At 43.3% G+C, this 72,089-nt stretch overlaps 1 protein-coding gene across 1 annotated transcript; it reads right to left on the bottom strand.

Annotated features, from left to right (window-relative positions):
* Positions 1-39,859: 39,859 nt before the first annotated feature.
* Positions 39,860-58,222, bottom strand: KLF5 (KLF transcription factor 5). Its single transcript, XM_069970615.1, has 4 exons — positions 57,905-58,222; positions 53,740-54,598; positions 50,932-50,991; positions 39,860-40,327 (listed from the first exon to the last, which is right to left on the bottom strand). Exons 1-4 carry the CDS (start codon positions 58,091-58,093, stop codon positions 40,149-40,151), a joined length of 1,287 nt encoding a protein of 428 aa, XP_069826716.1. The 5' UTR covers positions 58,094-58,222; the 3' UTR covers positions 39,860-40,148.
* Positions 58,223-72,089: the final 13,867 nt, after the last annotated feature.

Genomic DNA, 72,089 nt, shown 5'->3' with positions numbered 1-72,089 from the left:
TGGAAGTATACAATTTCCGGCCGCACAAAGCACACTATGTATGAGCCTACGGCCGGATCGTATACGGCGCCGTGAAAAATGAACAAGACCATTGTTTGCGGCCGGAACTGTTCCAACTCACGGCCGTGGATTTCCATGCGGTCCCGTACGGAGTACTTATTTCAGCCAAATTAAACTTGATTTTTAGATTAAAAATGTTCTGTGTGGTTTATTGGGCTGGGTGAAGATTTCCAAGTAAATGACCTGCCTCAGATCGCTTCGAAACAAGCTAGGGAAGCATAACTGTACTACGGGCGTATGTTCGCGGTTTGCCCGCATGTTCGCAATCCGGCCGCATGTCTATTTTTCCCACGGCCGTAGTTTCAGCCGCACATGTCCGGCCGCTTACGAACTATGGCCGGACATATACGTAGTGTGAACATAGCCTTAAAATTATAATTAAAAATATATTCAAAATCAGCCAGTTCAAAATTCAGTTATACTAGCCACACCTAGACATGTGTGCTGCCAGACCTGTTAAATCTAAACATTACTTAGGAAGAGCTTGTCTGACAAATAGAAGGCCTTAAAAACGCAGCAGATACAGATGCCAAACAAAGCTATTGAAATGTATTAATCTGAAAAGGGTTACAAAGCCAATGTTAAGGCCCTATTACACAAAGCGATTATCGGCCATGTTTGGCTGATTTTCAGCCATTATGGCCAGTAACCGCCTCGTGTAATAAAAAGCCAACAATCAGTTTACATGCACAGCTGATCATTGTCTTTCATTGTCTTTCAACGTGTCCAAAGACTAATGACTATGATAGTAACGATTTGCTGCTGTTGCTCCGTGTCGTAGGATCTAAAGATGGTCCGGGGAGCCTCTGCTGCATCCCCCCACGGCCCCCTGCATTTACCCACTCACGCATGTAATAGCATAAGCAGTGAGAAGGGGACGAGGAGCGAGCGAGCGCTGACCTGACAGGTCGGCGCTTACTTGCTCCCGCTGATCACCCCGTGTAATAGAGGCTTTAAGGATCCAAGATACGAGCAAACCACACATATCTACAAATAGATGTCACAAAAAAACAGATGAACTTCTAAGGCCTGCAGGTCTCGCTTTGCTCAGTTGGTTAAGACTCATAGATACAGTATCAGGCCAGTGTCAGATAAGATCTTTAGCGCCTTGGAACTGGGAATTCCCCACTGCATAAAATGGAGCGTGCGGCCTGACATATCAGTTTTCTACAGTGCTGCTAGGGATCCCGGCCGGAGTGTATACCATGTGTATACACTCCAGCCAGGATTCCCTCAACCTTCAGCACAACGTAAGTTCCGTTCCGTTGCAACAATGGCCGTGATTAGTACGGAACTTAGGTTGTGTGAACATAGCCTCACAGTGGGTGAGATCCTCTGCGATACTGCTTTGTTTTCACTGATTCACTGATTAGATCAAGATACTAAATCAATACCAAATCGATTTCTATTTTCTGATTCTATTTGTAGTACATTATTATGGGGGCTGCCTAATTATCTAATTTAGTGTTATGCTTTACGGTAAGCTTTATAGACATGGACATAATAAGCACCCTCAGACCCTATTTTTGTACGCTATTTGTGAGCATGCTTTATTGGTTTATTCCACAGAAGAGAAGGGCTGAGTTGTAAGCAACAGCTACTGTGTGTGCCCACTCTATTAGTTCCTGTTCAGACCTCATTGTGGTCCTTAGTGCATGTAAAGTACGGCCAAGACTGCACTTTTGGCCATGATTCAGATTCTAAACTGCATGTTTACTTCCAGTCTGAACTTGGTCTTACTCCTGCACTTGCTGTGTGGTGATTGAGGTTCCACCACACCCATCTGGATTTCTGCTAGCCAGGTGTCAGGCTGTAGATGGTTTAGACTAAGTAGTGATGGAAAGTTGCCTTTTCCACTTATCATCCTTCCCTGCCTAATCTATGTTCTGTGTGGTCTGGATGTCAGAGGGCTGGTCCAATCATTCTCTGGACCGGGACTCTGGCATCTCATAAGACGTTCACGTGCTCTGGAATATTGCTCGTCATAGTCTCTTGTCTCTTAAGCTGGTGTTTCATACTGAAATGTATTGCTCGGAATTCTGACCTCTTTGTCTTTCCTTCTTGTCCTTTTGCCTGCTGTTCTTGTACCATTCTGCTATCTCCGGTTTGACCTGTATCTACCTGACTATTCTTTATTGTGTTTGGCTGCCTTGTCTCTTTCTGTGTTTCACCTTGCCTAGTAAAGGAAACGGTGCCCAGTGGTCACTGAACGCCTAGAGTTGGACTGACAAATAGGCAGGGACAGTCTTGGGGGGGCTAGTGCTAGGGCTAACACTGTTTGTCTGTCCCTGTCTTCCATCAAGGTCCCAAGTACCCTTATTGTACCTGTTATCTATATACTGTTGTCACCTATCATTGTAATCCTGGGTACTGCTAGCAAATGATCTGTACAGAATATGAAGTCTCAGCTTAGTGGCCAAAATGGAAACTGCAAGACTTAAGGCAAAAATGGCGCCTTCAGAACAGTCTCTGGGCACAAACCACTGCTGGCCAACACCATGCAAAGGCTCGGCTTATATCTGCCAAAATAACATATAGTCGACTCTAAACTATTTTTGATATAATATTCTCTGGAATAATGATTCAAATGTGTAACATTTTGGAAGACACAGGTCCATTACATCTTGTGTAAAGCTAGCATAGCATTCTACAAAAATAACATCATGCCAGCAGTCACCCATTGAGGTGGTAGTGGGATGGTCTCGGGCTGCTCTGCTTCTGCAGGACCTGAACAACCTGTCACAATTGATGGAACCATAAATTCAGCTGTTTATCAGAAAATCCCGTGAGAGAATGTCAATATATATATGGAATATAAAGCAAGACAGGAATTTAAAGTACACAAACTGCTCCAACTCTGAATGACTCTGCTATGTAAGGGTCGTTTTGCATGGAGCAAAAGGACGTCTTCGGAAATCCGCAGCAGCAAATCATCGCCAATCATTTGCAACCAATCGTTCCAGGTCATGTGAACTATTGCTGTGTTGTTTGTGTGTCTATTAACATTCACTTTTATTGGCCGCACAGGTAAAAAGATGTGATCAACCAACGAGTTGGTATTTTTCTGCTTATTGGCTTATTGGCTGATCAGCCGAATAAGTGTTTCTAGGAAAGCTCATTGCCAATAATCATCCCACGTAAAAGGGCCTTCGGACCTTAAAGTAGCAGATGATACTTGAAAACCCTCTTGTGTAGCTGAATTGAAACAACTCAGCAAAGAGGACAATTTGCATACATTTGATTACAGTTGCCAAGGGCAGAACAGAAAGATAATAATGTGATACTCATATAGAGAACACCACTTGGATCTAATGGGGTCACAGTTCTAAGTGCATTGAAATAATGTTAGTAAAGATCTAATATTTTATTTGTTGCTGGTATTATCTATCTGGTGACAATTTCTGCATTCTGCAGGCGAGACCACTGCTCTGGCTGCTTCCTCAAGTTCCGACTAGTGAGCCCTATGGGGGACATTTATTATCTGGTACACCGGCCATTTTCTGGCACAAAGGGTCCATTTGTGCATAAATCTATGCGCAAATGCCTGTTTTGCTAATAATGTGTGTGCAGGTGGGCTCTCTTGCGCCAGAAAGGCGGGGAGGGGGTGCACTGGGGGTGCAGCAGCACACAGAGGGGGAGCGCCTCTGCATGCACCGCATTTAACATTTTTAATGGAGTAACCTATAAAACCTATATCAGCTTTAATGGAGTAACCTATAAAACCTATATCAGCTTTGATCTGGCGCAGGTTTTACTGTATGCGCACAGGATTTACCGTATGTAGAGGCATTACATAAATCCAGCAGTGACGCTGTGGGGACATTTTTCAGCCCCGCGCAATAACCGCCAGACTACATAAATGTCCCCCTATGTCTTTAAGGTTTAACCCCAGATTTAATCCTTTTTGTCTTGACTGATTTTCTATCTCAAAACTGGTATTTTGTATGGTCATATGTTGTTGACCAATAGCACACAGTTACTGTTGTGTGTCTGCCAAATTTTATATTGCCACCCACATTATGTAAATGATGCCGTTTTAAATCCTATAGCTTCCTTGTTGATTATTTTGCACAATACAGATATAAAAAGTCACCTTGTTCTTTTAATAGAAGCACAGTATACAAAGAACTACTTTATATGTGATTTTTGTCATATACAAAGGTAAGGTCCCTTAATACACTTTATATGTACTTAGCAGTGACTGTCATTGTGATTTTACTATTAATTGTTAAATCAATGATTGAAAGGCCTGTGAAATATGACATGAGGTGACAGGCAGTGATCTATGACTCAGGCAATATGACATGCAGAATCCATGAGGCATCCTGAAATAGATCACTGTCCAGTCATATGCCGCCTACTCTAGCATGCACTAATGAGTCATACACACACGTTCAATTCATATCATAAAACTCACTATGATCTGGTCACAACTATTATATGCAATAGGACATACAAAGTATATAAGAGTCTGATACACTATATATACAATATATTTAAATGTGTGTGTGTGTGTGCCTGTGTGTACTGAGTGTGTTTTATGAACATAGTGCAGCTACTAAGAAGAGCTGCGACTAAGATCTGGCAGGGATATACTTAAGTATTAGGTTTAAAGGTTACAGCAGTGTACTGCTCATAAGGTAGCAATGCAAGCTAAGAGAAAACATATATAGTGTAGCATCTAAATACTCCCTATCAAACATTTTAGAACTTTCTACATTTTGAAAAGAAAAGAAAACATATTTTAAGGCAGTGACTGGCTGAGGGGGCCATCCATCAGTGAGGAAAGTATACTTTCTTTATTACATTCACGCATCACCCTGCCTTCCTGTATGTTTTTTATTTCATGGGAGTTCCCCTTTAAAGGGGAACTCCGGACATGAAAAACTTATTTTCTATTAAAAGTACATTAAAAGTTATATAGATGTGTCTATACAATGTATTACTGTATCTGCACGGTTCTGCCACACTGGTAGCTGATAGAAATCCAGGAAGTGAAAAAAAATGGCCCCTGTGCCAATCCACATTCTCTCCTGCTCCCACTGCTCCTCCCACCCCCAGGAGACAAATCTTCCATCTTCCTTTGTCTCACATTGTGTGTTTGCTGATGATGCAGACAGGGGGCAGGGCGTGATGTCACAGGAGGCTTGGCTGGATAACCCAATGCCTTGACTGATTCACCATCTCTAACCGTCCAGAAGCAGCTGCTGCACTAATTTTACTGATTGTAATGGGTGGGGGCTGTGATGATCACATAAGGGAAAGCATTGCATTTTGGCAAATGCCAAACCAGGAAGAACAGAAACACAAAACAGAGACCCCCCCCAAACAAATGGATCTTTGGTAGTTTCAAAACTAGGATAGACAGGTAAGTAATGCGTTATGCTTCTGCAGAAGTTTCATTTTTTTTTAACCTCTACCTGGATTTCCCCTTTAAGGCATTTGATACTTTATTCAAATACTCCTGAAGAACCACTTACTTACAAACATACATAGCTTGTTCATTGTAGATGTAATTTCTTGACATATTTTCTGATATGACCACCAATGTTGTCCATTTTCGTCCAGATAGGGCCAAAGGAATGAGTGCAGGTTTGTTCATACAGCCCTTCATATTCATCATTGTAGGCCCCATATTCCTCCAGGGTAATGTGCGGCTGACCAAAAATAATTTTCAAGGCCCTATAATATGGAACCATTATCGGCCATATTTGGCCGTTACGGATGATAATTGTCCGGTGTAAAAGTACACAACAATCAGCCAACATGAACAATGTCGGCTGATCATTGTAGTCATTTGTCTTTCAACATGTTGAAAGACAAACGACTCACATAGCAGCGATCTGCTGCCGTCGTTCCATGGAATAGGAGCGGCAGCAGCAGACCCCTGCTATATGCCATGGGCTGCCCGGACAATGAAACGATTACCCAGGCAGCTCCCCCCCCCTGCAGCTCCCCACACCCCCATCCCCCCGTCTCTCACCCGTTAGCTGCCACCCCATGTAATAGCTGCGGCAGCGAGCAGGGAACGAGGAGCAAAAGAGTCAATGAAGCGTTTTGCTGATTGCTAGGGCTATTTTACATTCCCATATCATCCTACAGTATATGGCTGATAAAAACCCTGTCATGCCAGCATGAATGTTTGATGGTATGTAATACAATTGCTGTGATTAAGGAACTGCGTCCCATAATGCATTGGAGTGTCTTTTACCGGAGTCTGTCAAGATTTTAAGGATATGAAATAAAGTCTGAGCTGTAGACCTTCCTCATAATATGATTATGCTGCTGGTGAATGGCCCAGATTCTCTACCTAACTGGCTACACATGCACATGGTGAGCTGACATTTCTTGTTTATTGCTTCATACAGCTTTATATGTTCCTACTGCCAATGCCCTATGCAGTAGGAATGTATGTATATGTTCCCGCTCTGAACCGCCTTGATCCCGGGTGCTATGTGTAGCCCAGGACCGCGGCTATTAGCGTGCGCTGTCCCATCACCGTGCCCGCTAATTATACATTTAAACAGCTGCATTTAAATGTATTATTTCCCCCTTTCCCTGGTGTCTAGTGGGGGGATCTCCCCCCCGCGATGCTATCACGGAGGGGAGATCCCTTCTCCAGAGTAATACAGCAAGGATCTGATCGATCATTGCTGTATTAAGTATACTGCAGTAATCTCTATGGGGACTAAAAGTTACTGTATACTGTAAAAAAAAAAACAAGTGTTTTTATTTATTAAAGATCCCCTCTCCTAAAAAAAAAGTTAGAATCACCCCCTTTTTCCATTTTAAAAATAAATTAAATAAATAAACATGTTTGGTATTGCCGCGCGCGTAATCGCCCAAACTATTGAATTATTACATTCTGGATCTCGCACGGTAAACACCATAAGCGCAAAAACCCGCCAAAGTGCTAAATTGCAAATTTTTTATCACATCAAATCCAGAAAAATTGTAATAAAAAGGGATCAAAAAGTTGCATATACATAAGTAAGGTACCGATAGAAAGTACATATCATGGCGCAAAAAATTACACCTCACACAGCCAGCCCCATAGACCAAAGGATAAAAGCATTATAAGGCTGAGAATAGAGCAATCTTAAACACACTTAGTTTTTTTTTAAAGGTTTTAATTTTTTTAAAAGCTGTCAGATAAAATAAAAGCCACATAAATTACATATCTTTGTAATCGTATCGACTTAAGGAACATATATAACATGTAAGTTTTACTATAGAACGAATTACTATAGAACGAAAACACGAAACCCCCCAAAATGAAAACAAATTCCCTTTTTTTTTTTCAATTTCACTGCACAAATAATTTTTTTTTCTGGTTTCACAGCATACTTCATGGAAAAAGTAAGTCTACTAGATATGAGCGAACCTCGAGCATGCTCGAGTCGATCCGAACCTGAACTTTCGGCATTTGGTTAGCGGTGGCTGCTAAAGTTGGATAAAGCCCTAAGGCTATATGGAAAACATGGATATAGTCATTGGCTGTATCCATGTTTTCCAGACATCCTTAGGGCTTCATCCCAGTTCAGCAGCCCCCGCTAATCAAATGCCGAACGTTCGGGTTCGGATCGACTCGAACCCGGTTCGCTCATCTCTAAAGTCTACTATTGTGAAGTACAATTACTGGTGCAAAAAATAAAGGCTCATATGGGTCTGTAAGTGAAAAAATGCAAGCTCTATGGCCTTTTAAACACGAGGAGTAAAAAACAAAAACACAAAAACAAAAATTAGCCTGGTCATCAAGGGGTTAATATCCCGCGCATATTTACAGCCCCTTAAGTTATGAACATATATACACATTCCTACTGCATGGGGTATGTGTATTAAAAACTTATATATACAGATTACTGACATGAAGGGGTTAATGTCCCTGGAGCCAGCCATAATGAAAGGCAGAAGTGATCCCCTCAAAACCCCTTAAACATTGCAATCTATAGTGATTGCAGCATTTAAAGATGTCAGTGACAGGAGAAGTACCTGTCACTGACTGATCAGGATCCTCTCAGTCAGATCAGTTTCCCCGACAAACGGAGGAAGAATACTTACCTCAATCCTGTCAGACCAGCGATCTTCTCATAGAATATGCCTCAGGCAGAGCACCAATAATACTGATTAATGCCGTGCAACAGCATAGCATTGATCAGAATAAACAATCTAATGATTGCATATATAAGTCAACTAGGGGGACTTATAAAGTTTAAAAAAAAAGTTTAAAAAAATATTACAAAACCCCTTCCCCAATAAAAGATGAAATCACCCCCTTTCCAATTTTACAAACAAAATATGTAAAAAAAAAACAAAAAAACATTGTAGCAGAATTATCCAATCTATTAAAATGTAACAATATTGTTCCCGAACTCTAAACGGGGTAAATGACCAAAAGGAAAACAAATTATTATATATCAGGGGGAAAAAATTTATAGAAATCAATCAAAAATTCCCATTTATGCCAATGCCAATATGATACCAATAAAATTATGCATCATGGCTCAAAAAATTATCCCCCCCCCCTCCAACTAACCCCATAGGTGAAAGGAGCAGAGCACTGTTTCAGTGTGACCTAGACATCTGCGCAGTAATGATATTTGGTCAGGAAGGGGTTAGGAATTAACGTATTGACAATTGTTTCTCAGTTGTCACTTAACTGTATTCTTTATTTAAATGTTTTTATAAAATTTTCCAACAACAGACAAACACATGTCACATAAAGTATGCACAGGTATTATAAAGCAAGTCGTACCTGAACCAATGTCCTTGTATGGAGAAAAAAACTGTTGTAGCAAAAACTGGATGCAAAATGACAGAAACAGAACAAAAGTACACTTATAACCATAAACAACTGAAGCTCTCACAGGAAGCCCAAAACCTTTTCATGAGCTTTTAGAAGGATAGAAACTTCCGGTATGTCTTGCGACCATTTGGTCAATGCAGCCGAAGCTTGAGCATGATCCAAAGGGGAATGTATGAAGCCATAGTAGTAGGAGGTATGACCCCGCATATCAGGAGGGTGTCTGAGGGCCCTTCTAATATATGTAGACCATTCAGGTGGGTGTATCGCTGCCAGGACTTTGAATAACTAAGTCCAGCTTTGTGCAAACAAAGAAAGTCTCCGGGGCAAGCCATCCTGGAAATCTGGATTGTGTATGAGAGTAAGGAATGGTGAATATTTTGGGTGTAAGCCTTTGACCCGTCTCATTTTTTGCCACGCTGGCCATGTTGCCATTAGTAAGGGGTTTAGCCTGCAGGATTCAGGTATATTGCGGAAGGTTTGGTGAAGGATGTTGGCTAACCTAACTGTATTCTTATATCGTAAGGTCCCACATTGCCTTGAACATGGTGTCTTTCTAGAGAATTTTAACTTTAAGACTGTATGATAAACATGTTAACAGATTGGGTGATTTGGATATTTCAGAGTTCTGAAATGATTAATATCTACTTAGCAGGAATTAGAACTGAATATGAATTTTGTGGATACAGAGAACAGAGAGGCATTTTTACTAATTTATGGCACACAGTCACAAACTAACACTTTAACCGCTTAAGGACCCATGGCATACCAGTATGTCATGGGAGCCTGTCTCTTAGAGCTCAGGGACTAAGGAGCTGAGCTTGCTTCATAGAGGGTGACGACCAGCTGCTATCAGCATCTGGGTCCTCACCATTAATGAAGGGCAGTCTTGCAAAAACACTGGCACTTACAGGGTTGACACAGGGCAATGGTAGCCAGAGGTCAGATCATGCTCCAGGCCTGCCATGCACAATATAATGCTGACACTGCAGAATATCGGATGAAAATGTATAAAGAGGGACAGGCAGGCGGGCAGAGCGGTGCACTGAGTGTTGTGATACCACCTAATTAACATATTAATATAAAGGAGGATTTCATTAAAACTGCACTGAGGTTGGTAAGAAAACTACCTCCTTCCTCAGCGTCTCGTGTCCTATGGAAAAAAAACAAAAGGTTAGATTCTTCTTTAAAATTAATGCTGTTGTGCTGTGGAGCCTTCACCTCTCAAAGAATATATAATGGGCTCAAACCATGCCAATTTGAACCTATTGCTTTCCACCATTTTGTGGTGTCCCACCACGGGTGTTGTTATTAGTTGCACCCTTCGTAAAAGTTTGTACTTATAAGTGTAAGTGGTAATGTAGCAGTACCAAAGTTTTACCACTAGATGTCATTGTTCCAAGTATTTATGTCCAGATATTGCACAGCTGTAGGAGCTAAAGGGTTATTGTTTTTCTTATGTACCACAGGGATCTGCACACCAATGAGAGTTCTTTCTTCTTCTAACTTATCACCTTTCTCTTTACATCTTACACACGCACTCCTCATCCATTTACAGCACAGTCTAAATATGCTGTAGAAAGGAAGTCACATGGGTAGAGGAAGTGTGAAGAAGTGTAAAGGAACTGATCCAGATAGAGAAAAGTTGCAAGAAGCCTACGCACTCTCTTATAGCGCAGGCCATCTATAAAGGGGGGTAGAGAGGGGGCCATCTATAAAGGGGGGGAGGAGGCTATCCAAAAGGGGGGGAACCATCTATAAAGGGGGGAGAGGGGGCCATCAATAAGGGGGGAGAGAGGGGGCCATCTATAAGGGGGGAGAGGGGGCCATCTATAGAGGGGGGAGAGGGGGACATCTATAAGAGGGGGAGAGAGGGGGGCATCTATAAGGGGGGGAGAGGGGACATCTATAAGGGGGGCAACATAGGGGATAGGGGGCCATCTAATAGGGGGGCAACACAGGGGGAGCCATCTATAAGGGGGACAACATAAGGGGGCCAGCTACAGGGGGGGCATGTATAAGGAAGGACATCTATAATGGGGACTACACGGGGGGTGTATATAATAGGGCATGCATATAGGGGGGCATCAACTATAGTGGACTACACAGAGGGGCCATCTATAAGGAGGGCTACAGAGAGGAGCGCCATATTCTATAGGGGATGCACAGAGAGTGTCATCTACTATAGGGGGACTACACAGAGGGGGGTCTCTCAAGTAGATGCACATGGAGCCATCTATATGGAAGACTGAACAAGGGGCTACCTATAAGGTGGCTACATACAGGGGGGCATATACTATAGGGGATACACAGAGGGGGACCATCTATAAGGAGGCTACATAGAGGGGAATATGTACTCTAAGGGGACCACATAAAGTCAGCCTACCCACTAAATGAGGGTGTAAAGGGGCCAGTAGAGATGATTCTGTGGATTCGTGGCTGGGAGAAGTTCTAATGGCCCAGGGCAGATGGAGAAGAAAATGAAAAGGGAAGAACTCTGATCAGAGAAGACGTCCCCTGTGAGTCACCTGATATAACTGCACTGTAATGTATATGGTGTACAGCAGTGATTTTCAACCTTTTTTGAGCCGCGGCACACTTTTTATACTTAAAAAATCCCGGGGCACATCACCAACCAAAATGGCACAAAATGACACTAAAACAGTACATATTATACATATAGTTAATAAAATAGATTCTAAATGTATTTATACTAACTCAGTGTGAAACCTGGGCCTGTTTTCTTCTCCCCCCCTGTGCTTCTCTCCACTATACTTCTCCCCCCTGCTTCTCTCCACCATACTTCTCCCCCCTGCTTCTCTCCTATGCTTCTCTCTCCTGTGCTTTTCTCCCCTGTGCTTCTCTTCACCATACTTCTCCCCCCTACTTCTCTCCTGTGCTTCTCTCCACCATACTTCTCCCCCCTACTTCTCTCCTGTGCTTCTCTCCACCATACTTCTCCCCCTGCTTCTCTCCTGTGCTTCTCTCCTGTGCTTCTCCCCACCATACTTCTCCCCCTGCTTCTCTCCTGTGCTTCTCTCCTGTGCTTCTCCCCACCATACTTCTCCCCCTGCTTCTCTCCTGTGCTTCTCTCCCCCATGCTTCTCTCCCCTGTTTCTCCCCCATCCCCAGGTTTCTCTCCACCATTGTTTTCTCCTGTTTCACAGGGGCACCATAGTTTGGGGAACTTTACCCGCGGCACACCCGACCATGTGTCGCGGCACACTAGTGTGCCACGGCACACTGGTTGAAAATCACTGGTGTACAGAACCTGTTTGGAGCTGGGTCTATCTCTATATAACTGTATGAGATGATATTGGTCTTTATAAAGTGGACTTTATTCAGTAGCAGTGGCGACATTAGTCAGTATGTGGTGGTATTAGTCCGAATGTAGTGGTATTAGTCAGTATGCGGTGGTATTAGTCAGTATGCAGTGGTATTAATCAGTATACGGTGGTATTAGTCAGTATGCCGTGGTATTAGTCAGTATGCAGTGACAATAGTCAGTATGTGGGGTTATTAGTCAGTATGTGGTGGTATTAGTATGTGGTGGTATTAGTCAGTATGTGGTGGTGTTAGTCAGTATGCGGTGGTATTAGTCAGTATGCGGTGGTATTAGTCAGTATCCGGTGGTATTAGTCAGTATGTGGTGGTGGTGTTAAACTCAGCACGGTGACCGGGGCTAGAAGCAGTCTGTCTCTGTACACTGTGTAGTGGTGACGACCTGTAACTGCAGCACCGCAACATAGTACAGAGACAGAAGCTTCTGACCCCATTTACTGTGTTATTATCTGTAATTCCAGTAATGGCCGTGATGATACAACATGTAGCCATGCTGCACTTATCATCGTTTCATGACTTTTCACCGCACGGCGAGTGGGCCTGTGTGCTCTGAAATGCCAGGGCTGATTTTCAGTCCCAGTCCAGCCCTCCGCACGGGGAATAGGTGAGTAGTAGATGCGATGACAGGAGAGCACATCATGCTCTCCGGTTATCTCTGCAGCCAGGGGGGTGAAGGGATCCGTGCCGGGCGGTGGGTGGGCTCCGGCTAGGGAATCTGTGTCACGTTCCTTCTCTGGATCGCGGCACGGATCATGTGAATGAGCTCTTGGTTAAGACCTAAGTATGCCGGTCTTCATAAATCCCCCACTATGTGTTCTATAGAGCAAACTGATAAATGGTGTTGGTGTGATTCATGCGCCAGGACTACTGTGTACTTCCAGTTGGCCCTGGTGTCAGGAGTAAATAAAAGTGAAACATGTATGTGCAATATGTACACGTGGTGCACAGTTTAATGCTACTGTTTGCTTGGATTTTATTCTTTATTTTATTATGTCTAGATTCCAGCGCCTTGGTAAATCATTAATAGTCATTTGCAGATATGATATCAAGAGCAGCCAATATGTTAAGTAAGTGAAGCTGGCATTGTTTTCCATGTCATACCAAATGTGTGCAATCAGTCATCAGGAATTAAAATACTGATTTTTACATTAACATTTCTACACTGTGATAATAATACCTTCCACATTCTATAGAAAACATACAAGTACAGCAATCGCAGCCCATATATTTGGAAGATTTAAAGATTTCAAGCTACTCTGATACATTGAAGTAAAAAATAAGTTGACCCTTGTATTAAAATTAATTGTCTTGATAAGAAGCTAACTATTGATTTACTAAATAGTGTTCACATTAAAAAGGTACAAATAATAATAATGTAAAAGTGTTAGTGAATATAAAGCAGAGTGCCCTATAATTGATTAAAGGGGTACTCTGTCAAATTTACTAATTTACTTCTATTTAAAAGCTCTAGTGTTCCAGTACTTATTGGGTGCTGCATGTCCTGCAGGGAGTGGTGTATTCTTTTCAGTCTGACAAGGTGCTCTCTGCTGCCACCACTGTCTGTGACAGGAAATGTCCAGAGCAGGAGAGGTTTTTCTACTGCTCTGGACAGTTCCTGTCACTGACAGAGGTAGCAGCAGAGAGCACTGTGTCAGGCTGGAAAGAATACACCATTTCCTGCAGGACATACAGAAGACGATAAGTACTGGAAGACTTGAAATTTTTAAATTGAAATAGATTACAAATCCGTATAAGGATCTATAACCGATTGATTTGAAAGAAAACAGGATGAAAAAAGAGGATGCCGTTTTTTGGTTTTTAATGTTTTTAATCTCTTTTTGTGTAGCCGGTACTAATAAAGCTTATTTATATTTTGTTATTTCAAGTGTGCGCCTTACTTTTTTACCCTATGCCTTCCCTCTCCCTCTTTCTTTGCATGTATTATAATTACATAGGGTAGTAGGCTGCACTCCACTTTATCAGACCATTATTGTGGTGCCCACCCCCCCCCCCCACTAGTCACAGTTGTAAAATGGCAGAGTGGGTGCTGGTAAAATCCACCCTGCCATTCATTCTCATAGACTGCAGGAACCTTTGTCCTGTAGCAAATGAGTAGCAGGAACAGTATTGGTCAGTGCAATGCTATGACATCATTGAGCCTGTCTAGGGATCCCGTCCCTGCAGCTAGAGAACAGAGAGTACCCGAGAAGAGGAGCTGTGTGGGAGGAGCTGTGTCAGGTGAATATTCTTTCAGGTTTTTTTTGTCATTGTCACTGGGGCAGAGGGGACTTATACTGTAGACGGGGGGGGGGGGGGGGGGGGGAGGCTGCACAGAGGAGGCCTATACTATAAGGGCAAGGCTGCACAGAGGAAGACTATACTATAAGGGGGAGTCTGAGCAGAGGAGGCCTATATTGTAAGGGGAAGGCTGAGCAGAGGAGGCCTATAAGGTAGGGGGGGAGGCTGCACAGAGGAGGCCTATACTACTTGGGGAACTATATTAGGAGTCTTGATAAAGGGGGTATACTAACTGCTATGTGTGTAGAGGTCAAATGATTACTGCCAGGAAATCCGGATGGTTTCCTGAAGCCTTTTGAGGCCTCCTGATCAAGATTTCCTGACAGTAAAAACGGACACAGCAGTGTAAAGGGAGCCTAAAAGATCTTACCAAGCTGCTGGATTTGGCAAAAAAATATTGGTTGTTCCCAGTCAGCTTTGTAAAGTTCCTGCAGATACAGACTGATGGTAAAACAAAAAGTGAGTACATAGGTAATCCAAAGTGTCAGAGTAAGAAGCTCACATCAATATTCCTTGAAAACAAAGTAGGCACAATAAAGTAAAACTAGATTTGCATTTCCAGGAAAATACATAGTGCTTGAAAAGAGCGCCCCTTTACCAGTGACTTCCAGAGCGCCCCTTAACCAGTGACTTCCTTTTTAGAGAAACTTGGGTCCCGTCCCTTTAAGAGTGACTTGGGTCCCGTCCCTTTAAGAGCAACTTGGGTCGGATATCTTTAAGAGCGACTTGGGTCCCTTTAAGAGCGACTTGGGTCCCATCCCTTTAAGAGCTACATAGATCCCTTTAAAAGCGACCTGGGTCACTTTAAGGGACACATGTCGCTCTTAAAGGGGCCCAGGTCGCTCTTAAAGGGACCCAGGTCGCTCTTAAAGGGACCCATTTCACTCTTAAAAGGACCCAAATCGCTCTTAAAGGGACCCAGGTCGCTCTTAAAGGGACCCATTTAGCTCTTAAAGCGACCCATTTCGCTCTCAAAGGGACCCAGGTCGCTCTTAAAGGGGCCCAGGTCGCTCTTAAAGGGACCCAGGTCGCTCTTAAATGGACCCATTTTGCTTTTAAAGGGACATATTTTGCTCTTAAAGGGACTGATTTTGCTCTTTAAGGGATATATTTTGCTCTTAAAGGGACCCAGGTCGCTCTTAAAGGGACCCATTTTGCTCTTAAAGGGACATATTTTGCTCTTAAAGAGACCCAGGTCGCTCTTAAAGGGACACATTTCACTCTTAAAGGGGCCCAGGTCGCTCTTAAAGGGACCCAGGTCGCTCTTAAAGGGACCCATTTCACTCTTAAAAGGACCCAATTCGCTCTTAAAGGGACCCAGGTCGCTCTTAAAGGGACCCATTTAGCTCTTAAAGCGACCCATTTCGCTCTCAAAGGGACCCAGGTCGCTCTTAAAGGGGCCCAGGTCGCTCTTAAAGGGACCCAGGTCGCTCTTAAATGGACCCATTTTGCTTTTAAAGGGACATATTTTGCTCTTAAAGGGACCGATTTTGCTCTTTAAGGGACATATTTTGCTCTTAAAGGGACCCAGGTCGCTCTTAAAGGGACCCATTTTGCTCTTAAAGGGACATATTTTGCTCTTAAAGAGACCCAGGTCGCTCTTAAAGGGACACATTTCACTCTTAAAGGGACCCAGGTCGCTCTTAAAGGGACCCATTTCGCTCTTAAAGGGACGCAGGTCGCTCTTAACCTCTTAAGGACATAGGACGTACCGGTACGTCCTATGTCCTCATTAGCACTTCAAAGCGGGGCCGCGCGGCGGCCCCGCTTTGAAGTGCCGCGATCCCGGGTGCCGCGTGTAGCCCGGGACCGCCGCTATTAGCGGGCACGGTCCGATCGCCGTGCCCGCTAATTAGCTAATCGGAGGCAGCTGTCAAAGTTGACAGCTGCCTCCGATTACCGGAGGCAACGTTTCCCTGGTGTCTAGTGGGGGAGATCGCTCCTCCGGGACCTTGTCCCGGAGGAGCGATCTCCGTTACTGATGCCGGCCGGGGACGCGTCCAAGATGGCGCCGTCCTCGGCTCGGCACTCGTTTGTTTCCGGCTGCAGCAGCCGAAAGCAAACGAGTGCCGATCTCATGGATCTCTGCAGCATATCTATGCTGCAGAGATCTCTATGAGAGATCAAAGTGTATATACTAGAAGTCCCCCAGGGGGGCTTCTAGTATATGTGTAAAAAAAAACAAAAACGTGTTGTTAATAGTAAAAAGCCCCCTCCCCTAATAAAAGTCTGAATCACCCCCCTTTTCCCAGGTTTTAAATAAAAGTAAACAAATAAATAAATAAATAAACATGTTTGGTATCGCCGCGTGCGTAATCGCCCGAACTATTAATTAATCACATTCCTGATCTCGTACGGTAAATGGCGTCAGCGCAAAAAAATCCCAAAGTGCAAAATTGCGCATTTTTGGTCGCATCAAATCCAGAAAAAATGTAATAAAAAGCGATCAAAAAGTCGTATATGCGCAATCAAGGTACCGATAGAAAGATCACATCATGGCGCAAAAAATGACACCTCGCTCAGCCCCATAGACCAAAGGATAAAAGCGCTATAAGCCTGGGAATGGAGCGATTTTAAGGAATGTATATTGGTTAACAACGGTTTGAATTTTTTACAGGCCATCAGATACAATATAAGTTATACATGTTATATATCGTTTTAATCGTAACGACTTGAGGAACATGCATAACAAGTCAGTTTTACCCCAGGGCGAATGGCGTAAAAACACATTTCCCCCAAATAAAAGAAATGCGTTTTTTTTTTTCAATTTCACCACACTTTGAATTTTTTTCTGGTTTCGCAGTGTACTTTATGCAAAAATTCAGCCTGTAATTGCAAAGTACAATTAGTGACGCAAGAAATAAGGGGTCATGTGGGTTTCTAGGTGGAAAAATGCAAGTGCTATGACCTTTTAAACACAAGGAGGAAAAACCGAAAACGTAAAAACGAAAATAGGCCATGTCCTTAAAGGGTTAAAGGGACCCATTTCGCTCTTAAAGGGACCCAGGTAACTCTTAAAGGGACCCAGGTCGCTCTTTAAGGGACCCATTTCGCTCTTAAAGGGACATATTTCGCTCTTAAAGGGACCCATTTCGCTCTTAAAGGGACATATTTCGCCTTTAAAGGGACCCAGGTCGCTCTTAAAGGGACATATTTCGCTCTTAAAGGGACCCAGGTCACTCTTAAAGGGACATATTTCGCTCTTAAAGGGACCCAGGTCGCTCTTAAAGGGACCCATTTTGCTCTTAAAAGGAGATATTTCACTCTTAAAGGGACCAAGGTCGCTCCTAAAGGGACCCATTTTGCTCTTAAAGGGACAAATTTAGCTCTTTAAGGGACCTAGGTCGCTCTTAAAGGGACCCATTCCACTCTTAAAGGGACATATTTCGCTCTTAAATGGACGCAGGTTGCTCTTAAAGGGACATATTTCGCTCTTAAGGGGACCCATTTTGCTCTTAAAGGGACATATTTTGCTCTTAAAAGGGACAGATTTTGCTCTTAAAGGGACATATTTTGCTCTTAAAGGGACCCATTTAGCTCTTAAAGGGACCCAGGTCACTTTTAAAGGGACCCATTTTGCTCTTAAAGGGACATATTTCACTCTTAAAGGGACCCAGGTCGCTTTTAAAGGGACCAATTTCGCTCTTAAAGGGACGCAGGTCGCTCTTAAAGGGACCCAGGTCACCCTTAAAAGGGACCCAGGTCGCTCTTAAAGGCACCCAGGTCCCTCTTATAGGAACCCAGGTCGCTCTTATAGGGACCCAGGTCACTCTTAAAGTGACCCAGGTTGCTCTTTAAGGGACCCATTTCACTCTTAAAGGGACATATTTCGCTCTTTAAGGGACCCATTTCACTCTTAAAGGGACATATTTCGCTCTTAAAGGGACCCATTTCGCTCTTAAAGGGACATATTTTGCTCTTAAAGGGACCCAGGTCGCTCTTAAAGGGACATATTTCGCTCTTAAAGGGACATATTTCGCTCTTAAAGGGACCCATTTTGCTCTTAAAGGGACATATTTCGCTCTTAAAGAGACCCATTTTGCTCTAAAAGGGACATATTTCGCTCTTAAAGGGACCCATTTTGCTCTTAAAGGGACATATTTCGCACTTAAAGGGACCCAGGTCGCTCCTAAAGGGACCCATTTTGCTCTTAAAGGGACATATTTTGCTCTTAAAGGGACCCAGGTCACTCTTAAAGGGACCCATTTTGATCTTAAAGGGACCCAGGTAACTCTTAAAGGAACCCATTTTGCTCTTAAAGGGACATATTTCGCTCTTAAAGGGACCCAGGTCTCTCTTAAAGGGACCTATTTTGCTCTTAAAGGAATATATTTCGCTCTTAAAGGGACCCATTTTGCTCTTAAAGGGACCCAGGTAGCTCTTAAAGGGATCCATTCTGCTCTTAAAGGGACCTATTTCGCTCTTAAAGGGATGCAGGTTGCTCTTAAAGGGACATATTTCGCTCTTAATGGGACTTATTTTGCTCTTAAAGGGACCCATTTTGCTCTTAAAGGGACATATTTTGCTCTTAAAGGGACCCATTTTGCTCTTAAAGGGACCCATTTTGCTCCTAAAAGACCCATTTTGCTCTTAAAGGGACATATTTCACTTTTAAAGGGACCCAGGTCGCTCTTAAAGGGACCAATTTCGCTTTTAACCCCTTGCCTCTAAAGCCTGTTTTGGCCTTAATGACCAAGCTAATTTTTTAAAATCTGACCTGTCTCACTTTATGCGCTTATAGCTCAGTGATGCTTTAACGTATGCTAGCGATTCTGAGAATGTTTTTTTGTCACATATGGCACTTTATGTTAGTGGCAAAATTTGGTCACTACTTTGTGTTTTTTTTGTGAAAAACATCAAAATATCATGAAAAATTTGAAAAATTAGCATTTTATGAACTTTGAAATTCTCTGCTTCTTAAAAAAGGAAGTCATAGCACATAAATTAGTTACTAAATCACATTATCAATATGTCTTCTTTATTCTGGCAAAATTTGGTAAACATATTTTACTTTTTTAAGGTGTTACGGGGCTTAGAAATTTATTAGCAATATATCAAATTTTCATGAAATTTACAAAATGGATTTTTATTAGGGACCAGTTCTTTTTTTAAATGGATTTAGGAGGCTTGTATACTGGAAACCCCCATAAGTGACCCCATTTTGGAAACTAGACACCTTAAAGAATTAATCTAGGGGTATAATGAGCATTTTAACCCTACAGGGGCTGGAGGAAAGTGTTCACCATTAGGCCGTAAAAAAATGGAAAATTTAAATTTTCCAATAATATATACGTTTAGATTAAAGTTTCTAATTTTCACAAGGAACAGGAGAAAAAAAGTACCCCAAAATCTGTAACGCAGGTTCTCCTGAGTAGAACGGTACCCCATACGTGGGCATAAACCTCTGTATGGGCACACAGCTGGGCTCAGAAGGGAAGGAGCGCCAATTAGCATTTTCAGTGCAGATTTTGCTGAAGAAGTTTCTGAGCGCCAGATGCGTTTGCAGAGCCCCTGTAGTGCCAGCGGAGTAAAATCTCACCATAAGTCACTCCATTTTGGAAAGTACACCCCTCAGAGAATTCATTTTGGGGTGTGGTGAGCATTTTGACCCCACAGGTATTAGAGGAAAGTATTCAAAAGTAGAGAGTAAAAATGAAAAACTCGAATTTTTCCAATAATATGTTTGCTTAGTCAGAAATTTCTAAATTTCACGAGGAACAGGAGAGAACATTTACCCCACAATCTGTAACGCAGGTTCTCCTGAGTAGAACGGTACCCCATATGTGGGCATAAACCACTGTATGGGCACACAGGAGGGCTCAGAAGGAAGGGAGCGCCAATTAGCATTTTCAGTGCAGATTTTGCTGAAGAAGTTTCTGAGCGTCAGGTGCATTTGCAGAGCCCCTGTAGTGCCAGCGGAGTAAAATATCACCATAAGTCACCCCATTTTGGAAAGTGCACCCCTCAGAGAATTCATCTTGGGGTGTGGTGAGCATTTTGACCCCACAGGTATTAGAGGAAAGTATTCAAAAGTAGACAGTAAAAATGAAAAACTCGAATTTTTCCAATAATATGTTCCTTTAGCTTGAAATTTCTCAATTTCACGAGGAATAAGAGAAAAAAATTCACCGCAAAAGCTGTAACGCAGGTTCTCCTGAGTAGAACAGTACCCCATATGTGGGCATAATCCACTCTATGGGCACACAGCGGGGCTCAGAAGGAAGGGAGCGCCAATTAGCATTTTCAGTGCAGATTTTGCTGAAGAAGTTTCTGAGCGTCAGGTGCGTTTGCAGCATCCCTGTAGCGCAATCGAAGTAAAAAAAAAACATAAGTCCCCCCATTTTAGAAAGTGCACCCTTCAGAGAATTCATCTTGGGGTGTGGTGAGCATTTTGACCCCACAGGTATTAGAGGAAAGTATCCAAAATTGGCCATTAAAAATGAAAAACTCGAATTTTTCCAATAATATGTTGGTTTAGTTTAAAATTTCTGAATTTCACGAGGAATAAGAGAAAAAATTCACCCCAAAATCTGTAACGCAAGTTCTCCTGAGTAGAACAGTACCCCATATGTGGGCATAAACCACTGTATGGGCACACAGCAGGGCTCAGAAGGAAGGGAGCGCCAATTTGCTGGAGCAAAACCGAAGCTAGTAATGGTTATTAGAACAGCGCAGTTACTAAAATACAATAAAAAAAATGAGATTACAGGTAATGCGGGGTGGTTTACGGGCAACCTGGGGTGGTCACGGGCAACCTGGGGTGGTGATGGGCAACCTGCTGTGGTTACGGGTAATCTTGAGGTGATTACAGGCAACCTGCTGTGGTTACGGCCAACGTGAGGTGGTTACGGACAATCTGGGTTGGTTACGGATAAACTAAAGTGCTTATATGTAATTTGGGTTGGTTACAACAATCTGGCATGGTTACGGGCAATCTGGAGGGGGTCATTGGCAATTTGGGGTGGTTAGAGGCAACGTGCAGTGGTTAGAGGCAACGTGCGGTGGTTAGGGGCAACGTGCGGTGGTTACGGGCAACGTGCGGTGGTTACGGGCAACATGGGGTGGTCAGGGGCAACGTGGGGTGGTCAGGGGCAGCGTGCGGTGGTCAGAGGCAGGGTGCGGTGGTCAGAGGCAAGGTGCGGTGGTCAGAGGCAAGGTGCGGTGGTCAGAGGCGAGGTGCGGTGGTCAGAGGCGAGGTGCGGTGGTCAGAGGCGACGTGCGGTGGTCAGAGGCGACGTGCGGTGGTCAGAGGTGACGTGCGGTGGTTAGAGGCAACCTGAGGTGGTTAGAGGCGACGTGCTGTCGTCAGAGGCGACATGCGGTGGTTAGAGGCGACATGCGGTGGTTAGAGGCGACGTGCGGTGGTCAGAGGCGACGTGCGGTGGTCAGAGGCGACGTGCGGTGGTTAGAGGCAACGTGCTGTCGTCATAGGCGACGTGCGGTGGTTAGAGGCGAAGTGTGGTGGTTAGAGGCAGTGTGCGGTGGTTAGAGGCGACGTGCGGTGGTTAGAGGCGACGTGGGGTGGTTAGAGGCAAGGTGCGGTGGTTAGAGGCCACGTGCGGTGGTTAGAGGCAACGTGCGGTGGTTAGAGGCAGTGTGCGGTGGTTAGAGGCGACATGCGGTGGTTAGAGGCGACGTGGGGTGGTTAGAGGCAGTGTGCGGTGGTTACGGTCAACGTGTGGTGGTTACGGGCAATGTGCGGTGGTTGCGTGCAATCTGGGGCGGTTACGTGCAATCTGGCGTGATTACGGACAACCTGGGGCGGTTACAGGCAACCTGGGGCGGTTACGGGTAATCTGGGGGGTTAGGGGTAATCTGGGAGTAAACTGCAGTTATTACTATAATAAAAAAAGTGTGTTTTATTTTTTTTTTGTGTTTGTCACTTTTTGTACTTTTACACATTTGTTTCACTGTATTACTATGATTACTGTGATATTTTCTATCACAGTAATCATAGTTCAGTGACAGAGACCAAATTGGTCTCTGTCACTTTAAATTTTCAGAGTTGGCTGGTTGTGAAGCGCATGCGCACTTCACAACCAGCCAGGACGTCGAGGAGGAAGGAGCTCCAGGATCAGGTAACGTATATGGGGAAGGGGGGTGACTGGGGGACGGGGGTGACAGGGGGGGTGGGGGGCGACTTGGTGGGCGACACTGTAACACTTTTTATCCCCTGTCACCAATGATTTATGGTGACAGGGGATAAAAAGTGCCGGCAGCACTGGGAACAGGCGATCGGCGGTATATAGTATATACCGCCGATCGCCTGCTTCGGGACCACACGGGGGGGTCCCCGATCACTGCCCCATGCTCTCCGCTACCTCCGGTGGCGGAGAGCATGGGGCTTTAATCATTATTTTATTTCCATCCCTGCGAAAAAACATCGTTTGTTCGCAGGGATGGGGGCGGCCATCTTGAATCTGATGGCCACCAGGCTACGGTGATCTGGGGTCTGATCGGGGGGCGGATCTGGGGTCTGAGGGGACATTTTTCATCTCCCCCCACCGTGGATTCACGGTGGGGGGAGATGAAAGCTCTCGGCGGCGCCGGTAATTCCCGGTACCGGAGATCACCGCTATAACGGTAATAGCGGTGATCTCCGGTATCAGAGGACGAGGGCAGGGGGGCCGGGGGACATACTAGTTGTGGCGGTGGGGGGAGGCAACGTGCTGCAGCCTCCCCCCACCGCTCGATCTCCCCATAGACGCTGCGGTCGCATTGACCGCGGCGTTTATGGGGTTAACTGCCCGGGGGGAGCGCGGCTCCCCTCCGGGCAGAGGCAGCAGGGGGATACTGTGTGACACAGCCTCCTCCTGCTGCCCGATCTCACCTAGGGACAGAGGGGGGAGGCAGGGAAGCCATGACGTTCCTGGAACGTCATGTTGCGGGAACTACCTGCTTTACATGACGCTCCAGGAACGTCATTTTGTGGCAAGGGGTTAAAGGGACGCAGGTCGCTCTTAAAAGGACCCAGGTCGCCCTTAAAGGGACCCAGGTCGCTCTTAAAGGCACCCAGGTCGCTCTTAAAGGGACCCAGGTCGCTCTTATTGGGACCCAGGTCGCTCTTTAACCCCTTAAGGACAGAGCCTGAAATGGCCTTAATGACAGAGACAAATTTTATGAATATGACCAGTGTCACTTTATTCATTAATAACTTCGGGATGCTTTTACCTATCCGGCTGATTCTGAGATTGTTTTCTCGTTACATATTGTACTTTACATTTCTGGTAAATTGGAGTCGATACTCATAACAAATCTTTATGAAAAAAACCCAAATAATGTGAAAAAATGTGAAAAAATGCATTTTTCCAACTTTGAAACTTTTTTGCGTATACAGAAAGTGGTTATACCACATAAATTATATATTAAATAGCATTAGCAACATGTCTACTTTATGTTGGCGGCATTTATTAAACTATCTTTCATTTTTTTTAGACAATAGGGAGCTTAAAACATTAGCAGCAAATTTCCAAATTTTCAGTAAAATTTCAAAATCAGATATTTTTAGGGACCTGTTCAGGTTTAAAGTGTATTTGAGGGGCCTGTATGTTAGAAAGCCCCACAAAGCACCCCATTTCAGAAACTGCACCCCCTAAACTCTGCAAAAGCATATCCAGAAAGTGTTTTAACCCTTTAGGGGAGTCACAGAAATAAAAGCCAAGTGTGTAAGAAATTTGAAAATTTTAATTTTCTGTGCAGAGATTTTATTGTAATCCAATATTTTTCATAATTATAAACCTATTACCAGAGAAATGCACCCCAATAATTATTGTCCCGTTTCTGCAGTTTATAGAAATACCCCATATGTGACCCTATTGCGCTATTTGACGCAACCACAAGCCTCAGATATAAGGGAGCGCCTAGTGAATTTCAACGCCTCCGTTATATTTGGTCATTTTTGACTGTACCACTTCAGGTTGGCAGAGGCTCTGGGGTGCCAAAACCTAAAAAACACCCCTAAAGGGACACCATTTAGAAAACTAAACCCCTCAAGGAATGTAACAAGGGGTGTGGTGAGCATCTGGACCCCACAGGTGCTTCACAGATTTTCAGAACAATATGGCTTGAAAAAAGAAAAAAAAAATTTTTACACTAAAATGTTGTTCTAGCCTTCAATTTTTCATTTTCTTAAAGGGATAAGAGGGAAAAAAAGACAAAAAATGTGTAGCGCAGTTTCTCCCGAGTACGAAAATACCCCACATGTGGCGATAAAGTGCCAAGGGGGCGCAGGACGAGCCTCCAAAGGGAAGGAGCGCCAATTGGCTTTTGGAAGCTGAATTTCACTGAAAAGGATTTCAAGGGCCATGTCGCATTTACAGAGCCCTCGTGCTGCCAAGACACTGGAAACCCCCCACAAGTGACCCCATTCTGGAAACTACACCCCTCAAGGAATCTAACAAGGGGTTCAGTGAGCATATGGACCCCACTGGTGACGGGCACAAATGTGGAACAATGTGACGTGAAAGGGAAAAATTTCATTTTTTCACTTTCATGGCACAAATGTGCCCGTCATCAAGGGGTCCATATCCTCACTGCCCCCCTTGTTAGATTCCCTGAGGGGTGCAGTTTCCAGAATGGGGTCACTTGTGGGGGGTTTCCAGTGTTTTGGCAACATGAGGGCTCTGTAAATGCGACATGGCGTTCATCATCCATTCTAGCCAAATCCAACCTCCAAAATCCAAATGGCGCTCCTTCCCTTCGGAGGCTTGCCCTGCGCCCACATGGGGCTTTATGTCCACATGTGGGGTATTTACGGACTCGGGGGAAATTGCTCTACACATTTTATTTTTTTTTCCTCTTTTAACCCCTTGTGAAAATGATAAATTCAAGGCTAAACCAACATTATAGTGTAAAAAATTTAATATTTCATTTTCACGCCACATTGTTCCACATTTGTGTCCGTCACCAGTGGGGTCCATATGCTCACTACACCCCTTGTTACATTCCTTGAGGGGTGCAGTTTCCATAATAGGGTCACTTGTGGGGGGTTTCAACTGTCTTGGCAACACAGGGGCCTTTTGAATGCAACATGGCCCCTCGAAATCCATTCCATCCAAATCCAGCCTTCAAAAACCAAATGGCGCTCCGTCCCTTCGGAGGCTTACCCTGCACCCGCATGGCGCTTTATGTCCACATGTGGGGTATTTCCGTACTCAGGGGAAATTGCGCTACCCATTAAATGTTTTTTTTTATCTTTTAACCCCTTGTGAAAATGAAAAAATCATGACAAGATTAATGATTTAGAGTAAAAATTTTACAAAAATTACACTAAATGTTGGTCTAGCCTTGATTTTTTTCCATTTCCACAAGGGGTTAAAAAAGAAAATGAACACAAAACGTGTAGGGTAGTTTCCCCTGAGTACGAAAATACCCCACATGTGGGCATAATGTGCTATATGGGCACAGGGCAAGCCACCAAAGGGACAGAGCGCCATTTAGAGGCTGGAATGGAGGATGGAGGCCATGTCGCAATTACAAAGCTCCTGTGCTGCCAGGTCAGTAGAAACCCCCGACAAGTGACCCCATTCTGGAAACTACAGCCCATAAGGAATCTAACAAGGGGTGCAGTGAGCATATGGACCCCACTGGTGACGGGCACTTACGTAGAACATGTGCCGAGAAAATAAAAAATACAATTTTTTTCATTTTCACGTCCCAAATGTGGCCGTCACCAGGGGGCCATATCCCCGCTGCCCCACTTGTTAGATTCCTTATCGGGTGTAGTTTCCAGAATGGGGTCACTTGTCGGGGGTTTCTACTGTCCTGGCCGCACAGAGGCTTTATAATTGCATCATGGCATCCTCTAATGGGAATGGCGGCCATACCTACTTAGCTGGGGAAAAGGGACCATTCTAATTTATTTGGGGGTATTAGGCCAATTATTAGTTTATAAGGTTGGAAATGACAGGTGTCCATCAAACTCAACCTGTGTTGATCCAGAGGAAGGCAAAAAACCCTCCTAAGGCAGACGACAGTAGCCTCATCACGGGGGAAAAATTCCTTCCCGACTCCATAATGGCGATCAGAATAATCCCTGGATCAACGTGACCCCTGAAATAGGAATAAGGGAAGGAATTTAGATAATGTAGAACCCCAGTGACGTGTGGTGCGCCTTGGAGCGATCCAGTATGCAGAAGACGGGGGGATCAGGACAGGTGTCACACTGGAAAATGGTGTCCTTCCTGATCCCCCTGTTACACCACACTCTGCACTTCTTCTGGGGTCTCCCGTTCTCCAGTGTGGGGGACGTCACCTGGAAAATGTTGTCCTGGTGCGATACGGGGTCCTTCATATCCAGAAGCGCTGGGTCCGCTCCATGGCTGCTAAATATTAGGGCGCTATTACTACTTCTGATATGTTCGGATCGTGCCGCAAGCTACAGGGCAGCGAGGGACTGGAAGAGGGGGTGCTGGTATAAAAGTTATCCCCGTACAGGTGGTAACCTTTATCCAGCAGTGGGAAGATCAGTTCCCGGACGATCTTCCCACTTGTTCCGAGGATGGGGGGGGAGGGGGCATCTGGGGGCATCTGGGGCTGGATTCGGGTGTCCCTTCCTACATACACTCTAAGGGTACGTGCACACTGCGGAATCGCCACAGATAACCCTTCATGCATTCCGCAGTTGGCACCCACCGGCGGACTGATGCGGGCGCACGTCTCCATCCGTGTCATAGACTCCATTCTATGCACGGGCGGATTCTGCTCTCTGTCCAACGTGTTCATTCTTTGGACGGACGATGGAATCCGCCCATGCATAACATGGAGTCTATGACACGGGTGGAGACATGCGCCCGCATCAGTCCGCCGGCGGGTGCCAGCTGCGGAATGCACAAAGGGTTATCCTTTGCCATTCCGCAGTGTGCACGTACCCTAAATCTGTAAGTGTACCCAGAGGTACTCTCACAGAGTTTGTAGAATTTCACACCATACCGTCATCTCTTATTGGGACGGTACTGGCGGAAAAGATGTGTCTGGGGGGCAGCGTACGCTACGCTACCCCCAGATACGTCATTGGATGATGAGGATGATGAGGATGAATGGAGGAAAGAAGGATCCCCCCATTCATCCTCACTGGCTGTTTCGGTGTCGGAGGCAATAATAACGTATCCCTCTGACGCAGAAAACACCCTGGGGGCCACTTTTATGTAGGGATTGGTATATGGGGTATGTAGTGGTGTAGTGTCAAACTTTATTCAATGTAGTGTAGTGTAATGTAGTGTTTTTTACGTGTTTTTTTACAGTAAGTATAAAAAAAAAAACTACGCCAACAAAGGAGTTGCTGATAAATGCCGCACTTATGTGCGGCACTTATCAGCAGACCGTGGCAGTAGAATATAGAAAAAAAACACCCTACGCCAAAACGGAGGAGTTGCTGATTAGCAGCGCACTTTCGTGCGATGCTGATCAACACTCAGCGGCGATAGGGTGCGGAAAATAGAAAAAAAAAAATTTGAAAAAAAAAAAAAAAAAACTTTCTACATTCTGAACATCCCTGTAGCTGCTGATAAGTGTATTACACATATCAGCCGCTAGAGGGCAGCAGAGCGCAAAATACGGAAAAAGCCGACGCTGGAGCCGAAAATATCCGAGAGAAGCCGAACATGACGTCACGGAGGAAGCCGAAGACCCGAACGAAGACGAGGACGCCGCGAACCCGGAAGACGCCGATCAGGAGCCCGGGACAGGTGAGTAATGTACAAATACCTGCTCTGGACCCCTCGGCTACCTAGCTGAGGGGTCCAGGGCAGGTATTTACTATTTTGTGGGACTCTGATCGCCGTGCCACCGGCCCGATCGCCGTTCACGGCGATCGGGCCGGTGGCACGACGATCACCATTACTTTTTACAGTAATGGCGGTCGGTGCCGTCCTCGGACAGCACCGACCGCCATTTTTTTCCGGGTCATCGGGTCGCCGATGACCCGGAAAGGTTCCGATCGCCGCTATTGGCTGATCTGAATTGATCAGCCTATAGAGGCGATCGTAAGCACGGGGGGTGTTAACCACCCCCCGTGCCGTGAAGCTAAGATGGCCTGTTATGATTTATAGCAGGCCATCTTCCCCGACCGCTGTGTGAGAAGACGCAGCGATCGGGGAAACATCGGGCGTAAATTTACGCCCTGATGCGCCAAGTACCAGGGCGCGAGGGCGTAAGTTTACGCCCGATGTCGTTAAGGGGTTAAGGGACCCATTTTGCTCTTAAAGGGACATATTTCGCTCTTAAAGGGACCCATTTCGCTCTTAAAGGAAGCCAGGTCGCTCTTAAAGGGACATATTTCGCTCTTAAAGGGACATATTTCGCTCTTAAAGGGACCCATTTTGCTCTTAAAGGGACATAGTTTGCTCTTAAAGGGACCCAGGTCACTCTAAAGGGACCCATTTTGATCTTAAAGGGACCCAGGTCACTCTTAAAGGAACCCATTTTGCTCTTAAAGGGACATATTTTGCTCTTAAAGGGACATATTTTGCTCTTAAAGAGACCCATTTTGATCTTAAAGGGACCTAGGTCACTCTTAAAGGAACCCATTTTGCTCTTAAAGGGACATATTTCGCTCTCAAAGGGAAACATTTTGCTCTTAAAGGGATCCATTCTGCTCTTAAAGGGACCTATTTCGCTCTTAAAGGGGCCCATTTAGAGCGACTTGGGTCCCTTTAAGAGCTACTTATGTAATTCCCCTTACACAGCGACTTGGTTACCATCCCTTTAAGAGTGGCTTCGGTACTGTCCCTTTAAGAGCTGCTAGGGTACTGCCCCTTTAAGAGCGGCTTGGGTACCGTCTCTTTAAAAGCGGCTTGGGTACCGTCTCTTTAAGAGCAACTTGGGTACCATCCCTTTAAGAGCGGCTTGATAACCGTTCCTTTAAGAGCGGCTTGAGTACTGTCCCTGCTACATGGCTGCCTCAGCTCTGCTTTTTTACTGACTGACCTCTGCTACTTATAATGGTAAAGATCATTGCTCGGTTACCATGACAATCTTACACATGTCAGTGAGACAAAATCGTTAAGGACCTTCCATATATTACATCTTCTATTGGCCAACAGTGGACATGTGACTGTGGATGTTGTGATACAGGCCTGACAAGATCTTAGAGTTCCTATTGGCTGCTATATCTCAGCTATTTGCATATGTGCTGTGATTGGCTGTTAGCGGTTAGAGTGTGGCCATTATTTGCAATGGGCCATTATTTTCTATGGGAAATTAGGGGTCTTTAAATGTAAATTTCTTAAAAACGACAAATCCAATCGAAACGAAAAATAGATAGCACACCACACACCGCCGAGGGCTTCGAAACACAGTTTGAACGGAGTCTGTGCGCAAAGCGGTTCTGGCTGTATTACGCGCAGAAAAATGGCTGGAAGAAGAAGAAGAAGAAACGGAAGAAGAAGAAGAAGAATATGGATTACAATATAGTGCTTTTCAAGCACTATAATAAAAAACAAACAGGCATAAACAGGAGTAAATGACAGAACTCTTACAAATCTGCTAAATAAAACAGGATTTACAAATAGCAAAGAAAAGTTAAAACCTGCACTAACACTAAGGGCAGGTTCACACTATGTATGAGAGCGGTCATTCTGTGACACAGTGGCCAGTGTCGGTGAAGTTCATCCCGGCCGGTACTGCAGTATCGGAGGGATGAACTTCATTTCTTTTGAATTGGGATGCTCGCACATACGGGTGTGCCTGCGTTCCAGTTCACCATAGCTGACAATGTAGAGTGCGGACCATGGCCAGGTAACCTATTAGCTCAACAGCGGTGGGTTAAGTGTATCTCACTTGCCACTCTCTTCAGGAGGTTATATCAGTCTAATGACACATCCACAAAGAGCCCAGATATCAATGCGACTGAGAAATTATAGTGCAAATTAAAAAAAATAAAAAAAATGTCAGTGACAATGGCTCTATCCTGCATCAACTGATCTCCCCCCAATATGTTATCATATTGCATTCTTTTTTCCAATTTCACCAATTTATATTTTCATAAATTATATTTTGGGGGTTCTGTCTTACATATTATGGTAGAATGAAAGGCGCCATTACAAAGTACACCTATTTCTGGAAAAAAACAAGCCCTCACATGGGCCTGTAAATAAAAAAAATGAAAGTGTTAGAGCTCTTAGAAGAGGAGGAGGGAAAAATGAAAATGCAAAAATAAAAATTGTCGCGGTCCACTGGGTCATTTTGGGCTTGGTCCTCAAAGGGTTGAGCATATATTGCATAACTTTGCATATACTAATAGACATATATATATATATATATATATATATATATATATATATATACAGTATATATATATATGCAAATAACTGTGTAGTTTCTCTGTAGTTGCCATTTCATAGAATAGATGTAACATCCTTACCCTGCCACCTGGAGTTGTTTTCTGGACCAGGCTCCTGATCTACTATAAAGTGTATCAGTGACCATTGCATTACACTGGCTATTAGACTAGGTTTCTCTAGTGTGCTCGGCGTTGGTGGTCTTTCTCCTGTGTATCTTTTTGGTTCTCCTGAACTCCTCTTTTGTTCCCTCACCATCCTTATCTGGCTTCCCTGACCCTTGCCTATTGTGACCTAACTATTCTGCAGACTCTAATTTGGTACCTTTTCTGTCTGTTTGTTCTGACCCCAGCTTCCTGACAATCGCTCTCTGTTTGTCTTGTCAAGTTAGGGACTGTTGCCGAGCGGGGCAAGCTGAATAAAGAATTGATATAAAAAAAAGGGGGCTGCCTGCCAGGACCTTGGCTCGTAGCGGATCTCACTGCGAGTCAGTATGTGTGAACGTACCCTAACTGTGGAACAGTTAACCTGCCCCGATGACTTTTTAGCAGGAAATGGCTACTCAGCCAATCACTGCCTTATGAGGGTCATGGCTGTGGCCAGTGACTTTATGAGTGGCCATTTCTGGCACATTGAGAAGTGCACCAAGAAATTCTGATCGGTGGGGATCGGGTCCCATCAGAGTAGCAGTGGCTAGGGAACAAGCAGTTGGGTATTGCTTACTTATTTTTAATCAGCTCCAACCTGCTACCCGTCCTATCTAATGATCAGTGGGTGTCTGAACACCCAGGCTCTGACCGATGAAACAGAGACACTTTAAGGCTACGTAGAAACAACAACAAACCATTTTTTCACTTTTGCACTAACCAATATGCAGTGGGAACATAGCCTAAACATACAATGTATGTAGCGGTTATAGTATATGCTGTATAAATCTCTCAAAAAAGGAAATAGTAATTTCTATAATTCGATCTCTAGCTGCCTGGAAATTCTCTGCTTTCCCATTCACTAAACCAAGCAGAAAACCCTGGGGGGATTTTATGATTTTACAATGCTGTTATATACTGTTCTTGTGAATTTTGAGAATTCTGGGACATTTCAGGTAGCAATTTGTGTAGTGACGGTGACTGAATTTGTATTCTTCCATGTAGACCCGGTATGGGGTTCCCCTTACTGTTGAGCGTTTAGCCTACTTTGTTTGTGGAAACTACCTGACAGTCTTCTTTTTCACAGTTGTGGGGGGGGGGGGGAGAGACTGCTCTGTGTGACCAGAGCCTAATACTGGACAACTCCATCTAGATGCTTCTTTATATTATCATACCACGTTATGTACGCTGTTAAATCATTAACAATCCCATGAAGAGAAAAAAAACAGACATGGCCTCACATCCGCATGCCTAATACTGATCATTTGCTTCTCAGCACTATTAAAGGGGTTATCCAGTGCTACAAAAACATGGTCACTTTTCCCCTCTCTTGTCTCCAGGTCAGGTGTGCTTTGCAATTAAGCTCTATTTACTTCAATGGAAGTTCCAAACCCCAAGTTCCAAACCCCACCCAATCTGGAGACAAGAGTGGCCATGTTTTTGTAGCACTGGATAACCCCTTTAATGCTAAGAAGAGGCGTTAATTACAAGTTGATCACAGTGTTTAAGCCCACATACCAGTTCACGGTTCCTAAATCATGTGGGTCCCTAACCTAAATGATGCAGCGCTGCATGGCAAAACGCTGCCACATTAAGGGTATGTTCACACTGAATAGGAATAGGCGAGGAATTGAAGAAGAAAGTTTTCTGCTTCAATTTTCTCAGTGTGCACTTACCCTTTGGGTATGTGCAGACTATGGAATCCTGGCAGATAACTCGCCATGGATTCCCCAGCTCGCCCCCTCTCGCATTTGCTGAAGGATGCGCGCATCTCCACTGGTCCCATAGGCTTTATTCTATGGTTTGCCAGATTACACCGTCGGCCCGGAGAATACACGTAGTGTGCACATACCCTTAGAGCGGTTACCCTTAGAGCAGATACCCTTAGAGCAGATTAAAGAAGAATTCAAGCAAAATTAAAGCCCCATTGACTTCTATAGGATTTCTCTAGTGGAATTTGACCAAAGAATTGACATGTCAATTCTTGAGGCGGAATGTGGATATGCGGCGAAAAAATTCCTTAAGGGTGCGTTCACACCTACAGGACCTGCAGCAGATCTGCAGCAGATTTGATGCTGTGTTCAGTTATTTAAAAGAAATCTGCTGCATAAAATCAGCTGCAGATCCTGTAGGTGTGAACGCACCATCATGCAGGATTGTGGGGCACAAGTTAATAGATGGATATCCATGGAATTAAGATATCTCACTCTCCTCTGTCTCCTAGTTATCTCCTTAAAACACAGCACGTGGTCTCCTGTGATCATGTTCTCTCTACCACAGCTAAGCTCCAACTACTCAGACATGTCAGACATGAAATTCCTGAGAATTTTTGTCACTTATGGGCTTTTATGAAGAGCTCATTTACATAGCCCCGCCCCCTTTCTAGATGTTTCACAGATAACTGATGTACTTCTCCTAGGAGGCAGTTGGTGACACTACTGTGTAAACTCACTGAATGTGTTGTGTGCTTATAAGTGCTGACCCGTCTCGACCTCAGACCATCTCTATGGTACATATTAAATCAAATACATTTTAATAAACACATCCAGGCTCCATTCTTGGCCCGGCCTGAGGGTAACCCACTTCCAGTATACTGCACATCTACAACCTGCAGACAGACACATAATGGTCGGAGTGAAATGTGATTCCAGTGGGTTATGGTCTAGATTATTATGATCCTCTCAGCAACATTAGTTTTCTCAACTACATCACAGCAGATTTCATAAAAGTACTGACTTCAATATGTTTTCCGCAGACCATAACATCACAGGCATCAGAAAGGTGGTTTAACGTTGCTGACATGTTTCTAAGCAGGTCAGCCTGACTACATGCTGGCATTATAGTGTACTTTGTTCAGGGAGAGAACTATTGCTCTCATAAAATATTATAATGCTGACATATCATCCCAGTGGCATCCATGACAACCCTGACAACATAATGGAATGAAAACCTTGTCATATAACAATAACTATTGAATAGTTGGTCCATTCTGAATATGACTGATTTCATAATGCCCATAATAATGTGGTATCTATGACATAACTAACAATATAATACTGGTAATGGTAAAACTCACACAATTAAAACAAACAAAATTCCATAACTGATACTGAAACGCAACCATGACAGAATTTGACAATGTCATTGTAACTATGATTATGAAAAACGTATCACCATTAGAGATCAACAAATTTACAGTAAGTTTGGGTTAGGGTTAGCCTATGGCTATATCCATGCTGCTATCGTCACATAAGGGCAGTTACATTGTAAGGCCATGTTCACACGACGTATATTTTACATAAATCACGGACGTTGTTGCAATTTGCTTAATGCAAAAGATACGTTATATGTGAATGAATGGGATCCCGCATTTCGGTACTTTCCGCCGGGTACGCCGGGGGGGCGGGGTGGGGGTGTGGAGGGAGCGGGCCGGGGGGCGCGGACTCAGAGTCCGCACGATTTATCTTTTGCTCCAGCAAAAGATACGCCGAAAACCTACTCCACCTTTCAGGTGGCATAGGTTTTCTGCCGTGCCCACCGACGCGCACGGGATTTATGTAGAGGCAGTACGCCTCTACATAAATCTCCGTAGCGCCGGAGATGCGGGGACATTTTTAAATCCGGCGTAAAAAAACTTCGGACTTAATAAATGTCCCCCATAGTATAAATTCTGGCCAGGACTCCAACCGGCTGCATTGAAAACTAGCATGTCAGTTTTGTGGGGCCGCTATTCATTGAATAGCGGCCGCACAAACATGTCAGTTGCCACAATGGAGAGTGCAGCCACAATGGAGAGTGTGAACATGGCCTAAAGGTAAATATTACATAAGCGTGATGAGAATGAGTGCACAGACATCTTGATGCTACCAGTAAGCACCATTTCTAAAAATATTCATTAAAACAATTAAAGAGGATGTACCACCAGGTACATCCTCTTTAACCTGACACAGGGATAGAACGGCACCGTCACGGGAAAGCCGGTGCCGCGGTTCTTTTTTTTAACCACGGCCCCGTTCCTTCCACGGTTACTGGCCTGTGCTCAAGCACTGGAGGTAGGCCGGTCCGCCCCCAGTGATGGGGCACCTTTGATTCTAACGGAGCCGCGTCATAGAGGGGAGGGAATTCCCTCCCACTGGGGGCGGGACGGCCTACCTCCAGTGCTTGAGCACCGGCCGGTAACCGTGGAAAGAATGGCGCCGTACAGGGGAACTGAGTTGCGGTTGGAAAACAGACCGCGGCACCGGCTTCCCCGTGACGGCGCCGTTCTATCCCTGTGTCAGGTTAAAGAGGACGTACCTGGTGGTACATCCTCTATAAGTTAAAGGGAATCTGTCAGCTGCAATTCACTTTGCAAACTACTGACACAGTTAGATAGCTGTTGGGTCAAGGAAATACATGGTACCTTTCCTATATCTGTATATGCTTCTATACTGTATAAAAATGCTTTTATTCTCTTGAGCTATGTGTCAGAGAGGAGATCCCAAGCTCCATAAGCGGGTTGTCAAGGCTTAGAAAAACATGGCCCCTTTCTTCCAGAAACAATCTCTCCTGTCCTCAGTTTGGTTGTGCAGCTCAGTTCCATTAAAGTGAATGAAGCCAAATTATAATACATCACACAACCTAAGAACAAGAGTAATGCTGTTTTTGCAAGAAAGTAGCTGTGCTTCTTCTAATTCTGGATAACCCCTTCAAGTGCTGTAGCCTGGAATGCCTCCTCACTCCCCCTTCCATCCCTGTCCTGGCTTGAGTCAGCTTCAGTTGGAAGCCGAGTCCCAGGCAGGAAAAGCCTTTGACACTGTGCACAAGAAAAGAAAAGCATTTTCTACATTATAGAAGCATATGGTGCATTTACATGCAACAGTTATCGTTCGAATTTTCGCAAAAACAATCGCATTTGAGCGATAACCGACTAGTGTAAATACAGTGAACGATCAAGCAACGAGCGATAAATCTTTCATTGTCACGGAACGGCCGGTCTATGCCCGGATCATCGCGGCCGGTACTTAAGTACCGGCCAGATGATCCGTCCGGCCGCGGAGCTCTGATGCGGGCGTATCAGCACGCGCCCGCATCAGAGCTTACCATAGCCCACAGGGAAGCGAGCGGCCGGAGCCGCTCGCTTCACTGTGTGCACTGACAGGTCTTTCTGCGGTCGGAATTCACTGAATTCCGGCCGCAGAAAACTCACCTGTCATTTTTTTTCCGGCGGCGTATGGGATCCTGGCCAGAGCGCATACGATGTGTCCACGTTCGTTCGCTCAAGTTCCGCACTTTTTCACTAATCGTTCAGTGTAATAGCACATTGCCCATTGTTTTCCTGAGATCAGAAGGAATAAACGATTGCAAGAACGATTGTAATAACGACTATCGTTCTGTGTAATATGGCAAACGGTTTCAGGTTAACGATACACAATCTCGTTTGTGATCGTTTATCGTTAGTCGTTAAAAATCGCTCCATGTAATAGGACCCTCAGTCTCAGCAGCAATAGCTTTTCTTGGGAGGTCAGAGGCTGGCATTCCAAGATGTGGGGTATTGTTATCATTTTAACAATACCCCACATTTTAGAGTGCTGGTCTCCTCACCTACCTCTGGATTAACTATGTGTACCCAAAATGGTCTGGTTTTGCCCATAACAACCAATCACAGCTCAGATTTCTTATCTAAAAAGGCTCTGGTAAATTGAAAGCTGAGCTATGATTAGTCTCTGTGGGTGACAGTTTTTCCAAAATGCGAGCTAAAACTGACTTTTTTTTTTTTTTTACCCAGGTTGTAATGTGTTTTTTTTCTTCTTTTTTCCCTATAGACCTCCATTGTTTTATTTTTCCTCTCAGTGGACCTTGAGCATCATCAAATTCAGAGTGCTCAGGTGCAGACAAGTTAACAGACTGAAAAGAGTACATTAGTGTTGTGCTTAAATCTTGCGCAACCTATCAAGGTAAGTGCACTCCTGCAAACACAGTTATTGTGAAATATTTCATGCTTACCATCCCTCCCAAGTCGATCACCATTCTTTTTTTTCTGACAGCCGCGGTCCCTATCAGCAGCCGGTTCATTGGATGCATTGCATCACATGGCTTTCAGCTTGCTCAGAAGCGGAAAGGGGCCAGAAAGCTAACTAACAACTTTGTAATGTATTTTAATTAAAGGGAACCAATCACGCCGAATATGCCCCTAATGATAAGGAAACGTGCTGGTACATCACCCAGCACGCTTCCCAAACATGCCCCTGTACCCTCTGTGCCCTCCTTGATTAAACCGTAATCTTACTTTTCTGAAGTCCCGCGCTGTATGGTAATTAGCTCTAAGTAGTCACGGTGGGCTGCACTAGTCACGGTCTTGGGCGGGCGGTTTCGAGCACTGTAATCATGCCCAGAGGGGCGTAATTCAAAGACCTGTGCTCCGCTGATGTCACCTGGGGCTTGCGTTCCAAGAAGATGCTGGCGTACTGCGCATGTGCGGCTTGCTGCAGACGTCACAGCGACGCCCAAGTCGAAACGCAAGGCCCGGGACATGGAACATGGGTGACATCAGTGGAGCACAGGTCTTTGAATCACGCCCCTCTGGGCGTGAGTACAGCGCTCGAAACCGCCAAAGACCCTGCCTAGCTACGCCCAGGACCGTGACTAGTTCAGCCCACTGTGACTACTTAGAGCTAATTACCATACACCGTGGGACTTTGGAAAAAAAAAAATATTATGGTGTAATCAAGGAGGGCACAGAGGGTACAGGGGCATGTTTGGGAAGCGTGCTGGGTGATGTACCAGTACGTTTCCTTATCATTAGGGGCATATTCGGCGTGATTGGTTCCCTTTGAGTAAGACTAGAGTTGTCTTATAAAGAGAAGCAATCACTAGGCTTCTAACAAGCCTCTTTTCTTGTCAATCAGCCCCACAGAGTGCACTGACAGGCAGAGAGCCATGACTAGTCATGTCCCAGATTACTAGTACCCGGCTCTCCCCCGCTTTAACATTATAATAAGCCTGCAGAGTAAAAGGGATGGGGTGGTTACATTCAGGAGGCAGCACTGTATACATGCAGCAATACAAATGCCAATATTTACACAAGCCCAGAAGTTTATGGGTGGTCGGGTAAGAGGGAAGCCTTTATTCATATTTCAGAAGCAGTGAGGACCCTATGTCCCCAGGTTGTGTGCGGTATCATAATTCAGCAACATTTACTGTACTTCAATGGACTAAAGTTGTGAAACCACACCCAAACTAAGGACAAGAGTGGTGCTGTTTCTGGTGGAAAGTGGCAATGTTTTTCTACATTTGGGTAACCCCTTTAACAAGCGGTGATAAGCAAATTTCAGGGAAGTCAGGAAGCACCTAGTAACTAAGACTTCTGGGTTAAATTTTTTTGTAACTAAAAGGTATTTACATTTACTGTATGTTCGGTATCATACAGGCTGGCAAATAAATGTGGTTGGCAAGTGTGGCAAATGCTGGCAAATGTGGTTGTTAAGGGATAATTGAAAACATTTACGAGTGAATATAACAGATTTATGGTAAAAAAGTACAACACGTAACAGTAAACTTTAGGCACTTCAGTTTATTATTGACATACATATGAGGAACACTTTTCATTTTTTTTTTCCTGGAAACAGTTATTTGTCCCTTTTTTTTATAACTACAAATATAAAAATACAAGGCAATAAAGCAACAAAAATGTGCACATCTTTTGTATAAACAATCAAAGTGTTGTACAAAATTATTTACATTTGTAATGTATTTACAGGTTTTAAAAGTACAATTTAAGGACTACAATAATGTTAATTTATTCAAAGTAGCTAAAATACAGTAGCAATTTTACAATAAAAAAAAACACCAACATGAAACAAAAAAATAAATAGACAAGAAAATACAGCAATTTTTAAGAGTGAACCCCTTTTGTTTACTCTTGGACAAGACTTTCTGCTGCATGAAACCTTCATCCAAACTGTTATAGTAATGCAATTATTTAGGATACTGCACATACATGTAAGTAAACTGCATAGTAACTTTAAAAAATTACTGTGTCCATTAACATAAATGCTGCAAAACTAAATTACTACCTACATAATGAATGCTGTATAGTTTTGCTTTAGAGCTTTGACTTTTTAAAAGATGTATGTAAATTTGTATGCGAGGAAATCCCCTAAAATGACAGAACAAGTGCAAAAATGTCTTGGAAAAAATATCACAGGAATAAAACATTTGTTCCAGTCAAATATGGGAAAAATTCTCAGTGCAGTTAGAATGAAAAGTGAAAAAAAGTATTGTGTTACCACCTCAGAATGTTAATTTCAATGCCAACTGTTCACTAAAATATATACATACATTATATATATATATTATATATATATATGGAAATGGTACTAAACAAAGAGTCAGGTGGCAACTAAATGACTAGTGTACTGATGAAAAATAAGCCTATACGGGGACGACAGACTGGACCTGCAATATTTAGTCTTAGCTTATCAAACTATGTACAGACACTGGTATAAAAAATTGAAACCTTTTGATATATGTATATATGTGTATAAATAAAATTAGTTTCAAGACATCAGTGCAGGATTTCTAAGGCTAAATTATGAAATATTTGGGGAATTAGCTTTCAAATGTTTACTTTAAAAAAATGTTGATATAAATGGTTAGCTTAGGGCTACATTGATACACTACAGAGACAGGTGACCTGTAGATTAGATTTAAAAAGGAAATTGCAGTTGCATGCTCAAGTATTACAGTTTTTCCTTTTTTTTTATATCATGGCTTGTCCTTTGCGTGCAGTCATCTATGACCTCATTTCATTTACTAAACACTGTTACAGTAAAGACAGTGCTTTGGTCAAAACATTGCTAAACAATCTTAACAGCATTTTGTGTTGAGATGTAAATAACGTGTATTGAGATGAAATGCCAACTGCCAACTACTATATAGCAGGGGATGGGGGGGGGGGGGGGGGGGAAGGTAATAGACATCTTGTATTAAACATCCAAGATATGATCATGCTGTAGTTTAGTACAAGACAAAAAGAATGTTTCCACCTCCCCCAGTCTCTTCACTCCCACCCCCTCCATTAATAGACCAGTCCACATTACAACGGAGATGAAAGCTTGATATGTAGTAACCACCTTAATTGGGAGTTACACCGCTTGAAATTTATTATGGAGATGAGGCAGTAGAACCAAAAAAAAACAAAAAACTTTGCATAGTAAAGAATAGCCTCTGGCAGAATCCAGATTAATTCTGATGTCTTTTCATATGAAGAGCCAAGTGATCAGAGCGGGAAAAGCTGCGGTTGCAAACTGCACACTGAAAAGGTTTGGCTCCAGTGTGTTTTCTGTAGTGACGCGTCAGTTCATCTGAGCGAGCAAATCTCCAGTCACAACCTTCCCATGTACATTTGTATGGCTTCTCTCCTGAAAGACATAACCATGAAACATTTTTAGAAAAAAATGGTTAAGAATTTGAAAACATATGAGAGATACAATGAAATATAGTAAAAGGAACAAAGACAGTGGCAAGTAGTCCAATAGCATTGTAGTCGGATCAGACTCTACACACATACATACTGGTCTCTACACATACTATATCATTTACAAGGAGAATAATCTTTAAGACTCACAAAAAAAAAAATCATGGCTTTCCATAGTACCTCCTTTACAAATTTACTTCAATGGGCATTATACTTTTTTCTGATCAGAAACAGTCATCATAAGGGAAGAGAAAGTACTTTACCAATTGTACCCAGTACTGATTAAAACCAGTCCTGCACTTAGGAGACCAATGGGAAGTTAAAAAGATTGCTAACAGGTGGGTATCCTGCGCCAACAGGAGCTCAGATCTGAGCGTCATGCTCAGATATAGTAGGCCAAGATATTGACTCAAGTGGCAGTCATTCAAATTACAATCTCCAAAAGTCCCTCTTGGTTTGGAACATGTTACTGGCAGTTTTCACAAACCTATTTGTGTTTACAGAAGAGCACTTTAATTATAGAGTAGATGACCACAATGATCACACAACCAGAATTCCATCAGTCAAGACAATGTACTAAGCTGCTACTCTTGTTTGCCTCCACATGTTTTCCTATTTAGTCATTACTAAACTATTTCAGAGTTGCTGTATATGTGATGATAAGTAGGTCGCCATACAACAAACAGTTTATAAGTTTCACACTATTTCTTATTACTAGACTGGAAATCAATCCATTCCATCAATCCATTCCATTTTCAGAAGATACAAGACACATACTAAATGTCACAACAGTCAAGAAATAAAAAATTAGATAGATATTTTGATTTTTTAAAGGATAGCAGGGGGTGATGTATAAACAAAAATGTAACATTCCCCCGCCCTGGTCCCCTGCTGGCGACATCACAGAAACAAGGAGATGGTGACCAGCAGGAGGACTGGGAGCATCACTGTGAAGGACCAGGATTTTTATACCACCTCCTGATGTCCTGCAATTTTTTTTTTTATTTTGCTTGAACAGACCCTTTAAAATGAATGGGTCTGATACAATTCTGTTTCCAAATTGCTGAAACTGATAAGATAGCTGTTAGGTCAAGGAGACATATGGTACCTTTCAAATATCCAGCTGTGGTTACCCCATCACTCCCATCCCTTACCATGCTTAGAGCTCACTTTGCAGCTGACTGTCAATCAAGCAGGGCTAGGTATGGGAGGGGTAGTTAGGAAGTATTCCAGCAGATCTGAAACTAGGGATAATGTTTTTTCTACATTCTGAGAGCACAAATGGATATATGAAAGGTGTCTAATAGTGTTAGAAGTTTGGAACGTGATTTGCATCTGACAGTTTCACTTTAAGGAGTGTTATATAAATATATAATGAAGCAATCCTTCAAACATCTACAGTAAGCTACTAGCATGTAAATGTATTTTCTATTTGATAATTAATGCCTCCTAAAGTTGTATTATGTTTACGTGAAGACAAAGGAATATTCCATTTACTCCCTGAAATCACATTTACTCTGAGTAAATACTTCCATTTCCAATAGCCTTTTGGAAAATATACTGCAATATCTCGTTGTTTGGCGTGCAACGGCCAGCATGTTTTGTACACTGTGACATATCTTTGTTTTCTAGTGCCACCATTGAAAGCAATAATTTCATATGTGCTGTGTTTACTTACTAAACAATTCAGTCATATCAGTCTAATAACTAACACCGCCATTATCCAAACGTGTTTATATTATTTGGAAACAGTCAATGCAGTCTGTATTATGCCATTTATAGCTTTTATTAAGTACATCGTTTCTATTAAACACTGGCAATGAGCATGTTGTTCATACCCAAGGACTGTAAAGCAGGTTTGTAGATGCAAAAGTGAAGAGTCAGATACTGAAGGCCTTGCTCACAACAGGTATACATTTCTATTCAAATAATAAGCTGGTGCATACATTGTAATTCCAGTACAGACTTCATTATAATCCACACAATAAAAATGTACTTTTAGACCAGGAAATCCCACATGTTCAGTCTATTGAAAGACACAATGGGGAATATTTATCAAACTGGTGTAAAGTAGAATTGGCTCAGTTGCCCCTAGCAACCAATCAGATTCCACTTTTCATTCCTCACAGATTCTTTGAAAAATGAAAGTTGGAATCTGATTGGGCAATTCTACTATACACCAGTTTGATAGATCTCCTCCAATGTGTTGCTACAGACTGGTGCATTAGAACTACCTAGTGTGCAATGCTGTATTATGTGCCAAATTAGAGCCCAAGTATTCTTCATCAACACCTGAACTCTTAATTCATATGGATGATCAGGATCAGTAACAAAAGAATCAGACAAGCATAAGCGGATTATAGCCAGTAACTACTGACCAAGTCAATGATATGTCATGTAGGTGGCCTAATTTACAGTTTCAGAAGGAAGAGACTTACACAATTAGGTGCGATGATGATACCTGGATGACTCATGTGCACTATTTAACCTGCAGATGCAATTACATCTATTGACAGGTCATCTTTAAGAAAAAGAAGGAAATCTAATGAAAAGTGGGATGAGCTGTTTTATTACAGAGAACTAATCCTCAATTCACACAATGTTAAGCAGAAATTTGATTCCATTCCAATAGATTTTAACGCTCCCCCTCCTCCCGTGTGTTAAATCAAAAATACTATTCTTCAAAGAGTAATGTGTTTAAGTTCAGTTACTGGAACATGACGACTGAATCAAAACAGCTATTTTACTGTGCAGCAGGCTGCAGTTACTCCTCCACTTCAGAGAACTTCTATGGCATTTGTTAAAATGTCAGCACTGTTCAAGTAAAACATCATGGAGGAAACTGGTACCAACCTACAGCCAAATAGCACACTCTAGTTGTTTCTTTCCAAGCCAGGAATATCACGCATAGCTCTGCCAGAAAACAGACCTATGCTTTGTGTATTCCTTCAATGCTGTGGCAGGCACAGCGCTCTTACCTTAGCTAAAATATAGAGCACTGCAATACGGGATTAGTCCAGCTTATATAAATGATTTCACAGACTCTCTTAAAGTCATGTTTTGGAATAAAAAGCAGCTGCATGATGCAAGAAATTATTATGCTCAAAGTGATTTATATTTTTCTGTAGAAGGTGCAAGCTCTGCTAAGACCTCTGCAATATTACAGACTGCAAATGTTAAATAGGCTATGCAGAGCTATAGGGTCTAATCTTGTGGTTATTTTTATATTTGCAGCAGGGTACAACTACACCGTAAGGGGTCATTCATACGTCTGTAGAACTCTGTCCATACACATACAGTGTCTAAGGGCTGGAGCTGGCTCCCAGCATCATGATTAATTATGATGTCACAATCTCCTAAACAGTTTAAAAGTTTGCAGCAGTGTCAGTACACTAGTGCAAACTTTTAAGTTGTTAAGAAGCTCCCGACATCATAATTAATCATGATGCTGGGAACTCCCAGGTCCATTCTGTAGACACTGTACGTGTATGGACAGAATTCTATGAACACGTGAATGACCCCTAAATCTGCCTGTATTACACAACAAAAAATTGCAGGATGAATGCCTCCAACAAGACAAACAACTATGACGAAGCAAAAAAAAAAAAAAGAAAGAAACATAAGTCATTATCACACACACACACAGATATCTGACCAATTTATATGACAGATGTTTGCAGCCAAAGTCAAAATCTGTCTGATAAATTGGTCAATTAAACACACCCTAAAGAAAGTAAACCCTAAACACACCCTAAAGTGATTGCTATCATACAGCCTTTACCATCAAAACTGGGTATCCAAGAAGGGGGGAGTTGCAAATTCTAGCTCTTGGCACAACCTGACTGGCAGGTGATTAGCTTTTCTACTGCAACATCAAAAACCCATTACACGACTAAAGTATTTCTAAAAGGGTGCGTTTACACATACAGGATCCGCAGCAGATCTGCAGCAGATTTGATGCTGTGTTCAGTTATTTAGATCAAATCTGCTGTGGATCTGCACCATCAAATCCACTGCTGATCCTTTACATGTGAATACACCCTAAGGCAAAGACTTTCAGTTGTTGAACAGCAAGACAAGCTATGCTTTTTCTGGGCCGAGTGTAAGGGTGGTATTACACGGAAAGATTATCATTAGAAAAATCATTTGGATTTGAACGATTATCGTTAAGTGTAATAGCAGACAATGATTAAACGACCAACAAGAAATCGTTGGCCGTTTAATAGAATTTGGACCTATTTTTATTGTTGATCGTTTGCAAATTGATCGCATGTAGGGATGGTCCGAACCGAGTTCGTACGGAGTTTGTACGAACCCGAACCATTCGCAATGATTACCGCTGTCTGCCCGCTCCGTGCAGCGGGCGGATCCAGCGGGAGGAGCGCCTGGAAAACTGGGATACAGCCATAGCCATAGGCTGTATCCCAGTTTTCTAGGCGGTCCTCCCGCTGGATCCGCCCGCTGCACGGAGCGGGCAGACAGCGGTAAACCGATGTCGAGCATTCGGGTTCAGCCAAACCTGAACCTCGGCAGGTTCGGACCATCCCTAATCGCATGTAATAAGACGTCCTTCGGTTATTCGCAGTAGTGGTGAACGCAGTGGCGACGACAGGATGAACGCAATAACGATCATGAGAAACGATCATCATTCTGTGTAATTGGGTGAACGATTTCAGGTCGTTCGCCATCGTTTGAGTTTGTTTATCGTTAATCATTGATCGCCGAAAAATCGCTTTGTGTAATAGTACCCTAACATACCTGTTGGATAAGTTACAGTGACTTTAGAGGATTGTAAAGGTCTTGAAAGCAGGTTAGTATTCCGATACCAACATATTCTAAATGTATACTAAATTAAACCCTCTGATTGTCTTTATTGCTATATTTTATTACACCATGTTACACAGCATAAATAGTTCTAATGCCAGACCAGAATCAATAAAACATAAACTGCTGCCAATTGTAAATGTAACTTGAAACTGTCCAAGTATCACCTGAGACACAACACAGATACCTCTAATCCCTAATGGCTGGTCGCACATATTACAAGTATGTTAAATTACACTAGAGAAGAGTAGACACAAACTAGTCACATCAGACCCCTAATAAACTATGTACGTCAGGAGAGTAGATCGGAAATGATTGCAGAAGCCAAAATATGTGTCTTACTACCAACCAGCTTAAGCATTGCTAAAACATACACCTATACAAATTACTTAATAAAATTAAAAGTAAAATTTAGCAGCACTTGGGGTTCTCTACACACCCTATATATTATAACTTCTACAAAGATACAAATGATCCAGAAAATCCAAAATGTTTTACATTTTCATTATAATTGCAATAACCTGGATAGATTAATTGAATGGGAAAAAAACAAAACCACTGGTGTTTTCTCTGGGCCTTTAATGTTATATCATAAGGCTGTGTTCTTATATGCAAGCGTCTGAAACCATGCCCCCCCCCCATGTTCTTTCATGCTGGGACTATATTGCAAATAAATAAGAGGGTACATTGGCAAGAACATGGCTGAGAAAAATGTTTCATGTGTTGGGTGCCCTGTGCCTACTAAGGTTGGGTTCACCTATCTATCTATCTATATAGTATGTCAGTGTTACTTTTATTTGCCACTTTATGGTGCACTCGCTAATATTTAGAAAGTGGGTGGGGTTCCTATAGCCCAGCAAAATTTACTATAAGCCATGCTAGAAAACCATCCTAAATTAGTATAAGTCTACTCCAGCATCTAGCAAATTAGCTAGACTGGAGTATAAAGTGTTGGTCTGTAGTACATTCTCCTCATACTTATTTTGATCAGTATTTTTTTTTTTTTACCAAACATGGCATGTATCCAGAACATGGAAATGGCAAATATTTCCATTATAGATTTCTCTGTGTTGGTTCCACTGCTGGTTTTGGGTAAAAACACTGTCCAAAATTCTACATATAAACATAGCCTCAGTCTAAAAGCTGGCCAAACCCAGTAGAAAAATGTTGGCCAAACCCAAAGGTTTGCTGGGACCACGGTGTATGGCCTGAAAAGTCTCCCCCCAAAAGCAGTTGTTGAAGGAGCTTTAACATGCCCAATTCTGAAGGGAGATAGCTGCTGCCAGAATAGTCCTTCAATGGCATACTTTCCTCATTTGAAAGCTATGTCTCAGCTTAACCCAGATGCCTTCATTTTTGTCTATGGGCATCCCAGCAATAAGAAAAAGTGGAACACTGTTATTTTACCTACAACTGCAAATTTAACTTTGTCTTATTGCAATTTAAATACTCAAAATTAAATTTAACGTCAACCTAATGAACAGGCCACTTTGTGTGGGTTAGAAAAGGTCACAACTAATACGGCTTATTAATGGAGGTGATGAGCAGTAAACTCATCACACTTCATGTCAATTCTAACAGATGATTTTATATACAGAGATGGCCAGTGTGAGGAGCTTCTATTATTATGTCTTTTTAAGCTGCTGTGTTGCAAACTTATTTTGCAATGCACAAAATGTTCCTGAGAAGCCGGGATCTGCCAAGTTACTGCCCAGCTTAGTCTTCAGCTAAAACCAAAGACTCCGCAGAAGATGGAATCTCCCAGCAAAGCACAGTATTAGAGCTTGTCTGTGTTTGTTCTGAAACAAAATCTATTAGGAGCTATTCAGACTGATTGAAAGGACTAGCAAGGTTGAATAAATAATAAGAATAGATGGAGGGGGGTTTTGATACAAAAGAAATTCTGAAAGTGTTTTGACTCCGTACACCAGACAAACTTTGCTCTGGGCTTTTTATTTTATTTAAAATGACAAGGGAGGTTATCATTCACAGGTGATTTAAAGCCATTGTCATGGGATGAAGATTAGGAGGAAAATGCAGTTTGAATAGTCAGCGATTACTAGAGAACAAGTTTGGCCAGATAAACAAGACTGCTAAATACCCCAAGGCCATTTAAGACATATTAAACAAAGCTTTGTTAAATTGCATTGCATGGTACTATCTTATTAATTTAGGATTTGCTTTGAAGGCAACTTAGTTTAATAATAGTGTTTTAAAGATTAAAAAGATAAAAAAGGACTTCTTTTTGTAAAGGGGGAAAAAATTAAAAAAGTGGAGACATTGTCAGATATTGAGTGCTCACAGGCCAAGAATAGGCTGGCTGCACATGTAAAGTACAGGAAAACAAACAAGGAGGAATTAGTGCTGGAACCATTGTGTCCTCCATTCAGACACTGCTTGATTAATGAAACTTAAACTTGTTAAAGTTAATTAGAGGAGACGTTAGGAAGTGTACAAGCTCCATAAATAATGCAATGTTAGCATAGCATATCAATTACTTTTTCACAGTTTAGCCTGACACTAAAAGAAAGGTCATGCTCAGATGCCTGAGTCAACCCAAGTTAGACACACAATGAGAAATTTATTACAAATAAAGCAGTATTAAAAAAAATGCACACACACAATAGTACGCCTGACATTTCTGTAGTGAGAAGCTTGAAAAGAGATTCCATCAAGCAAATAAGTTCTTGCCAGAAATGCGGAAAGACAGAAGAATGGGTCTTGGCTAATCCCATAAATTAGCCATGATCTCTGCTGAGCCAAGGTTAGAAGATAAAGCAATGACTCAATATCTGTGTGGGACACTGTATAGCAATATGTTTAAGCTGGGATTATGAAAACACATATTGCTTAGAAGAGTTTTGTTTAGCATGGTAACAGTCTGCCAAACAGACCTTTGTTCTACTTCTTTTATTTTTTTTACAGTGGCTGTTAGAGATAACTGCTTCAATTATCAAAGCTAGGATTTCCATAGTAACCCCCAGCTTTCAGATACCGTCTTTACACACAAAAACAATCAATGAAAAAGAACAAAAGCCTGTGTCCATAGCAATTTAAAAATTATTTTTAGCCAAGTGGGTTACTTCTCAGAATAACTGTAGCGTAGTGAATGTTAAATAATAAAGGGGTATTCCTGCCTGGACAATCAGGTCATACCCCCAATAACGGCCATAATTGTCCACGATATGAAATCAGTTTAGCCACAGGTTAACCTCTATAAGAATTAAATAAACTCCTAAAACAACCCGTTCAGCTGATTTCAGCTTCATACTGCCAGAGGGCCCTAGATTAAAATAGGTGTGGGACCTACATCTATGGCATATCCTATAACCAAACTGGAATGCCACCATTGAGTGTATGACCATGGGTGGTCCGACCATTCTATTCTCAATACCAGGACGCCCAAAGCTATTGTCTGAATAGAGTGTCAGTCAAGTATGCACAATAAGCTATTTTCAGAATGCCACTATTTGCAATACTGGTTACCCAACTGGATGACGTTTGACTTACTCAATAGGTAAATCTTTAAAACAAGCCAAGACATTTACCGATTGACAGTCATGGTTTAGTAACAAGTGCATTTATTGAGAAACTATTGCAAGGTATTTCCTCAGGGTAACCTATCAGGAGATACAAGAAAGTCTAGACAGAAGATCTTATGTAGGGTTACCAGAGCTACATGTGTTGCACACACCTAGATCCGTCTGAAAGTTAACAGAACAGTTCTTAAAGGGAACCTGTTGCAAGGTTTATGCTGCTTTATCTAGAGCCAAGTGCCAGGAATTGTAGATGTCCAATCTTTTAGGATATGTTCACACTCGGTAAATCAGGCGGAATTCCTGCCTGTCTCAGTGTGCCATAGCCCGTCTATAGGAGAGTGCACGCGCCTCCCCTGCCTGCGCCACTCTCTGCTCGAAGAAATAACATGTCAATTCTTCGACCAGAGAGCGGCGGCAGCGGAGGCGCCTGAGCTTTCCCATAGAGAGGCTATGACACACTGAGGCAGGCGGGATTCCGCGGCGGAGAGTTCCGCCATGGATTTCCGCCTGATTTACTCAGTGTGAACATACCCTTACACTAATAAGCGGCAAGTTGGAGGAATTTAATGTAGTCACGGTTACCTTAACATATCCTGCAATTTTTAGCATCCTTATACTAAAATATGGTAGCTTTGGATATGCCACCAATATCAGATCATTGATCAGCTGATTGAAGCAGTCTGTCATAGTTTACCAGGTAAAGCAGCGCAGTCATATCACTTGAACGGACTGTAATGCAATACTGGGCACAACCCCTACAAAATGTACAGAGCCATGTCTGGTAAACAGTAAAGGAACCAGAGTGCTTGCTATAGTGCTGTGCACCCCTTACTCATCTAAACGCTGGACCCCTATCAGTCTGATGATACATCCTATACTCACCATTATGGATGGAATACAGAAATATATACCAATGATATCTCAGTTTATGTTATGTACAAAAAAAAAAAAAAAAAAAAATCAATGCTTTCTCATGAGCCACAGTCACAGTTTCTGAGCTCAGTACTTTGGAAAGGAATTTTAACCTTTCCAAATACTAAATGTGTCCTGTGGTCTAAATGCTAGTTAGAAGAAAAAAATACATACTTAGGGGCAGATGGATCAATAGCACCGCACTTAGGGTCCTATTAGACTAAGCAATTTTTAAAGATTGCTGATAAACGATCGCAATAGAAATTGTTTATCGTTAACCTGAAATTGTTCACCATATTACACAGAATGATATTCATCAGTTATAATCGTTACCTCCACTGAACGATTAGTGAACAAATGCGGAATTACAGTGAGCAACGTTTTTGCTATCAGCACCAAACGAACGATGAACATTTTCTTGTTTGTCATTTGATCGCTGCCTGCATTTACATGAGACAATTATCATTTAAATTTGAATGATAGAATGATATATGGGGGGGGGGTGTCCTTGGGCAAAAATTTGCATCTCTTTGCCAGTTCGCGCTAGGTACACACATTGATGCATCTATCCCTTATTGCTTTTTTTTTTTGTTTTTTTTAATAGGCTGCATCAACACATAGGAGGCAATATTACATGGTTTGTGATTTTGCAAACCATTTTGCCAGATGTGTGTCATGTGTACCTGCACCAAATTTATGGGGCATGTTTATGATATATAGTGTGGCCCAGGGTTTACCAAGCTTGCTAAAAATATTTATGACAATTTTAAAGTGTTGTATTCAATAAATCAGCTGCCGTTGCAAAAGTCAAGGCAAATTTTGCTTTATTCTAAAGGAGTTTTGATATAACAACTTAAGTGTTGTGAAACAATGATAAAGTCCCCCATCAAATTAAAAAAAAAAAGCGTTGTCTGAAATCATTTAAAAAAGAAAAAAAGGGGGGGGGGGAGGGACACACTACAACGCCACCCTCATCCGTGGACAGTATCTGGAATTACAGTAGGGCTACACTCACATCAATAGCACAAAGCTATACACAGGGCAGAGGGTGCAGTTTCTAAACTTTGACCACAGGTAATTTTGCTTATTCTAGATAGATAGATAGATAGAACAGAGCAACTGACAAAAAATTGCCATGATTGAGTGACTTGAAGTGAAAAACATACTAAACACACAGACTTTAAAAAAAAAAAAAAAAAGAAAGAAAAGAAAAAGGAAGGTTTCTATGAATAATATTTACTCAACCATTAAAATGAACAATGTATGCACATACCAGTATGTGTTCTCAGGTGAGCTTTTAAATGGGAGGACTTTGTATATACTTTTGTGCACCCTGGAAAAGAAAAGAAAACAAAGAAGAGCGAAGTTAGTACAATGAGCAGCAAATTGTGTTATAATGTCTGGGGGGAAAAAAACAACACAGACTTCCATCTTGGAGCTTACCGGTAGCCAAAATCAGACATGTAAGCTCCACACATTATATAGAAATGTATCACACACATTCAAGGAAACATTCCTTTAGTGCCACAAATAGAGAAAAAGAAAAAACTTCATCACTGTAACAACAGATGTACTTTGTCAGCTCCCATGTATATTTATTCCTATTAGGCGGACTTATTTATCGGAGATATTCCTAGCCACACATATTCATCTGCATTCTTACATTCTAAAAATACCTGGGGAGATTCCAGAATCAGAAAGTGCAGCAACGTTTCTCCTTACTTAGCTATTGCCAGAACGAAACCCTGAATTGCTCCATGAAAACTGACTACATTCCCTTGCTGACCTCTGCTATCCTATGGACAGTCATCATTCCTAGGGAATATGTTATGTCCAGAATTCCTGGTTGCCCCCAGTTATATCACACATATGTGACTGCCAGTGTATTCTGTATATTCTTGAGTGTATGATGGGTGACAGACAATATCTAAGGTTTATTATGAAGGAACTGAACAAATATTTGTTGTTATCTTCTATTAGTCAGAAGATGTACAATGGATTTCTATTGAGTTATCCAAGGGAACTCCTGTTGGTGGGAGGTGCTGTGGACACAGTATTGACAACTGTAGCTCGGACACACGTAGGCATCACATTAAAGGGGTTGTCCAAGATTAGAAACAGAAAAGAAAATACATTTTCAGGAACTGCGCCATACTTGTACATGAGCCATATCCAGCAAAATTACTTCCAAGTATACGAGCAGATTCTCTGATGAACTGTTTAGTTTTAGCCTATCATTGTATTCCAATTAATCACAGACCATTAGAGTACCTACACATCACATATTAACAGTAATGAGAACATGGCTATGAGGGTTATCCTGGGATACAAAAAAAATAAGCTGCCTTTTTCTAGACATGTAACTCTCAGCCCCACTGTTGTGTGGTATTGTAGCTCAGCTCTATCGAAGTGAATAGAACCAAGTTGTAATACCACATAATACATTGATAGCAATACAATAAATATAGAAATGTGTTAAACCAATGCTACAACCACTATCACTTTACAGCCCAGTTTACACAAGCCAGTTTTTATGCAGCCATTGCCTTAAAACCTGTATCACTGTGGGACATGTAAAGACCTCCAAACTCTCACTATTTGTATCTATAAGATACACTGTTACATTGTAGGTTGTGGTGTATATATAGTGAAGTGGTGTCACCCAAGTACCAGCAGTGTCTTACCAGGATAATCACAGTGGGGGAAATTTATCAAACATGGTGTAAAGTGAAACTGGCTCAGTTGCCCCTAGCAACCAATCAGATTCCACCTTTCATTTTCCAAAGAGTCTGTGAGAAATGAAAGGTGGAATCTGATTGGTTGCTAGGGGCAACTGTGCCTGTTTCACTTTACACCATGTTTGATAACTCTCCCCAAATATATAATGTCACCCAAGAACCAGCAGTGTCTTACCAGGATAATCACTATATAACCTTGGTTTAAGAGCGTTTTGGTTTAAGAGCTTACATTTTTTTAAATTGTGAATTAGTTTAAGAGCATTGCTTTGGTTTGAGTGGGAGGGGGAGTGGGATGGTCTGCACAGTACAGTCTACAGCACTGTACTCTGACCCAGGAAGTCTCCCTCAGCTTCCAAATCATAGGAGATCCACTTCAGGCTGAGGCTTGCATAAGGGGACAGGACTGTGGAGGTAATCTCTTTATAGCTGTAACCCCTCTCTCCCCGGACAGAGAGTGCTGCTATACTGTGCTCACATCTGCCCTGCACATTCCTTCATGCTCCTGGCAGTCTGTCAGTTCTGATTGGTCCATGCTAAACACACACCCTTCCCCATTGCTGTCATGTGACCACACAGACCTCTGACAGCAGCCCTGCTTCTCTATTCTAGCCTGTTGTACTACGTTACTGCATTGTGGGTATCTGCATCTCCATCCTGTAACTACAAACTGCTGCTGTTTTTCAGGTTTATGCACTTACTATACATTATACACCACATGCTGATTGCTATACTGTACAGTAACTTATAATATCACATATCCAGCTGTTTTTAAATGTTTGTTTTATTTAATTTACGTTATTCAGAATATAAAATCATTATTTTTGGGGTGTGGAACCAATTGTTTGCATTTCAATAATTTCTTATGAGAAAATTTGCTTTGGTTTAAGAGTGGATTTGGATTACAAGCACGGTCCCGGAACGAATTATGCTCGTAATCCAAGGCACTATATATAATATATATATATATATATATATATATATATATATATATATATATATATATGAGAGAGAGAGAGAGAGAGAGAGAGAGAGATGAGATGAGCGAACCGGGTTCAGGTACGAGTCGATCCGAACCCCATTGTTCGGCATTTGATTAGCTGGGGCTGCTGAACTTGGATAAAGCTCTAAGGTTGTCTGGAAAATATGGATACAGCAAATGACTTTATCCATGTTTTCCACATAGCCTTAGGGCTTTATCCACGTTCAGCAGCCACCGCTAACCAAATGCCGAAAGTTCGGGTTCGGATCGACTCGAGCATGCTCAAGGTTCGCTCATCTCGAATATATATATATTATATATAAAATTTTGAGGTGGTGTCACCCAAGTACCAGCAGTGTCTTACCAGGATAATCACAATAGTGAATTCTTCTTTTCTCCAAGTCGGGGTTGTTTCTGCGGTTGTAGCGGACTGGCTGGACAGGTGCGGGCACCATCGGTACTGTTGTAGGTAAGCTGTTATTGTGAATGCCCATTTTGGAGGCTATTGTGGCTGCATAGGAAGGTGGTGGGTTTAAGCTCTGAAGCAGCTCTGCCTGTCGATCAGGGCTGCCAGGTTCTGAGCTGGGTGGTGATGGGGGAAAGTACGTGGCCTCTTGCTGTGACATGAATGGACCATGTAAGTTATAGGAACACTGGGGAATGCCCTGGAATTGCTTCATTGTGGCCTGTGACACAGGGGAGGGGAGTGTGCTGAATCCTGATAATTCTGTAGACAATGAAGCGTTGCTAATAGAGTCCATTACCGGAGTCTGACTTGTGGAGTTTAGGTCCATGTCTGATGAACTTAAGAGCTGATATAACTGGCCGTGCTGGGGGTTCACGGGAAGCTGAATCTCTGGAGATGGCAGCTCTTGTTTGATGTAAATGTTATTAAGATCTGTGTTTTGGTAAGAACTGAAGATGCTGGTAAACTCTGGAAGAGGCTGTGTGGCGGTAGCATCAGTCTGCTGGTTGTACATGGTAACAGGCTCGGTTTTTATCTTGGTGACTGCAGGCCTCGGAGACTTGTATAAGTTTGTTCGCAGGTGAGTGATGTCTGGAAGGAAGACATTCATGTTGATGCTATACGGCAGTCCGTCATTGTCATTACTGAAAAACTGGTCAATGCCTGATGCACTGTCTCTTCTGTATTTCTTCTGATCTTGCATGATACTTGCTGTAGTGACATTGGGTACAAGATACTTCTCCATTTCACATCTAGTCTATATGTTAACAAGAAATAAATACATTATTGTATAATACTTTAATTGCCATGGGAATACATATACCAGAACAGTAGATAGGATCAGTGCCCATGTTCATGCAAACACTCTGTGCCCTACATGATCTGCTTAGATTTCAATTGGAAATTAATAATCTTGTCATCTGAACATGCAATGTCTACAGATGCAGCACTCACATGTCTAATCCTTCCCCAGATCCATATCAAGCAGATCTTACAATTACAAGTGGTGCATTGTAGGCGGTGGGGGCTGCAGGCTGATATTACCAGCACAGTCACCAGCAAAACATTTATCATGTACTCTTCAATGGACAAATGCTACATTCCCCCTTGCACTGTAAAATCTCTAGTCATTCCTAATCCCTTTAGCATTCCCCAATATGAATCAGCTGACAAATGGAAAACAAGTGTAATAATTCACTGGAAATGAGCTTCAGCAAACAGGGGTCCAGGTCACTTCCCACAGGTCCATGCACTGGTGTCCGAGGAGCTGGCACAAAGGGGGTAACATGCCTGCAGCTTTCACATTACCAGAACACTTGTGGAGCCTTACAGACATCATGTATGGGGGAGAGAAATAGAGATCAGATGTACTACACCCTAGTCAGTCTATAAGCAATAAGCACATGCATTAGTCCACAAAGCAAAGGGTTAACTGTCATCAGCCCAAACTATCGAGTCCCCCAATCTATGCCCAGTCTCCAGCCACCAATCTGATATAATAAAGCCAGTGTCCTAATCTGCTATCTAGAGCCCATGAAGAGCAGGCCACTCCGTTTGTGGTTAGTCCGGTCTGCATTTAGCTCGCCCAGCTGTTGTTTGCATGTGGATCTGTCCCAGGCCGATGTGTGGGGGCGAACGCGGACAGTTGTTCCTCCTATGCTGCTATCCTAAGAGAGGCAGCGAGTGCCCACCCTGTGCCAACTCCTCCATCGGTGAAGGATATTACCCTGCACTATAGACCATAGGCACAGCTTGTAGAGGGACCTCTGTAATACCATTATATATGATACAAACAATGGTTATTCACTGCCACATTACTAAGGGAGCGCGGCAGCCCTCTAGTGCACCTGATCTGACAACGCACCCCCACAGAAAGCACAGGTAGGCAACCAACAAAGAGCAAAACTAATACCACCAGTATAGAGAACAGGTAGTGCAGGCAGGCAACCAACAAAGAGCTACTACCCCAAGTATAGAGAACAGGTAGTACAGGCAGGTGACCAACAAAGAGCTACTACCCCAAGTATAGAGAACAGGTAGTACAGGCAGGCCACCAACAAAGAGCAGAACTAATACCTCCAGTATAGAAAACAGGTAGTACAGGCAGGCCACCAACAAAGAGCAGAACTAATACCTCCAGTACAGAGAACAGGTAGTGCAGGCAGGCCACCAACAAAGAGCTACTACCCCAAGTATAGAGAACAGGTAGTACAGGCAGGTGACCAACAAAGAGCTACTACCCCAAGTATAGAGAACAGGTAGTACAGGCAGGCCACCAACAAAGAGCTACTACTCCAAGTATAGAGAACAGGTAGTGCAGGCAGGCCACCAACAAAGAGCTACTACTCCAAGTATAGAGAACAGGTAGTACAGGCAGGTGACCAACAAAGAGCTACTACCCCAAGTATAGAGAACAGGTAGTGCAGGCAGGCCACCAACAAAGAGCAGAGCTACTATCTCCAGTATAGAGAACAGGTAGTGCAAACAATGCTACATACAGACAGCAAAGTATAGGAATACAGAACAAGCAGGCAGCAGAGGTAGTACAGGCAGGTATATGGAGTAAAAGGTACAGGTATGTAGTATATGCCATACATGTACTATACACAGATATAGGAAACACAGGTATGCAGTATCTGCAGCAGCACACAAATCAGCTAGAATAGGGATTACAGGTATGCAGTATCTGCAGCAGCACACAGGCCAGGTAGTACAGGCAGATCTATGGGCACAGGCAGAGGGGGTACAGTCAGGTATGCAGTATCTGAAGCAGCACACAGCACAGGTAGTACAGACAGATCTATGGGCACAGGTATAGGGGGTACAGTCAGGTATGCAGCACACAGTACAGGTAGACGGGGGTACCATCAGGTATGCAGCACACAGTACAGGTAGACGGGGGTACCGTCAGGTATGCAGCACACAGTACAGGTAGAGGGGGTACAGTCAGGTATGCAGCACACAGTACAGGTAGAGGGGGTACCGTCAGGTATGCAGCACACAGTACAGGTAGACGGGGTACAGTCAGGTATGCAGCACAAAGTACAGGAATAGGGGGTACAGTCAGGTATGCAGCACACTGTACAGGTAGAGGGGGTACCGTCAGGTATGCAGCACACAGTACAGGTAGAGGGGGTACCGTCAGGTATGCAGCACACAGTACAGGTAGAGGGGGTACAGTCAGGTATGCAGCACAAAGTACAGGTATAGAGGGTACAGTCAGGTATGCAGCACAAAGTACAGGTATAGGGGTACAGTCAGGTATGCAGAACACAGTACAGGTAGAGGGGTACAGTCAGGTATGCAGCACACAGTACAGGTAGAGGGGTACAGTCAGGTATGCAGCACACAGTACAGGTAGAGGGGGTACAGTCAGGTATGCAGCACAAAGTACAGGTATAGAGGGTACAGTCAGGTATGCAGCACAAAGTACAGGTATAGGGGGTACAGTCAGGTATGCAGAACACAGTACAGGTAGAGGGGGTACATCCAGGTATGCAGCAGCACACAGCACAGGTAGTACAGACAGATCTAAGGGTACAGGTAGAGGGGGTACAGTCAGGTATGCAGCAGCACACAGCACAGGTAGTACAGACAGATCTAGGGGCACAGGTAGAGGGGGTACAGTGAGGTATGCAGCAGCAGCACAGAGCACAGGTAGTCCAGGGAGATGGCAATAGTGGGAACTGCATGCAGCAAAGGTGGCACCAGTAGGCACTCCGGGCAGTATGTACACAGCCCCAGGGAGCAGGTCTCACTATAGGGTACCAGCAGCAGCACATGTACACAGCCCCGGAGGGCAGGTGGCACCAGTGGGCACTCCGGGCAGTATAGGTACCCCCCCCCCCCCCCCCCCCCCCCCCCGCGGGGAGCACTTGGCACCAGTGGGTACGGACGGCAACACAGGTACACAACCCCAGAGAACTCTGGGCAGTACAGGTGTCACTAGTGGGCACGGGCGGCAGCACATGTACATAACCTCGGAGGCAGGTGTCACTAGTGGGTAACCTCGGGGGGCAGGTGTCACTAGTGGGTACGGGCAGCACATGTACACAGGACCTACCTGCACTATGTCGTCCGGCAGCAGTCTGGGGCTCTTGACGTCTTCAGCAAATGGCGCCCCCCCTGCAGTAACGGGGTCCCCTCTGCCAGGCAGCTGCCCACCATTCCCAAGCACGGGCTTTAGCTGGGTGAATACGGGCTCGTCCAGGCGCCCCAGCCGGGCACTCATAGTCAGCACCGTAGTGGCCATAGCGTGGGCTGCACACAGGTCCCGCACAGCAGCGGAGGAGCGGCCCGGGAGAGGAGCACGACACGCTGTACCCGACACACAGGAGCGAAGCGCAGGCAGCACGGGCACTGAGGTACCTGTTACAGGGTGTGGACTGACTTTATTTCGGGGCCGGGCAGCCAAGCTTCATAGAAGCCAATGCGCGGTGCGGGGAGGGACTGCAGTGTGTGGGTGTCCGGCCAGGGGGCGGCACTGAGACTCCTCCTCTTACCGCGCTGACAGGGCGATGTGTGGCGGGGACGGAGGCTGGGAACAGTGGTGTTATAATGTAGAACATCTGTATACACAGCATACAACTGCTGTACTGTCCAGTATAGAGATATACACTGCAGTACACCACCCTATAGTCTTATACACTGCAGTACACCACCCTATAGTTATATACACTGTAATACACCACCCTATAGTCTTATACACTGTAATACACCACCCTACAGTCATATACACTGTAATACACCACCCTATAGTCATATACACTGTTATACACCACCCTACAGTCATATACACTGTAATACACAACCCTATAGTCATATACACTGTTATACACCACCCTACAGTCATATACACTGTAATACACCACCCTACAGTCATATACACTGTAATACACAACCCTATAGTCATATACACTGTTATACACCACCCTACAGTCATATACACTGTAATACACCACCCTATAGTCTTATACACTGTAATACACCACCCTACAGTCATATACACTGTAATACACAACCCTATAGTCATATACACTGTAATACACCACCCTATAGTCTTATACACTGTAATACACCACCCTACAGTCATATACACTGTAATACACCACCCTATAGTTATATACACTGTAATACACCACCCTATAGTCTTATACACTGTAATACACCACCCTATAGTCTTATACACTGTAATACACCACCCTACAGTCATATACACTGTAATACACAACCCTATAGTTATATACACTGTAATACACCACCCTACAGTCATATACACTGTAATACACCACCCTATAGTCATATACACTGTAATACACCACCCTATAGTTATATACACTGTAATACACCACCCTATAGTCTTATACACTGTAATACACCACCCTACAGTCATATACACTGTAATACACAACCCTATAGTTATATACACTGTAATACACCACCCTACAGTCATATACACTGTAATACACCACCCTATAGTCATATACACTGTAATACACAACCCTATAGTCTTATACACTGTAATACACCACCCTACAGTCATATACACTGTAATACACCACCCTATAGTTATATACACTGTAATACACCACCCTACAGTCATATACACTGTAATACACCACCCTATAGTTATATACACTGTAATACACCACCCTACAGTCATATACACTGTAATACACCACTCTATAGTTATATACACTGTAATACACCACCCTATAGTCTTATACACTGTAATACACCACCCTACAGTCATATACACTATAATACACCACCCTATAGTTATATACACTGTAATACACCACCCTACAGTCATATACACTGTAATACACCACCCTATAGTCATAAACACTGTAATACACCACCCTACAGTCATATACACTGTAATACAACACCCTATAGTCTTATACACTGTAATACACCACCCTATAGTCTTATACACTGCAGTACACCACCCTATAGTTATATACACTGTAATACACCACCCTATAGTTATATACACTGTAATACGCCACCCTACAGTCATATACACTGTAATACACCACCCTATAGTCATATACACTGTAATACACCACCCTACAGTCATATACACTGTAATACACCACCCTATAGTCTTATACACTGTAATACACCACCCTACAGTCATATACACTGTAATACACCACCCTATAGTCTTATACACTGTAATACACCACCCTACAGTCATATACACTGTAATACACAACCCTATAGTTATATACACTGTAATACACCACCCTATAGTCTTATACACTGTAATACACCACCCTACAGTCATATACACTGTAATACACAACCCTATAGTTATATACACTGTAATACACCACCCTACAGTCATATACACTGTAATACACCACCCTATAGTCATAAACACTGTAATACACCACCCTACAGTCATATACACTGTAATACAACACCCTATAGTCTTATACACTGTAATACACCACCCTATAGTCTTATACACTGCAGTACACCACCCTATAGTTATATACACTGTAATACACCACCCTATAGTTATATACACTGTAATACACCACCCTATAGTCATATACACTGTAATACGCCACCCTACAGTCATATACACTGTAATACACCACCCTATAGTCATATACACTGTAATACACCACCCTACAGTCATATACACTGTAATACACCACCCTATAGTCTTATACACTGTAATACACCACCCTACAGTCATATACACTGTAATACACCACCCTAGAGTCATATACACTGTAATACACCACCCTATAGTCATATACACTGTAATACACCACTTACACCCTATAGTCATATACACTGTACACAGTGAGCGGGCGAAACATTCAATCGAGCAGAATGTGACATCATCACGTCTGCTGGAGGTTCAGTCCCCGCGGCTCACAGGATGGAGCCTGAAGAGGAGGGAGAGCTGCTGCCTGCAGCCACACAGCACGGATTAGGTGAGTATGATATATATATATTTTTTTTAAACTATTGGTGCATATTGGTATACTGCAGGGGGCATTATTAATATATGGGGGCATACTGCAGGGTGCATTATTATTATATGGGGGCATACTGCAGGGGGCATTATTAATATATGGGGCATACTGCAGGGGGCATTATTATTATATGGGGCATACTGCAGGGGGCATTATTATTATATGGGGGCATACTGCAAGGGGCATTATTAATATATGGAGGCATACTGCAGGGGGCATTATTAATATATGGGGGCATACTGCAGGGGGCATTATTATTATATGGGGGCATACTGCAGGGGGCATTATTATTATATGGGGGCATACTGCAGGGGGCATTATTAATATATGGGGGCATACTGCAGGGGGCATTATTATATGGGGGCATACTGCAGGGGGCATTATTAATATATGGGGGCATACTGCAGGGGGCATTATTATATGGGGGCATACTGCAGGGGGCATTATTAATATATGGGGGCATACTGCAGGGGGCATTATTAATATATGGGGGCATACTGCAGGGGGCATTATTATTATGTGGGGGCATACTGCAGTGGGCATTATTATTATATGGGGGCATACTGCAGGGGGCATTATTATTATATGGGGGCATACTGCAAGTGGCATTATTACTGTATGAGGGCAAAGCAGGGGGCACTTGTACTCTGGCCTCATGGCCATAGTACTTTTCATTGTACCTCTTTATATTGCAGTATATGCAGTATATAATTATCAGCACCATATACTGTGGCGCTATACAGTGCACATCACCACAGTATATGGTGCTGATAATTATGTGCTCATATACGTGGGACTGTATGTATGAGTTTACATGGGACTGTGTGTATGTATATATATATATATATATATATATATATATATATATATATATATATGGGAATACATGGGACTGTATGTATAAGGTTACATGGGATTGTATATATGAGGGGGTTATCCTTTTTTATTTCACTTTTTTAAAATAAATAATTTATTGAAAGGACCTCTGCCAGGCATATTTCACTCTTGAGGGCTTAAAAAGCAGCTCTTGTGGTGATAAGAAGCTGATTTAAAACCCCCAAGAGTGAACTCCGTAAACTATATGTATAATATGTACTGTTTTAGTGTCATTTTGTGCCATTTTGGTTGGTGGTGTGCCCCGGGATTTTTTAAGTATAAAAAGTGTGCCGCGGCTCAAAAAAGGTTGAAAATCACTGCTATAGTCATATAAACTGCACTGTAATATACCACTTATACCCTATAGTCATATACACTGTAATACACCACTTACACCCTATAGTCATATACACTGCACTGTAATACACCACTTACACCCTATAGTCATATACACTGCACTGCGATACACCAGTTACACCCTAGAGTCATATACACTGTAATACACCACTTACACCCTATAGTCATATACACTGCACTGTAATACATCACTTCACCCTATAGTCATATACACTGCACTGTAATACACCACTTACACCCTATAGTCATATACACTGCACTGTAATACATCACTTCACCCTATAGTCATATACACTCAGGGCCGGCCTTTGGGGTGTGCGACCTGTGCGGTTGCACAGGGCGCATCACTCCAGGCCAGCAGGGGGGCGCGCGGACAGAAGATACAGCTGAACATCCAGCTGTAGAAATGTGTGCTGCTGTCTCTCTGTCTGCAGGAGAGGGTGAGAGAACTGGAGCGGGGCGGCACCAGGGGAAGCGCACAGGCAGGAGAGACAGCTGCTGTCTTTCTGTCTGCAAGAGCGCCGCCACCGATACACTATAGCAGGAGGGCGCAGCTGTGGAAGCGCCCGGGCTGCCGGGCAGAGAGAGGCAGCTCAGAGCTCTGTATACTGTCTGCATACTTATCTTTGGTGTAGTAGTCTGCAGGAGCTCCGTTAGAAAGGAGCAGGGTGTCGGGCAGCCAGCGGGGGGAGCGATCGGGCCGGACAGACATGAGCTGCTTGCACGACACTGTCACATAATGCATGCTGTGTGTTTCTGTCCGACCCTGTGTGTTTCTGTCGGGCAGCCCCCAGTTGGCTGCCCGACACCCTGCTCTATTCTAACGGCAGCTGTCTCTTCTGCCTGTGCGCTTCCCCTGGTGCTGCCCCGCTCCTGTTCTCTCACCCTCTCCTGCGCGCCGACGTTCCCGCGTGCATGACGTCACCAGGCACCCGCTCAGCACGTCCTAAAAGGCAGGGGTGCCTCTTCTTTCATCCTGCTGGTGAGTACCACTGGGATGGGGTGGGGGGGAGGGGCTCCTTTGTGATTTAATTGTGGGGGTCTGCTGGAGGGGTGGGGAGGCTGTAGGATTTAGTGTATGTCCCTATTAGGGGGTCCTAACAGAGGCCTGTGGAGGTTAGGGCCTCTGTTGGGACCTCCTAATAGGGACATACACTAAATCCTACAGCCTCCCACCCCTCCAGCAGACCCCCACAATCAAATCACAAACATCCAGAGGGGTGTAGTCAGTGTATGGCAGTGAGAGGGTGTCTGTAGTGAGTGTATGGCGGTGAGAGGGTGTCTGTAGTCAGTGTATGGCAGAGAGTGGGTGTCTGTAGTCAGTGTATGGCGGTGAGAGGGTGTCTGTAGTTAGTGTATGGCAGAGAGTGGGTGTCTGTAGTCAGTGTATGGTGGTGAGAGGGTGTCTGTAGTCAGTGTATGGCGGTGAGAGGGTGTCTGTAGTCAGTGTATGGCAGTGAGAGGGTGTCTGTAGTCAGTGTATGGCGGTGAGTGGGTGTCTGTAGTCAGTGTATGGCGGTGAGAGGGTGTCTGTAGTCAGTGTATGGCAGTGAGAGAGTGTCTGTAGTCAGTGTATGGCAGTGAGAGGGTGTCTGTAGTCAGTGTATGGCGGTGAGAGGATGTCTGACATGCTTATAATTAAATTGTGCGCCCTGACTGACAGCGGGACAAGCCATTGGTTTGTCGCTTTGTCAATCACTCTTGATATAGCAGACGTGTCTGCATGCATCACGTCTGTGATATCACCTGTCTGGAGGAAGGAAGAAGACCCCGCCGCTGGGGGGGGAGGGGGGGGGCTCCGAAAACAAACTTCGCACAGGGCGCCATCTACCCTAAGGCCGGCCCTGTATACACTACACTGTAATACACCACTTACACCCTATAGTGATAAACACTGCACTGTAATACCTGTAATACATCACTTACATCCTATTTACACCTTATAGTCATATACACTGCACTGTAATACACCACTTACACCCTATAGTCATATACACTGTAATACACCACTTACACCCTATAGTCATATACACTACACTGTAATACATCACTTATACCCTATAGTCATATACACTACACTGTAATACACCACTTACACCCTATAGTGATATACACTGCACTGTAATACTTGTAATACATCACTTACATCCTATTTACACCTTATAGTCATATACACTGCACCGTAATACACCACTTACACTCTATAGTCATATACACTGTAATACACCACTTACACCCTATAGTCATATACACTGTAATACACCACTTACACCCTATAGTCATATACACTGTAATACACCACTTACACCCTATAGTCATATACACTGTAATACACCACTTACACCCTATAGTCATATACACTGTAATACACCACTTACACCCTATAGTCATATACACTGTAATACACCACTTACACTCTATAGTCATATACACTGTAATACACCACTTACACCCTATAGTCATACGGTGTAAGTTTGTACAGTTTTTAAATTGTTAAATTACATTTTTAGTCACATCACATCCTTAAATATAAAAAATAAAAAGTGATTGTCCTGAAACAGGTCTGTAGGGGAAATTTTTTTATAGGGGTCAGAACAAAGCATAAAAAAGTATGTTTGCTCAGTATTTTGGTCACTGTTTTGCAAACAAAACGAGGATTGGAAACACAGAATGGCTATATTCACTGACACTGAAATTTAGTGGATGGCCATCATTTAATGGCAATTAATTGCTGTTATTTTAAAACATTGTTTTGAAATAATGGCTGTTATTTGCCATTAAAGGGAACCTGTCACCCCCCGTGCTGGGGTGAAGGCTGTCTGACCCCCCGCTAGAGACCCATATACTTCACCTTCACCCTGGCACGGGGGGTGACAAGTGTCCTTTAAATTACGACAATGCACTAAATTTCAGTGTCAGTGAACATCGTTTGCAAAACACTGAACAAAAATACTACATGTGAACATTGCCAGAGCGACTTTTACAAAAGCTGTGCCCCTTCTCCCTGGCATGTACACCAGCCATCAGGCAAGCAGGGGAGTCACAGCAAGGCGAGGAGGAGGCTTGGCCGACGCAGGTCAGGCTGGTTTCACTAAGAAGTGTGCGCCTCTTAGTGAATCCGGTGGGGCAGTTGGGGATGAGGCCTAATTTAAGACCGGCGTACGACTACGCCAGTCTTCATAATTTCCTCCCTATGTGTTTAGAAGGTGAAGAGAAAAACTCAAGCCAAAAATCAATATTTGAGGTGTTTGGCTAGGGGATAAAAGTGGGAAAGTCTGTTCTTCGCTTAAGGGTCCATTTACACAGAAAGATTATCTGACAGATTATCTGCCAAAGATTTGAAGCCAAAGCCAGAAACAGACTATAAACAGAGATAAGTTAAAAAAGGAAAGCCTGAATTTTTTCCTCTTTTCAAATCCATTCCTGGCTTTGGCTTCAAATCTTTGGCAGATAATCTGTCAGATAATCTTTCTGTGTAAACGGATCCTTAGAGGCAGCCTGTTTATGTCTTTACATAATTTTATTAGTAATAATGATATTAATAATAATATTTATTAATTTTTGCATTAGAGACAAATTCCATTCCTTTGTGGATTCTTTCATGCTGTTTAATTTGGCACAAACACAGACACACGCAGGCATAATACAAACTTCAAGTGTGAAACTGGTGATGGCACATGATGCTTTTTCTTTTCCACAATGTTTTTCACATTTAGCCTAAATATATAATTACTGATATTATAGAAGATAATAATAGTAAATAAACATTGATATAATATAAACATTGATACATCTGTTCTCTTGTTTATATTACACATTAACATTATTATTATTTTGTTATCATCAACAATAATACATTGATATTGCCACAGTACTAATCATTCTTATAAAACATTAATAGTATGGATACTACTATTATTTTATCACCTCAATTTCACACAATTTGTAAGATTATTTTTACTGAACTATATGATAGGGATTATAAGGATTATACTCATGGAAAGTAAAAATAAAAAATAAATTGTATTAAAATGTTCTGCATATGGAGTAGCCTGCTTGCATTGGTTTGAGGTGGTTGGGAAGTAAAAAAGGGTTGAACAAGATGCTTTCTGCACTTTAAGGCTCGGTTCACACTATGTATATTTGAGGCTGTATTTGTGAGGCTGTATAGCAACCAAAACCAGGAGTGGATTGAAAACACAGAAAGGCTCTGTTCACATAATGTTGTAATTGAGTGGATGGCCGTCATTTAATGGCAAATATTTGCTGTTATTTTAAAACAACGGCTGTGGTATTGAAATAATGGCCGTTATTTACTGTTATATGGCGGCCATCCACTCAATTTCAACATTGTGTGAACAGATCCTTTCTGTGTTTTTAATCCACTCCTGGTTTTGGTTGCTATGAGGACCTGACATGAGGACCAAATACTGCCTGAAATATACGTAGTGTGAACCCAGCCTAAATAAGCCCCATAGAGGTTACACTAGCCACTTTTCCCACACACTGGGAAAACTTTACCCACAGCACCCACAGCCCAGATTTACAGGATAGTGACCACTTTTCCCACACACTGGGATAACTTTACCTACAACCTGTCAGGAACTTACCTGACCGGGATTCAGTGCCGTCCTCAGCCTCCGGGCTGCAGCACCGCCTCCCGACGCCCTCTCAAGTGATGTCACGGATACCCGACGGCATCCCTAGTAACCAGGGACGCCGCGGGCTCCGTTCACTCGGCCGCTCAGCTGAGCGGTGTTTTGCACTTAGAGTGAGTGGCAGACGCTGCTGCCACTCGCTCTGCAGTGCTATAGCTGATAGTAGTGGAGACTCAGGAGTCTGGACTAGGGATGGTCCAAACCTGGTTCGGACGGGGTTCGTACGAACCCGAACCCTCCGCAATGATTACCGCTGTCTGCCCATTCCGTGCAGTGGGCGGATCCAGCGAGAGGAACGCCTGGAAAACTGGGATACAGCCATAGCCATAGGCTGTATCCCAGTTTTCCAGGTGGTCCTCCCGCTGTATCCGCCCGCTGCATGGAGCGGGCAGACAGCGGGAATCCGATGCCGAGCGTTTAGGTTCAGCCGAACCTCGGCGGGTTCGGACCATCCCTAGTCTGGACCAATGATGTTCTGGTCCGGGCTCCTGGTCTAGTATTTAAAGAGCCAGCGGTCATTTACTGATGGCTGGCTATTAGGTTACTTCCTGGTCCCAGCTTCCCTGTCTATTCCTGCATACCCCGTTCCTAATCCCTCTGTTTTGCCCGACTTGTTACCTGACCTCTTGCCTGACTATTGACTATCCATTTTTCTTGCTGATTTTGTACTGCACTGCCTGTTAGGATTTGACCCGGCCTGTTTGACTATTCTTTTATGTTTGTTCGTCCGTCTCGTTCCGTGTGCACATATTCAGCGTAGGGAATGTCTACATGGTTGTCCACGGCCGCCTAGGGCCGACTGAGGCAAGTTGGCAGGGACAGTGGGTGGGTTCAGACTTAGGGCCCACTGTCTGGTTGTGTCTGTACCTCCCTGTCCTGACACAACCTGGATTCACTGGACACCGATCACTTCTCCCAAACACTGATATACCAATGGGTTAACCACCCACAGCCTGGATTTACTTCAGGCTGACCACTTCTCCCACACACTGGGATCACTTCATCCACAACAGCCACAGACTGAATTCACTGGACACTGACTACTTCTCCCACACACTGGGATAACTTCATCCACAGCACCCACAGACTGAATTCACTGTACACTGACAACTTCTCTCACACACTGGGATACCAATAGGTTAACCACCCACAGCAACCACAGCTCAGATTCACTGGACATTGACCATTTCTCCCACACACTGTAATACTCCCACACACTGTATTACTGTAATACATCACAAACAGCATATAGTGATAAGCACTCTACTGTAATACCCCACACACAGCCTATAGTGATATACACTGTACCACTTCTCCCAAACACTGGGATACCAATGGGTCAACTACCCAAAGCCTGGATTCACTGGACACTGACCACTTCTCCCACACACTGGTATAACTTTACCCACAGATACCCACAATATATTCTTGTATCCTCTCTTCTCTGTCCCTATCTCTCTCCATTTCTTTTCCTGCCTTGCCCTAAGGCTTCATGCACACATCCAGTGTTTTTTAAGGAGCTTGATTTTAGTCTGTGAAAAACAATCCATGATTGCATCAATTTTTACATCTGTATCCATTTTTACATTCGACCATCAATCGATCTTCAGGACTAGTCTCTGGTGCGATCAGTGAAGGGGTTAATGACGAATTGCCTCTTACACGAATCACACTGCCGCTGCTGGGGGTGTAAAGAGACTTGGCAGCACACCCCAACAGGTTCTTTCTCCCAGCTCCATAACAATACTTGTGCGCTGGGGATGCACTGCCAGGTCTCTGGTGCTGTTAGTGAAGGGGTTAATGGCGACGGGACAGGGTCTCATTTTGCCCGCTCACAGTCCACTTCCCAGTTCCCTCTTAACCCTCTCATACCAATCAAGCTGCCCCTCCTGGGGGTGTACTTGCCCCACATAATGAGTGCCATAAACAACAAAATACCCAGTGATAGAACTGCCATTTTTTATCACCTTGCATCCCAAATAATATGTAAAATGGCACCAATAAACACTACAGCTCACTAGGCAGAAAATAAGATGTCACACATCTCCATAGACAGAAGAAAAAGGAAGTCACAAGGATCCTTAAAGAAAGGTTATTTTCTCAAAGTAGCTAAACATAAAAACGACATCAATTTGGTATTACTGTCTGTAATAGTACTGCCAGAATGAAGTTGTCTGCAGGCTAAATTTCTTTCTGTTTTGCAATATATCATACGATAATATTAGGGGTACCATTGTAAAGTTTAATTTGTCTCACAAAAAATAAGCTTTTATAGGTCTCTGCTGACAGAAAATTAAAATAATTATGGCTATTGCGACAAGTGAAAAAATGTAAATACTTGTGGTGTGAAGTGGTAAAATATGCAGCATATACATTTCTGTCACTGTTCACTGATTTATTGCAGATGAACTTCATTGAGGGATGTAGGCTTTTATTACCATCAAGGGCACAAATACCAACTCAGAACAAATTCTCCAGTAATGGGTAGTGGCTGAAAGCAATTCTCATGGAGGTCCAGAAGAAACAGAAAAGTGAACACCTCAAATCAGGGAAAACGTTATCTGTGAGTGACTATTTAACTTTACTTTATTGGCTTACATGTAGTGTTTAGCGGACTTGCTTAACTTCTTGGATTTGGCAATGTTTTCCAAACCCAAATGTTCAGCCCATCGCTGTGTCCATGTTTTCCCGGACTCCCTAGGATTGCATTCAATGTCTCCAGCCGCTGGGAGTCAAATGCTGAGCGCTCAGATCAGTTCGACAAGTCTGCGTGTGGTGACCCCCTAAGATGTTGTGTCGGAGGATTGGCCGATCACTTGCTAGGTGATGAAGTGTGATGCCAACCCTGTGGTGGTTGGCCGAGATACAGCCAGACCTTAAGGTGTTTTGTCGTGACACCAGTGCAGGTTGGGTACACAGGTGTGATGGCACGCCTGCTTTTATTTTATAAGGCCGGTTGTACCCTTTTCCCCTGTGGTCAGTGTCCCAAGGATGTGGTGAACACTGTGTTGGTGTGAGACATAGAATCATAGAGTCTCTTTATCAGGAATAAGCCAGTTTTTACTAGGAAAGTACATGTGTGCAGCAGGTTATACAGTTGTTCCTTGACAGTAGATGTTTCTCTTGATAAAGCACTTGATAATACACTTGATAACACTTGTAAACAAATACTTGACAATACAACAACCAAATCTGCGATAGGAATGTAGAATAGAGTACAGTCCTGCCGACTGAGTAGCGTGTTGAGAGATACAAAGAATCAAAGTAGCAGAGAGGAGGATGTCGTGAGAGTCTCAATCCAAGTAGTACTGTGCTCTGCCGGGATGTTGGAGGATGAGGTAGAAGAATACTTAGAAGAAGAAGAAGAGAATACTTGTGCCTGTGTATTGACCTTTGGGTCTTCACACCACCTTATGCCCACTAGATTTGGCTGAACCATCCTAGAGGGTGACACAAGGTCCAGGCCTTGTTACCTGGGATGAGCGGAGTGCTGAGGATTTCCTGATGACAACCGCGCAGCGAGATAGAGTTCCTAGGCTTATTGCAACTTTGCTCTATCCGGATCAGTTCCTAGCTTATTGCTGTTTGTGGATACTGTCCTACTCTGTGATTCTCCTAGTCCACAGCGTGGGTTGAGGTTGTCTCTGACTCTATTGTGAAGGGTTTAACACTGCATAATGTTGTGTAGCGTTACTGAGGGGAAAACTGTTAGCTGTGTCCTGTTTGATGTCCTACCCATACGGGGCTTTAAGACTGAACCTTGAGGGTACGGGGACCTGGCAGAGGGCCAGGGCCCAGAGAGGGACACTGTAGAGAGCTATCTAGCTTGCATCTTTCCTCTGCAATGTCCAACAAAAAAGACTCCTACACTTCCGCTACCCATGTGACTTCCTTCCTCAGCGTATCTAAAGTGCGCTGTGAGTGGGTGAAGAGTGCATTAGAAGAAGTAAAGAGAGAGATGATAGGAGAGAAGAAGAACAGATTCTTATTAGTTCGCAGATACATGTGACATACAGACAAACAATAATCCTTTACATACTTAAGCTGTGCAACCACTGAATACACATATCTAATACAGCGACATCTAGTGGCGAAACTTTATTACTACTTTCATCACCACTTCTATACAATAAATACAGACTTTTCTGAAGGGTGTAACCAACAGTAACACCCGTGGTAGGACACTACACACGCAACACTACTTATATGTTCTATACAGTAGAATATAAAGGAGAAATAATATTTGAGTTAAGTGGGGGAGCACAAGGTTACCCCATGGGCCTACCACACAGTATAAATTATGTGTATGTGCTTAAACACAGTTTCATAAAATGCAAACAGTTGTTACCGAAAAAATTAAATAAAAAAATAAAACCCCTTCAGGTCAAATTACTGCCTGTGTCCTTGTTGCTAGCACAACATAATGACTTATTATGCTATATTTATGAACTATGCCTGACTCACTTTAACATTAGGACACACCCATGGTCCCATCATAAAGACTGTAACTCTGCCATCAGCTCAGCAGCAGCAGTGCTGTATCCCGGCTGTAACAGGGCTGGAAGAAAAAAACACTTGGAGACAACTGACAGTAGTGATCTTAATAACTGTGGTTGAGCACTCTTCTAGATCATCATAAGTTGTTTTCTGGTGTTCACATTACACTGTAGGGCTAAGTTCATAGCAAAGACAGCTGTTCAAAAATAACGAAAATGTGAAAACAGACGTCATTTTTATACAGTGTGACCCTAGCCTAGGTATTTAAAATATAACTAGAACAATGGTAGGCCTCTGGTAGGCAGCTCCTTCTTCTGCAGAAACACACAAGAAGCATAGATACATTCTCAACCAAAACAAGGCGAAATTTATTAAAACATTAATTATACCAAACAAAAGTAGATTGGACAAGCAGAATCTGAGCCATGTATATAATTGACAGGAAAAGAGGCTTCTAACTGGCCTCTTTTGCTGTCAATTACCCTTATGAGTACCCGTTCATTCTTTGGCCAAACCATAGAATGAAGCCTATGGGACCAACGGAGATGCTCATGACCACGAGCGGGGGCATGCTGAGGAATCCGCAGTGGGCGATCCACCGGGATTCCATAGTGTGGACATACCCTGACACATAAAATCAGTGTAATTGGTTAGCTTTAAATATTTGGCTAATGTCATGTACGCCATGTCATGTTCTAGGACTCGGCGGGGTTTCCCAGCAGCCGGACTCCGACCGATATGCACTCCTGACATGTTGCCATGACATGTCAGAAGCTTTTAAAATGGTAGTTACCTTAACCTTTTTACACAGTACTGAATCATATCTGCAAAATTGCTATTTCGTTTCTTTCACCATGTTTTT

The sequence above is a fragment of the Dendropsophus ebraccatus genome, chromosome 5 (genome assembly GCF_027789765.1).
Source record: "Dendropsophus ebraccatus isolate aDenEbr1 chromosome 5, aDenEbr1.pat, whole genome shotgun sequence".
NCBI lineage: Eukaryota > Metazoa > Chordata > Amphibia > Anura > Hylidae > Dendropsophus > Dendropsophus ebraccatus.
The sequence above is the reverse complement of the archived record's forward strand: the minus strand, read 5'-3'. Positions and strand labels throughout refer to the sequence as shown.

Excerpts from the sequence above, each read along its gene's own strand:
- KLF5 (XM_069970615.1), bottom strand. The coding sequence starts at position 58,093 with ATGGCCACTACGGTGCTGACTATGAGTGCCCGGCTGGGGCGCCTGGAC. Across the intron at positions 54,599-57,904 it reads TGCCGGACGACATAGTGCAG|ACTAGATGTGAAATGGAGAA; the intron begins GTAGGTCCTGTG and ends GTTAACATATAG. Across the intron at positions 50,992-53,739 it reads TCACTATTGTGATTATCCTG|GGTGCACAAAAGTATATACA; the intron begins GTAAGACACTGC and ends TTTCTTTTCCAG.